This window comes from Protopterus annectens, chromosome 6.part0 (assembly GCF_019279795.1).
Source record: "Protopterus annectens isolate FY-2018-M chromosome 6.part0, PAN1.0, whole genome shotgun sequence".
NCBI classification, from domain to species: Eukaryota; Metazoa; Chordata; order Ceratodontiformes; family Protopteridae; genus Protopterus; species Protopterus annectens.
The window spans coordinates 503,190,446-503,262,534 of NC_056737.1; positions in this window are offsets into that span (position 1 = coordinate 503,190,446).

Consider the following 72,089-nt stretch of genomic DNA (forward strand, 5'->3'; position numbering starts at 1 on the left):
ATTGGCTAGATACAGATGTCAAAAATAAATTGGACATTGAAAATTCTGGTGAAGCTTATTTTTACTGCCTACCTACGATCCACAAAGATGCTAGGTATCCCCCAGGTAGACCGATTGTTTCGGCTAGTAATTATTTTCTACACAACCTGGAAGTTGTTCTACATCAAGTGTTATTTGAGGAAGCTCGGAAACTTCCTTCTTATATACAGGATTCCTTTGATTTTCTTAACAAAATCAAAGATGTTATTTGAAATGATAATATGTATTGGGTTACATTGGATGTTAAAAGTCTCTATACCAATATTAGACATTCTTTTGGAATAGAGGCTTTGAATAAACAGATGGGAGATTATCCATTGACGCATTATGTTTCTGATTTAGTTAAATTTCGTTTAGAAAATAATTATTTTTATTTTGAAAATAAAATTTTCCATCAAATTCAAGACACCGCGATGGGTGCCGCATTTGCACCAATGTATGCAAATATTTTTATGGGATTGGTGGAACAAGAGTATATTTATACTCATTTTTTTGATAATAATTATGTTAAATTTTATTTTAGATTTATTGATGACAATTTTTCTATGTGATGGGGGCAAATCTTGGGTGGATAAGTTTGTACAAGATATTCAATTGAACAGATTTGGTATATCCTTTGATGGAATACAATGTGGATCTAAAGTTTATTTTTTAGATATTAATTTACAGGGAATTGTAGGTAAGCCTATTGTTATAGGCATTCATAGGAAGTTTGACTGTACAAATGAATTTTTAATGGGAACCAATTGCCATCCTAGGCACACTATTGAAGCTTTGCCTTATGGAGAATTTTTTTAGAATTTCTCATATTTGTAGTGATGATATCATCTTCCTGAATGAAATCAGATACACCAAAGATATGTTTAAAAGAAGACAATATGATAGTCAATTAATTGATTTAGGGATTGAGAAAATATTTGATAAAAGATTTAATACTGGAATAAATTGTAGAAATAATAATAATCATAAATATGTTATTAATTATAAGGGAATGGAGGAGATATTTATGGTGTCTACCTTTAATATATGTAGTGAAAATATCAAAAAATATATTTTGCATTTTTGGGAATTTTTTAAAAATTATGTGGAACTTAATGAACTAACTGAAAAGAAGTTGATTTTTTCCTACAAAAGAGGTAGGAACATCAAGGACATGGTAGTGCATACGAAATTCCATAAATCTGATGAGAGAATATATGATCAAATTGTTGTTAAGGGTATGGCACCATGTGGAAAATGCAAAAGTTGTCCTTATGTAACCAGCTTTTTTCACAGATAAATGGTATTGTTTTTAAACCAAATGGTTGTTTTAATTGTAGAACAGAACAAGTTATTTATGCCATTAGATGTGGTTGTGAAAAACTGTACATTGGTCAAACTAACAGAATGTTTAAGACCAGAATAATGGAGCATTTAAGGGACATAAGGGCAAATAAATTAGAGAGTCTCTTAGCTCAACATTTTTTTGAATTTCATGGGGGTAAATGTGACAGTTTAAAAGCTACTGTTTTAGAACAGATTTTTACTAATGAAATTAGTGATGGTATAATAAAAAATATGCTTTTAAAAAAAGAAACAATTTTTATATTAAAATATGAGACTTTAATTCCTAAAGGTTTGAACACTGACTGTTGTTGGAAAAGTTTAATTTGAAGTATTGTCTTTTTAAGAATATATGAATTGCTGTACTTAATTGATTGTGTGATTGAATGATTAGGATAGCTGGTGTTATATAAACTATTTGTACATATGATTTGTTACTCCTTGAAGGCTTATTGTAGCCGAGGCGCTAGAGAATAAAGTGTGCTTATACTGGTACGTTGTGTCATCATTATCTCCTCAGCCTACTTTATCCCCCGTATACCTACAAAGCCTCAACAACATTTCCCCCCCTTTCCCTAACACGAGTTCCACACTTCTTGCTTTCTCTCAATCCCCCTATATTCATACATCGATAAATTTACTATGAAATATTTCTTCCATACAATCCAAGCCCTTATACAAACTAGTTGTTGACCTGTTCTCATGCTAACATGATGCTGCGTACACCTATTATTCTCTTCAAGTAAGCTTCTGTGGATACAAGATTACTGTTTTTAAAAAGTTATACTTGCATATTAAGCAAAACCCTAAGCAAGTGATCATCTCTTATTTTAAACCCTAACAGAATATATTGTGTTTAACTAACACTACTGTTATATATTTGTAAACTGCCCCTGTTTGACATAAATTGTAATCTTCACATCTATGTTCTTAAATGTATTGTGAAAACCCTAACACTATTTGTTGTAAACAGTGCCTATTTTTGTAAATATTTCTTGTTGTTAACTTTGTAATTTTTCTTTTTTGCAAATGTACCTAATGTCTTTTTGTGGAGCTTTTCTCCCCGGGCCTCCACTGAAAATTATAAGTTATGTACTAACCATAGCTTGGTACCTGTGTTGTCCATTTTTATTCTTCCTCATGATTGAACTACAGATCTGACCCTCAGACCTGACTCGGATGTATTTTTACAGACTTGGGTTCCAGCTTCTAGCTCCTTCCACTACCCACAATGCTCCACATTGCACCCAACCTCCTCAGACTAAGTTTGCTGCTCACATTTTCTTACATGCTAAAAACGCTTAATAAGCAGATAAGGAAAGAAAAAGGAAACCAGAGATTCAAACAAGGGAAAGTAGCATCCCTATAAAAAATGCCATAGATCCTCTAGGAACTCCTAGGATGAGGGAAGGTGAGGAAGAAAGAAAATGGATAACAAGATACCAAGTTATGGGAAGTACATAACTTACAAATCTGATGTCATCCTTTTCATTCTTCCTCACGACTGGGTCAGAGTTCCCAGCTACGTAACTCACATGTAGCTTCAAGGACGGATATGCTGAAGTGCTGTTGAACCAAATGAAGCTCTGCTTCTGGAGACAATGACCAATTTGTAATGTGTCTCAAAGGTATGAGATTTAGACAAAGTAGGGGAGCAGAGTGAGCCAGAGTATAGTGAGGGCAAACGGAGCAGGCTGGTCTCTCTCAGAGATGAGTGCAAAGAAAAACAATCAGTATGAGAAGTGGAAAGCTTGCAGCTGTAAGGTAAGTGAAAGGAGGAGAAATCAAGGAAGAGGTAGAGGCAGAAAGGTAAGAGTGTAAACAGATAGTTGCAGAAACACTACTTTTATGGTCTTGGTGTGTAAGTAAATCACCAAAGGAAGGAAAATCTATTTGGGGACGCAATACACCAAAATGGTACTACCTTACTTTACAGGAATTCCAATGAGGAGTCAGATTTATTTGGGACAGGATATTGCATGTGTAATGTCAGTTGCACCACCTAGAGGTGACAGACAAAGCTATAGTTGCCTGGGGTGGGGGAGAGCCATTCAGGTGTGCACGCCAGCCAAAACAACGTTTAAAAAATAACTAGGAAAAGTACCAAATTTGCTAATAAGCATTGTAAACATCCAGTCACCTATGCTGACTTTTCTGGTGGGTATCCTTATTAAAAAAGTGTTATTCTTGGCTTGAAATAACTGTAGGAAGAAACCGGACTATAGCAATGGTTTTATTTGGCAATGTTGCAGGTGCTTTTGGGGGGGGGGGGGCTTATGAACTGTGATGATAAAGGCAGACCAAGTGTGTTGTCAGCGTGCACACTGAAAAGAAGCTGGGGAGAGCTTCCTCACCACATGCAGGCCAAAATAACTGTTTAAAAAATGCAGTCTGTAATCCATTTAGCTAGTGTAACTCTGGATACTGCAAGGCCTAGACAATTGGAGGAAAAGAACACAAACAACTGATCAGATTTCCTACACTGATTAGTTCTTTGAAGATAAAAATGTAACTGCCTGTGAACATCAAGAGGTAACAAAGTAATCACCCTTACTGGCAAAATTTGGAAAGAAAACTGGCAGTTGTATTAATTGGTTGATGTTAGATTCTGTAGCTACTTTGGTCATGAAAGATGGATTTGCATAAAGGAAAACTATCTTTATGAAAAAAGATATACAGTGGCTTTGAAGAAAGAGCCTGAATCTCTGAAATTCTTTTAGCTGATGTGATGGCCATCAAAAAGACAGTTTTTCAAGAAAGATAGTTGGTTCAAAAGGCTTTTCAGTTAGACTGGAGGATAACTGTGAGATCCCAAGGGGAAATGGGCCCTTAATTTCAAGTCTAAGAAGGAAAACTCCCTTTATAAAGGCATAAAGGGTTTGCATAATCTAGACATGGACAGGGGTCCTGAAGAATCTCAAGCATGAAAATGGATATTACTGCCATCTGAAGTTTGATTGTGGAAAAAATAGCCCCTTCCTTGAAAAGGGAAGTAAGAAAAAGAAGGGTGGTTGAAAATGAAGCTGAGAAAGGATCAATGTTCTCTTTATGGGCCCAAATGGCAAATCTTTTCTATTTGCTTTTGTATACCTTCTTACTTGAAGCTTTCTGAGAAGCCAAAACTATATCACAAACAGGGAAAGGGAGCCTGTACCTTTTAATAATCATTGCAATTGGAGAAACCAAGTGGTCAGTTTGAGGGTGGTTAGATTCTGATGCAGACCTTCTTGATGGGCGAGAAAGGAGTTTTGTCTGGCTTCCAGTATCCGTGGAGGATATTTTAGGTGAGACCAAAGGAAGGGGAACCATACCAGATGAAGCCTGTTGGGGGCAATGAGTCCTTCACCCTTTTTGCTTTCTGTAGAAACTTCAGGATCAGTGGTAACAGGGGGTTAAGCATAAAGGAGATGAGAGGTCCAATCATGAACTAGAGCAGCCCTCCAGGACTTCCCAGGAGGGGAGATTAGAGCGAATTACCTGCTGCACTTGTTGTTTTGCAGGGAAACAAAGATGTTGCTGGCCAAATAGCCCCAGTGGTTGAAAATCAAATTCACTACTGATGGATTGAGGGATCATTCGTGAGAGATCAGAATGGACCTGCTGAGTTTGTCTGGAAGAACATTGGCCTTCCCTGGTATATATGAGTTGCAATCAGAAATCGGTCTGAAGATATCACCCATTCCCAGACCCTCACGGCCTCCCTGCACAGAGGATATGATCAGGTTCCTCCTTGTTTGCTGATGTACCAGACTGCTGACATGTCTGTGTGAACTGCAATAGTTTCTAAAGGGAGAATGTCCTGAAAGGCTTGCAATGTTAGGAGGACCGCTCTCATCTCCAGAACACTGACATGCAACCTGGTGTCTCTATTGTAGTCCATGTGCCTTGGACCATCCTTTCCTTGAATGTCCCCTCACCCTAGTTGGGAAGCATCCACAGTCACAGTGGCTGTGGGGAAGGGAAGAAAAAACAGCCTGCAGAGGAGCAAGTCATCTCAAAAAATCCACCATAGTAAGTGCATCGTGCAAATGGGTGTACAGATAGAGGTTGAAAAAACAGACCATTGAACAGCTCGCACAGAAAAATCATGCTAACAGGACAAGACTGATGGCAACCACCATAGATCCATGAGCTTTAAGTATTAACCTCGCCGGTGGAGATGGGAGGTCTAGAATAGTCTGTACTTGTTCTCTCAGTGTCTGAATGCAATGGGGGGACAAAGGCGCTACTTGATTTGTTGTGTCCAGAAGAACACCAGTGAATTCCAGCTTTAGACCTGGGGTAGAAGAGATTTTTCCAGACTTATAGTGATGCCTAGGGAACTGGAAATTTTAAACAAATAATCCCTAACTTGAATAAGGTGATGCCTAGCTGGGGCAGTTAGAAACCAGTCATCTAAGTACGGAAACACTCAGAATCCCTACAGTTTGAGATGAGCTGCAACTACTGCCATACATTCGGTACACATCTTGGGGGCTGTGGTGAGAGTCCAAAGGGCAGAACTCAGAATTGGAAGTGAACATCTCCCAGCAAAAAGTGCAGATGACTTCAGGACTGACTGCCCATCTTGATGTGGTAGTACATATCCTTCCAAGTCTATTGAGCACAACCAATCATCCTTCCATAGTAGTGGTAGAGCAGACTCAATTGTGACCATCCTCTTCACACACTGGTTTAATTTGCTTAGATCCAGGATTGGTCTTAGGTCCCTGGTTTTGTTTGGCACTAAAAAGAAGTGGGAGTACGTTCCAAATCCTCTTTGTCCAGTGGGGACCTTTTGGATGACTCTTTCTTGCAGTTTTTGGATTTCTCATACTGCGTACGCCCTTTGATTGGGTGGAACATTGGGGAGTTTCCTCTATTTTACTGGAGGTGGAAGGGAAAAGGGAATATAGTAGCCTCTGGATATTATGCTCAACACCCATGTTCTTGTAGTTATCTTGGTCCAGTTACTTGGGTGTAGTGAAAACAACCTCTGACTGCCTACACAGTAGAACAGTCAGACAGCACTTCAGGAGCACTGGTAGGGCTCATCAGAGAAGGGTTCCCTGAAGCCCTGATTCTGCAGGTCCCCTCTACGTCTAGGGTGGCATCTCCAATTGAAACCTCCTCTTCCTCTGGGGAAAGAATGCCCACGTTGATACTGAAAAGACCCTTGAGATTTCCTGAACCAGGTTTTCTTAACTCCTAGCTGGTTACTAGAGAAAGTCCACTGAGGGGAAGAAAACTTAATCCCAACAGCAAATATGGTCTTTCCTTCCTTCTCGATGCAGATTAGTGTGTCTTTGATAGATGGCCCAAACAAAGATGAGCTATCAAAGGGAGCATTCATAAAAGAAGCCTTGAAGGGTTCTGCAAAGTCACAAAGCCTCATCTAGCCATGTCTCCTGATAGCAATGCCTGAGCCGGCTGCCAGGGAGGAACCCTCCACCAAATGGCAGATGAGCCTCATGGAGGAGTTAGACAGGGAAGAAAGAAAAGCCAACTGGGGAGATACTTTCTTGAAGACCTCCACCGACATGGTCTTTGCTAGAGAGACAGAAAGTTTTTTCACTAGATCTCTCTGCAGTCTAGTGAAATGTGCCAAATAATTTAAGGCTCTCAGCAAGAAAGTAGCTGAGGAGTAAATGTGCTTACCAAAACTGTCCAACGCTCTGGACTCCCTGTTCTGCAGATGAACATGAGCTGTCTTTGGCTATCTCTTTTTTGGTAGCTGCTGCCACAACCATACCATCTACTGGTATGCCCTTGGTCCAATGTAGATAGTTCTTTGGGGGGGGGGGTTTCTCTGGACGATTTGGTATTGATTTGATGGAGGGAGACTAAATCTAGAAGGTCATCCAAGACGTAGATGGACCCATCCTGAAAGACTCCAAAAACACAGACTCTTCAAATGAGGGACTTTGGGCTGCCCAGCCACCTTTTTTCTAAGGATCTCTAGTATGTCCCAAAGGAGACATCTTAAGATGGTGATTGTGGGGATCCCTCTCCCTCATTAAAGTCTGTGTCTTCTGTGAGAGACTCCATAGTGGAGTCTATGTGCCTCCTTTTGCATGTCTTCTTGCAATGAACCTTCAGGGGAGGTACTGGGAAAAGAGGGGGCTCCCTCTAGGGGCTTGACTTGGAAGCTTGGTGAGGCAGGTGGACCCTGGACAGGTATGATGGGCTCAGAAGTCAGATCCACTGAGGGATGACAGGAAGGATCACAGATCTGACAGGTCGGTTCTCTGTGAGAAGAAAATACCTTTTTCACCACCTGGAAGGCTGATAGACCTGGAGACAGCCTCTCAAAGCCAAAGCAGTTGAGCATGAAGGAGGAGAGACAACTATGGATCCAAAGTCTCCAGGGAGAATCGGACCCAAGCTGTCACGTGCCAAAGCGGAGAAGGGAAGGCTCCAATAAGGATGAAGCTGAACCCCTAACCCAGATCTGACACAGACATCACAGATCAGGGAACCACTCTGATCTGAAGATCTCGGAGTCAAGCCAGTCAGGGTAAAAGTCAGAATTGAGGGCAACTCTCTCGGGTGTCCATGATCCTGGGGCTCTGAAACAGGAGGTTGGATCGGAGAAGGGGATATGGCTTGGGACACCAAAGCACTCACAGATCTGAGACTGGATGGAGTAAGTAAAATCCCCATCTGAATCTGGGCCCTGAGGAACCTCATCAACTTGTCCATATCTATTTCAGAGAGCCTCCTGGAGGATCTGGGGAAGGTCACTGACTCTGGTCTTGAATGCCTGGTGGGAGTTTGCAAAATTTTTGGTGGTAAGGTCAGGGATACCGACCTAATGGACACATCAGGAATTTGGCTCCTGATTCTCGGATCTGAGGAACTGGAATCTCAGGAAGAAGCTGAAGGTCTGGGATGGATGTTGTTCTGGATCCAAAGGAGTCAAAGTAGGTCTCAGATCTGACAACTTTGAATCAGAGTGTTTCAACAATTTCGCAGGTGGCTCTGATGTGACCCACAAAGTCTTGTGAAGGTGTTTCTTTTGCTTTGAAGACCCAGGAGTAGTTTTTGAGGGGGGGTTGAGCCCCTGGTGAAGAGGAGGAAGAAGAAGACAACAATCCTCAAAGAAACAATTTGTTTCTGTGGTCGGCTATGGCCCTGGGATTGAACCCTTCACAGATGTCACAGGCTGATTGCAGGTGTTCTGCACCCAAGCAGTATACACTACTATGCATGTCGGAATGTGTAATTCTATGCCCACATTCCAAACTGTGCTTAAATCCAGAAGGCTTGTCAGACATGACAGAAAGAAACAAGTCAAGAAAAAAAACAGATAATAACCACAATACTACACAACTTCTACTTTACTACTTTGTTTTTTAAACAGGAAAGTGGAAGTTGTCTGTAATGGACCAGCAGAAAATAGCAGAAAAGTGAGAAAGTGCTAAGGTGCCAAAAAGAGTAAAAACCCTAATGCCAGAGAAAACTAGTGGGACGGGAGGTAGAGAGAAATAAAAGAACAAAAAAAAGTTGAAAAATATTTCACTTATCTGCCTAGCAAGGTAGAAATAACTATTGAAAAACTCAAGACAGGAGAACCATGTCTGTCAGTGATGGCAGCAAATAAGATCTGAGGAGGTTGGGTACAGTGCGGAGGATTGTGGGTAGTGGGAGAAACTTGAGGCTGGAACCCAAGTCTGTAAAAATGTGACCAAGTCAGATCAGAGGATTGGATCCATAACCCAATCATGAGGAAGAATGAAAAGGACAACATCCAATGGGGTTATTTTGACCTAGTCAGACTATCACAGTTAACAAATGTCAAATAAATAAATAAATACTTAAATATCCAATCATCCTTCTTCAATACGGGAATTATGAACTGAACCATGACCACCTGGAACATTGCCTGTTTGACATACTGATTGAGGAGACAGATACAAAATTAGTCTGAGGTCCCCTGTCTTCCTTGGAACTAAAAAGAACCTGGAATATACTCCAGATTCTAACTGGTCTGGAGGGACCACCTAGATGACTCTTGTTTAGCAACTTTAACACTTCGGTTTCTGTGGATTCCAATGGATCAGTTGGTGTATCAGGAATCTTCAATCTTTTCTTTGGGGAAGACAAAGAGAGAGTATGGTATAGCTTCTGGTGATTATTCTTCGTGTCCATGAATTGGACATTATGGTTTGCCAGGTTACAGGGCATAAGGTTAAGCATTCCACAAATGCCTGCAGAATGCAGCAGTCAGGCAACTGCTCAGGGACGCTGGCCAGGTTTCCCAGTGAAAGGGCTAGGGAACACCTGCTACTGCCTCTTGGGTGAAATCCATTTGGATTTCCTTCATCTCTACCTCAGGGAGGTCTATCTCCAGACGTGTCAATGTGAAAATCCTGTGATTTTTGAACCACAATCACATTTTCTTTCCTCCCCTTTGATTCCTGGAAAAGGATCTTCATGGAGTGGAGAAATAGTTTCCTAAGGCAGACAGGGTTTTACCATCTTGTTTGCTCCTGGTAAGCATTTCTTTTTCCTTAGGTCCAAACATAGTAAGCCACTGAAGGAGGCATTGGATGCCTCAATGCTTCCTGAAAAATCATGTAGCAGCATCCAGGCATGGTGCCCATGGTAATGCATGTATCAGCTGCTCTTGATATGCCATCTACTGTATTCAATAGCAGTCGCATGGCAATATTGGGAGTACATTGCAGAGTAGACATTTGGGTGTCCACCATTTTTTTGTATGTCCAACAGTAAGTTATCTAAAGGACTTGGCTAGCCCTTTGATCATGTCCCTTTGGAAATGAGTCAAATGTGCAAGGTAATTAAGCGCTCAAGTGGAAAAGTTGCTTAAGTGCAAGTCCGTATCCCTAGTATGTCCAACTCCCTAGACTCCCTGTTAGGAGGATGGGCAGAAGAAATTTCTTCAGATAGTTCTTTCTTTCTGACTGCTACTGCCACATGGCATCTACTGGAGGGTCTTTGGACCAATGCTTCCTGCCTTTTGAAGCTACTAGAATTCTGTCCTGTTTCACAGGAATGAGCTCTGCCATGTCAGATTCCTTCCAAGCCTTTTGTGCAATAAGGTCCATCAAGGAATCAGGAGGTAGGACCACACAGGCTGTAGATGGGCCAGACCCAAACACTTCAAGGAACATGGACTCATCAGAAGCAGGAAGTTTGGTGGACCATCTCTCCCACTGCTTCATCAATTCTAGTATGTCCCCAAAAGTGACATCCTTCACAGGGGACTTTGGGGATCCTTCTTCTATATCTAAGTCTGTGTCTTCACTGACAGACTCTGGCAAAGAGTCTATGTCCTTCTGTTTGCATGTCCTCTTTTGTGGAATGTGTCTCAGTGGTTCTGATGGAGAAGTGCCACAATCAGACAGTGAGCTCAGTGACGAGTTGCCTCAAAGCCAGTTGGGTCTGTCTGTCAACTTGAATGAGGCACAGGACCCCTTGGGAGTTGGGACAGATCTGAACTCTGTGCACGCACCTGTCTTCTTGGACCAGCCAAGGTCCTTTCCACAGCTGCAAAAGCCAACTCAGGCATTTGTGCCAAGGAAAAACTTCCTCTGTCATTTGACTTGGGGAGCTTCCCAATTCCAATACAAGTCGATGTACAACAAAAGGAGAAGCTATCAAAAGGGTAAAAGTTGGAGTAATCACATAAACACCAGCAAAATAATCATGAAACTCCAACTACCACAGCATAACAGGAACTTTATTAAATGGTTAAAAACAGGGTAAGCATTTTCACGGCTATTTGCCACCTCAACAGACCTAAATTCAATAAAATACAAACATTTATTTAACTAGTCAACATTAACATAACCAGTCAAAACAATGCATTAAATAAAGGATTTCTGCATGTCATCCAATTAGAAATCAAAAGGACAACACACACTTCTTTTCATAAATACAAAACAAACCAATCAAATCATTAAATGAAACCTCATATCAAAATGGACTTATCTGGATGCATTTACCCTACCTACTGCATCATAAAATAGTGAATGAGAATTAAGTATGGGCTTGAGCGATTCACAATCTATCAGCCCAGGGAACCCATCAGCTTGAAACTCAATGATCCATTTCAGCTTGCTCTTTTCTATTTATAAAATCACCTCCCCTGACACTTTCACTTAAGATCTCGAACATTAAAAACTTGAAAGCATGTTCATTACCATAATCGATTACATGCCTCATTAAGGCATTACTTTTATTACAGTTTTTCGTATCACTGATGTGTTCTAAAATTCTGGCTTTATAAGCCCAATTAGTCTTCCCTATATAGAAAGCACTATAGCATAAACATCTGGCATACTAAACCACATTCTGACTGTAATCAGCATAAAAATCAAACTCTACTTTATAACATGTTGATGGTTGTGAAATATATAAACATGTTTGAATGTGCTTACAAGCACTATATGCGTGGCATGGAAAACTACCCGTGCATTTAGATGTTAGACATATTAAAGTATCAGGTCTCTTACAGCAGAGTTCTCGTTTTAAGGATAAATTGTTCCTAAAAGAAAATTTATGTTCAGGACCTACTACTTTCTTAATATCTTTATCGGTCATTAAGATAGGCCTATTCCTAATGATAATATCACACACAATGTTAACATCACTAGAGTACGTTAGTAAAACTCTAGGATTACTGTGCTGGGAAGGCAGACTGCTATCACTCTCAGTAAGGCGACTATTACTAGAAAAATATGGCTTAGCTGTCATATTCCTTAGAGACCAAACTTCTGTAAAAGGGTCATTAATTTCATTTGTATAACAACCCCTCACTAAAAACTCGAGCTTCGTGTTATCAAACACAACTCTAGCTCAGTATCATTGTTGTGAAGTCTCTTAACTCTCAGAAATTGGTCCTTCAGAATATTGCATAACACGTCTGGTATGCATAATTTTCTTATGTAATATGGTATTCTTCTTACAAGGTTTTTATACAAAAGCATACTGAAGCCACTGAACACATCCTTACTGACAGCGATATGATACCTAAAAAATCAATAGTGTTGAAGGAAAACATAACTAGATTTTAAGGAGAAGGTGGTGCCCTGCATATACTTTACAAATTCTATTAGTCTCTGTGGAGTATTATTCCAAACAAGAAAGATATCACCCACAAAGTGTTTGTAATACATAATGCAAGAAACAAACTGACTGGCTTTCAGAATCTGTTCGAGTTCCCAATGGGCTAACACGACATTTGCATAACTGGTCACACAGGATGCACCCAAGGCAACTTCTACTTTTTGTAGGTAGAACTCTGTTCCAAAAATAAACACGTTATTCGCAAGTATTCTAGCAGAGTACAAACAAGCTCAATCTTGGAACAGTTCCGAGGAGGACCTCAGAACTAAGCTGACAAGTGCCAAAGCACTGAGGCTCCGAAAACTCAGAAGGGACTCTGTACTGGAATGAAGTGTGACAGGGTGGATGGGCCCATTCCTGGCTCTCCTCTGGGGCACAGTGTTGGGAAACTCCCAACTCAATCTGTGATCTTAAGAATTTTCTCATCATCTGGCTGATGTCCATCTTGGTGGTAAAACTTCTGGTGGAATGTCCAAGCATCTATGATGAAGCTAAAGACACCAGTCTCAAGGGTAGTTTGTGCTTAAGTACTGGAGAATGTAACCTGGAACTTACCAGTCTAGGGGGAAAAGCAGCTTTAGGTGAGGAAGTTTGGATCAGAGTTGCAGATTGATCTGACTGTCTCAAAGACTTAGGTGCTACACCTGGGACAGCGGTTGGATTTGGAAACCTTTTCCTAAACTTCTCTGCCTTTCTCTTCCTACATTTTTTCATCTGTCCTTTTCTCTGCTAATTTCTATCAATGTTTCGCCTTCTCCTTTCTCTTCTCAGAAGTGGGGGATGAAGAAGATTGTCTAACTTCAGATGACATCATCTTTGACCATGCCAGAGGGGGAAACAAGCCTTCAAGTATTAATTCTTCTTTCCTGCCTTGGAGGGCTCTGAATCTGAAAGCAGTGCAGACATTACATCTAATTTGAAGCTGAGAAGCACCCAAACAATAGACACAAAGGGAGTGGGGATCTTGAGAAGGGATTTTGGGTCCATAGGCTGAACACTTTTTTAAAACCAGTAGGTTTCTCAGACAGAAAGAAGAAAGCACACAAGAGAATATTTACCATGAGTAACTGCAAAAAAAGGCAGTACTTATTGTAACTATAGTATCTATATGTTTCTAAGGACTTATACATACAACTATAAAATAGTCTTATTATTAAAGGCTAAACTTGAAGCAACACTATTTGTACTAGAAGGTTCCACAATGGAAACAACGCTTGGAATGGATTTAAAGTTTCTAAAACTAACTAAACACTAACCTAATTCTATAAATAATTACTCTAATTTAATGCACTATAAAGAAAGGGAAGGGCAAGAAATTAAACAAATTTTGCTTTCACTTATCATGAATGCTAGGAGAGCTATCACAGAACATGTCTGGTTGAACAGGTGGCAAATGAGATCAGAGGCAAATCAGTTAGGAGGGAATTGTGGGTAGGGGTGGAGTCAGAGCTCTCAGACCCAATACCCTGGAATAAAGTGTTGAGGTCGGCTATGAATGGCTCTGACAACTCAAACATTGAATCGGATGAAAACAGACAATATCAGATCCAGAAGAATCCAAGACCCTGGTAGTATAAGCCTTGACCCTGTTCAGAATTGTCTTGTGGTGGTGGATATAACAAAGGGTAACAGCATGAGATAATCATTTGGAAATAGTCTGCTTTGACACAGGTTAACTTTTCTTCTTACGTTCCCAAGAAATAAATAACTGACTAGAGTTCCTAAAAGTTTTATTACTGTCAAAATAATATTCAAGTTGCCTGTGGACATTAAAGGTATAGAGTATCCTTTCTCCTTTGTTTTTAGGATCTGGAAAGAAGACAAAGAGATGGATACTTTGGCTCAAAGTAAACTCTTTACCACTTAGCATAAATAAAGGATTAGTTCTTAAGGAAACCCTATCTTTGTGGAAACTAACACAAGACCGACATACCATAAATGACTACAACTTGGATACTCTTTTTGCATAAGTCAGACAAATCAGCAAAACTGTTTTTCATATTAAAAACGTTAAGTCACCATGAAGAGCTAGTTCAAATGGAGCAAGAGTTAAAATCTCCAAGATAAAATTAAAATCCCAAGGAGGCTCCACCAGTTTTCTAGGAGACTTGGTATGCAGAACCCTTTCTAAAACATTTTGTGTGTTAATACACTGAAAGAGGGGGACATGAAATATCTGATAGGTGTACTTCCCTCCCCCCTCAATCTCCCAACAGGAAATACCATCAAATATAAAACTCCCTCCTATTATCTCTAGTGAACAGGTCCTCAATGCTCTCTCTCTAAGGCTAAGAAGACTGCATTAGTGGGTCCACGCAATATTGCTGGATGCCTTCTAAATAGCATGAAACATAACCAATCAGGTCCTCCAGAATTGCTATGTAACTGTAGACTACAAACAGGCCTTGTGCCTCATGAATGGAGGACAGCAACAGCCATCCATCTGCACAAAGGTGAGCCATCTACAGACCCTGGAAACTACACATCCATGAGACTCACTAGTCTCACATGCAAAGTCATGGAAACAATTATCATGGAATTGACAAATAATGACATAAGAAACCTCTAAGACACTAGATCCAACCCAATTTGGTTTCGTCAGAGGAAGATCATGCTTACTCAACCTGGTGGACTCGTTTAAGAAGGTCTTCTAAGCAATCGATGAGGGCAAAATGATTCAAACTGCCTACCTTGACTTAGCCATGAGTCATAAGCACAATCTCTCAGGGATCTGTCCTGGGACTGCTGCTTTTAGCATTTATTTTTCTGAAGCCAAGCCCAATGTCAAGAGCTAGATCAAGACACATTCGTAGGATTGCGCCTTCGATTATATAACAGGAACCCAATTAAGAGCAGTCATAGAATCCCCCATCGCCACAGATGTTCTCCAGGAAGAGCTGCCAAAGACAAATAACTTGCGTTAGAGCCATGGGCTAAAACTAAATGCTAAGAAATGCACAGTAAAAGTCTTCAGGAAGTCATTCACCCCTGGTAATAACTCACTCCTAAGAACTGACCAAGTAGACAGGACTGTGAGACACATACAAAATCTAGCCTTTGACCATCATGTGTCTACAGTAGTGAGGAAATCATTCTATGTTGTGCAACTTATAAACAAAAGTATGACATCTAGGTCCAAGGAGGTCATTGTCCCACTGTTTCCAACATTTATCAGATCTATCATTAAGCACAATACTCCCTTTGGTATGCATTTAACCAGGGATATCCCACAATTGTAAAGTTCACAGAGGTTACTCACTAAAAAAATACAGGGCACAAGTAACATGTCCTATGAGACCGCCTCAAAGCCCTATCCCTGTGTTGAGGGAAGCTCTATGCCTGATATACAAGGCATTGTCAGACCCAACCTTGATGGATACCCTGCATATCCACAAAACAATCAGCAACATAATTACCTGTTCTAAAGATGTAACCTTGCCTGTAATATAAAATGGACCTGCTGCAGAGACAGGTATGTATCCCAGATACTATCTGAAGCAAGCTCCCCATTCGTGTGAAGCAGAGTTCTTCCTTACTTTATTAAGGGTCATATCAAGTTGTTGCTCATCTATAAATAATCTTTTCAAGGCTTGTAAAATAACTTCATTATCATAACCTCTCTGTTTAAATATACATGTTCTCATTATTTCCTTTTCCAAAACTTCGCCATCACTGCACAATCTATTTATATGTAATAATTCACTATACAGCAATGAATTAAACAAATGTGGTGGATGGCAACTCCTACCATCCAAAAAATGACCCACATTTTCAAATTTTCTGTGAACTGTTGTACTAATATTGCCATTAGCATGACCTTCCAATTCTACATCAAAAAAAGTAATTTTCCACCCCTTTTGTATACCATCAAAATCAAAACAACATCAGTTATGATGCAAATCTTGCATACAACAATCAACTGTTTCACATCTACATAAAAAAAAACAAATCAATAAATGTAAAATATAAAACTACATAATTAAAAAAAAATCTAATTTATGCAAATATTCCAACTCAAACAATCCCATGACTAAGTTAGCATGAGTTTATTTTAAAATATGATACACTGGCATGTGCTGGATTAAATGTTGAATGCAGTTGGAAATTTTTATTCTGATGTTTTTTATATTCTGACTGGATGATTTTTAGCTGATGTTGACTGTTAGTAGTATTTAATAGGGTGTATAACTGTTAACTGCCAACTCCTTGAAGGGGCTGTGTGTCTATATATATATATATATATATATATATATATATATATATATATATATATATATATAAAACACAGGAAAACAATCCTGCATGAAAGAGTAAACAAGACTTTTGGATGTTCTCCTGCAACCCCAGCCTTTGCAGGAGATCCCTCGCTATATTAAGAGATCTTGGACACTTTGAGAAAGGTTCTGGAAAGATGAGCACTGTGTCTAAATAAGAAAGGAGGTGAACACCTTGCAGTCTGCAGTAGACTGTCACTAGAGTTAGACACTTTGTAAACGCTCTTGCAGCAGTGGATAACAAAAAGAGAACTGAAAGTGAGATCCACACACAGGAAATCTTAAAAAACATCTGAAATCCAGAGATATAGGAATGTGATGATAAATGAAAGTTATGTACTTACCGTAATGATAGATTCATGTAAATCAAGCTGCTCCACGGCTAGACTGTAATGTGTTAGTAACACCAACACCTCTACAAAAAGCAGCTTTGAAAAAATCTTCTTAAATCTCCTTTTCAACTTTTGTTTTTATTAAAATATAGAACCATAAAATTCAAAATGCTTAGTTCACAATCATCCAGTCCCATTATAGTGAAACAATGTTTCTATCAAAAAATGCATATAGTAATTAAAAACAAAGTGGCGTATCATGAATTATCTTTTCAAAACCAACATACCATTCAGGTCTTTCTCGCCATCAACAGTTCTTCTTTTGTAACAGTGAGAGCTCAAAGAATATTGTATTATATTAAACGCCTTAGTTTAGATAGTCTTACATAGTAGCATTTGATTTAGCACGGTTCTTTGACACTGCTAAGTAGTTGTACACTACTTTAGTTTCCTTGTATAAGGCTTCACACCACTCACAAAAGAAATTGTTTGAAAGCAAATATATTTAAAATGTATCAAGTAAGTCCACGAAATATGTCCCAACTCTCACACGATAAGCGCTTTCGGATAAACCTTCTTCAGATCATAAAAACGGGACTAAATTACTCTTTATTTGAAATAAATCTACAACCAATGACAACCTGAGTCACTGACAATGCTTTTGATGACATCAGCTATGCAAAACCATATTAGGTCTTACGCCAGGCCTCTTCAGTTATCCAATGGTAGGTCTTCTAGCCTTCAGAGTTGGTTTTAACGGAATAACATTATTCAACTCTGGAGGGCGGTCCACTCGCAAATTAATGATCCACTTAGTTTCATTTAGTTCTGTTCACTAAGTCACCTTTCCTATTTCCCACGTGGATTTTTTCAATAACTTTAAATAGAAAACTATGTGTTGGAAATCTAGATACATGCAACGTCAATGCATTATGCAAATCTTCTCTACGGATATCACTAAGATGCCGAAGTATTCTTTTCTTGAAAATCTGATTAGTCTTACCAACATAAAATGATAAACATTGTTTACAGGTTGCCAGATAAATAACATTTTGAGAAGTACACGTAGCTTTGCAATGAAAAGTAAAATCATTGCCCATATCCGGATGTTTAAATGTATTACTGGTATCAATATGTTCACATGTAGAGCAGTTCCCACATCTAAAGGTGCCTTTACATCCTGTTAACTTGGGTTTGGAAAAACCATCTTTCATACATAGGAGCCTTTTGATGTTCTTTTTATTCTTATAACAAAATTGTGGTTTATCACCTACTATATTACGAAGTTTTACATCTTGAGTAAGAATCGGCCAATACTTATATATAACATCTTTAATCAGTTTGTTACCTGTACTGTATGTAATTAAACGCATAGGGAATGCTCCTTGATTTTTCTCTTTTAAGTTAATTTCTGATCTGTTGACTTGGTTACTGTGAAACAAGCCCATTGCTAAATTCGTATCTCTCTCAGTATAACCACGCTTATGCAAGCGTTCTTTCAAATCAGCCATTTCTTTTTGCAAATTTAGATTTTGTGTGCATCTTTTTGTAATCCTAGTAAGTTCATTTTTCATTATATTGCTCGTAACATGCTTGGGTTGCATGCTACTTTTATGAAGATAATGATTTTTCCAAGTTGGCTTCCTATATAGAGAGGTCTGAATTTGCCTTTCATGATAAAAAAAAATATTAATATCCCAAGAAGTTGACAGAGATACGGGAACATTGCCCTGTAAATTTCAAAAGTGTGGTCGTATCATTAAGATAGTCCATGAACAGCAGAAATTGATTTTCATTCCCTTCCCAAAGCAGGAACAGGTCATCCACAAAACGACCATAATATTTTACCTGGGCATACCATGGGTTAGCAGCACTTAAAATGCATTTCTTCTCCCAATCAAAAAGAACAATATTCGCATAACTATTGGCGCAGGGGGTGCCCATGGCAACACCCCAATGCTGCCAATAGATGGAAGGTCCATAAATGAAGAAATTCGTATTCAAAATTATTTCTAAGAGAGAACAAATAAGGTTGGCATTGTTGTTAATAATTCCTTCTTGACCAGTAATTTGTCTCACTGCTTCAACCCAATATTCGTTAGGTATTGAAGTAAATAAGCTTGTTACATCCAAAGTGATCAGTAAAAGGTCTGTTCTATCTAGCAGTATATCCATAGTCAGCCTAAACTTCTTCAAGAAATCATCTGCGTCTCTCAGGACACTTGGTATATTTAGTAATGCTTCCTTCAATTCTTTTTCTACATACATAGACATGTATTCAGTAACCCATCCTTGCCCTGCCACAATAGGGCGTAAGGGAGGGTCCAGGAGATTTTTGTGTATTTTAGGTAACCCACATATAGTTTTAACAGTCGGATGGGCAACATTAAGGAAATTATATTGATCAGTGCTTACGGCACCTTCCATAAGCATATCATACAACTGTTCTTGGACCTTTATTATACTTTTTTCTAATTTACAAGGATCTACTTCAGAGTATGTTTCTTTATCATTAAGCATCTCAAGCATTTTATTTCTATACCATTCAGAAGAAAGAACAACAATAGTTCCTCCTTTGTCCGCAGGTTTCAACACTATTTCTTCATTATGCTGTAAATTAAACAAAGCTTGTCTCTCTTCTGTAGTTAAGTTGTGATAATGTTTTGTATCTTTCCCTGTTCTTATTTGTTCAACCTCATCATTACACATGCGGGTGAACAAATCCACTGCCGGATAATTTATAGGGACAAATATACTAGGTTTCTTGAGTGCTTTACTCTCCGGTTTACTATTCCCATTCCCATATATACTTTGTAGAGTCACATTTCTTGCAAAGTACTTCAAGTCCAATACAAATTCACTCAAGTCTGATTTCAAAGAGGAGATGAATGTGAGCCCTTTCTCTCATACACTTTCCCTGGGATGTGTATTATTAGAAAATGATACGAAGTCTTCGCCAATTGCCATACCCTTACGGCCTTCCTGCATAATGGGCAGAAGCATGCCCCCTCCCCCTTGCCTGTTTTGGTACCATACTACTGACATATTGTCTGTATAGATGGCTATCAAACCTCTGGGGAGAGTATACTGAAGGGTCTGCAGTACTAGGACTGCTCTCTTCTCCAGAATGTTGATGTGAAGATTCACCTCTGTTTGCGACCAGGTCCCTTTGAAGTCTTTCCTTCAAAATGCTACCCCCAAAAGGGAAGGGTCCATGCTCGCCACCACCATCAGGGGGATCCCTTCTGTGAGAGATGGGGATGTTATTCACCATGATATATGATGTCTGCAAGAATGAAATTATGTCTTACCATAACGTTCCATCTGTGTTTTCAATCTTCACTTATCCTTGACTGTGGGTTCAGTTCTGTATCTCAGAACTGACTCGGCTGTTATTCCAGCTTGTGCCTTGCAAAAACTCTCGAGTTTAGCATTACCCATAATGCTTCTGTCAGGATTACCTCAGATCAACTTTGCACAAGATAGTGACAGACAGTAAATAACAGGTCAGAGACCATATCTGTATTCATAAAAAGAAAACCCAATCATCTGTATTCCTAAAAAGAAAATCCAATCTACTGGGGTAGATCCGTTCCACCATGAAGACCAAAAGGCAGGGAGAAGGAGGGGGGGAATGTCAAGGATAGGTGAAGATCAACAACACAGATGGAATGTTGTTGTAAGACATGATGTCAATCTTCACTTAATCCTTGACTGTACGACAGAGTCCCCAGCTACCTAAATCTTGGGAGGTCTCATGAAAGTATATTTCTGAGCACCATTGAACCAAATGATGCTCATCCCCTAGAGATGAGATCCAGCTTGTAATGAGTAATAAAGGTATGTGGGGATGCCCAAGTAGCCACTGCAGAGATATCATCTATAGAAGCTCTGGAATGAATAACTGCAGAAGCAGCTACTGCTCTTGCAGAACATGCCTTTACAGGGCCTGGTAGTTGCACTTTCCTTTTTGTACAAATGAAGGTTATACAATCTTTAAGCCATTTAGCCAAAGTAGCTTTAGAGACTTGTTTGCCCAAAGTAGCTGAAGAAAAGGAAATGAACAACTGGTCAGATGTTCTAAATTCTTTTGTTCTGTGAGGGTAAAAACATAATTGTCTATGAACATCTAGTAAATGTAGACAATATTCACATCTGCTTGAAAAACTGGCAAAAAATAAAGGAAGTTGTGTCACCTGGTTGATATTTGTTTCAGAAACTATTACTGGTAGACAGGATGGATTAGTTCACAAGGACACCCTGGCTTTATGGAAGCTTAGGTAAAGAGACGTGCAAGATAAGGCTTGTAATTCTGAAATTCTCCTGGCAGAAGTAATTGCAATCAAAAACAAGGTTTTCCAAGATAAATACTTCAAATCACAATTTGCAGATGAAATATTAAAGGACTGTAGCACCAGTCCCAAGGTGAGGAAGGATCTGTGTAAGGAGGTCTGAGCATTAAGGTCCCTTCAGAAAAGCTTTGCAAAGTTTGTGGGACATTAGAGCTGTATCATTTAAACCACTATGAAAGTTGGAACTTGCAACCAGATGCACTTGTACGGTCGAGGAGGATCTTCCCGCATCGAAAAGCAATGCTAAGAATTCTAAGACCTTATCAACTGGTGCAGAAAATTGGTCGAGGTTATTCTCTGCAGCCTATTCTAATTGAAGGTTTATAGGAAGCTAGAACAATTCGCTGAACTGGATAGTGAGACTAGTATGCCAGGCAATCACTGGAACTGGAGGGGCCACACAGTGAGCTTGAGATTTTAAAGATTCACGTGAACGAGTCCCTCTGGATGGGACAAAAGGTCTGAAGCTGGGTCCAGGGTCCAAGGTTTCCAAATTAGGCGAGGCCAAAGAAAGAGAAACCATATCTGTCGAGGCCAGAATGGGGCAATGAGAATTATCTTGTTCTTCAACCTGTTGTCTTTCTTCAGAATCTGGGAATGAGAGGTATCAGTGGAAAGGCATATAGTAGACTGGAGGACCAATCATGAAGAAGTGCATCTCTCGGTGACTCCCTTGGCAGGGGGAACAGGACAAAGTAGCTGCTACACTTGTTGTTCAGGGGGATACAAAGAGATCACAGCAGGGCTGGCCCCATTGATGGAATATCCTTTCCATCACCATAGGATTGAGAGAACACCTGTGAGTCATCCGGATGCTCCTGCTCAACTTGTCCACAATCACACTGGCGCTCCCCGGAATATGCGTTGTGATTAAAGCGGTCAGATGAAATTGCCCAGTGCCATACACTGAGTACATCTCAACAAAGAGGGTAAGATCTGGTTCCCCCCTGGTTGTTGATGTACCACACAACTGACAAGTTTTCTGTTTGGATTGCAATTGGTTCCAAGGGCAGAATTTCTTGGAATGCTTGCAATGCCAAGAGCAATGCCCTCATCTCTAGAACAATGATGTGCAAATAGGCCTCTAATTAGAACCAAGTGCCTTGGACTGTCCTTCCCAGATAATGGCTCTCCCCACCCTATCTGGGATGCATCTGTGGTCACTATGGCTTGGGGTTGAGGAGGGACAAAGGGTTGGTCCGACATAATTTCGCTGGAGTGAAGCCACCAACTCAGGTCTTTCTTGCATAGATTGATAATCAGTACCTGATGAGACATTGGCTAATTCAGTAAAGACCACTGTGACACCAATGCCAAAAGCCATTGTAGGATTCTCACGTGAAATCTCACAAGGGGAACTATAGTGATGGCAGCTGCCATTGATCCTAGAGTTTGTAACAGTCTTGCAGGTCACTGTTTTGCTGACAATAATCTGGCTGACTTGCAATTTTATTCTTTGAAGTCTTTCTGGGGAAAGAGACAGAATACACAGCTTGTGTTTAATACCACTCCTATAAATTCCAACTGCTGTGTTCACTACAGATGGGATTTTTCATAGTTTACAGTGATCCCCAGTGAGGAGCAAATTTGTAGAATGTAGTTCCTTGCCTGCAACAGTAGATGCCTGATGGGTGCAGTAATAAGCCAGTCTAGGTATGGAAACATGTGGAACCCTTGCAGTCTGAAGTGAGCTGCTACCATTGCCATGCATTTTGTTAAAACCCTAGAGGCTGTGGTCAGAACAAAGGGCAGGGCTCTGAATGGATAATGACTGGCTCCGAGTTCCAGCCGGAAGTGCAGGAATCTTCTGGAGTGCTTGTTAATTTTTATGTGATAATACACATTCTGATGATCTACTGAACACATCCAATCACCTTTTCATAAGAATGGAAGTATAGACAGAATTGTAACCATCCGGAATTTGGTTTGTTGAACTGAATTGTTCAACACACTGAGATCCAAAATTGGTCTCCAGTCCCATATTCTTTGGCAATAAAAAGAATCTTGAGCAAACTCTGGATCCCATTTGGTCTGGCGGGACTGCTTGGATGACTCTTTTGTTAAGCAGTTTTTGAATCTGTAAGACTGCTGCCTCCCTGAGATTGGGTGGAACATCTGGGATTCCTTTTAGTTGTCTGGGATTTTTTGAAAATGGGATACTGTAACCTCTGGTTATAATCCTCTGCACCCAACTGTCCGTTGTTGTATCTAGCCAGGCAGATAGGTGCAGGAATAATTGTCCCCAGACTACCTCCAGAGGATGACAATTGGGCCTCCATTCAGGAACGCTGATAGGAATTACCAGGGAGTGAATCCCTGGAACTTTGATTCAGCGGGCCACCTCTACCTCATGGATGGTGTTTTCCATTGTAACTCGCCACTCTGCCCCGTGGGAAGTAGTTGCCACATGAGTCCTGGAAAGGTCCTTGAGACATTTTGAAGCGTGGCTTACCAACCCTCTGGTTGCTGGGGTAAGACCGTTAAGGAGTGGAAAAGCATACACCCATGCCAGAGAGGGTCTTTCTAGCCTTCTCATATCTGGCAAGAGTCTCTAACTCTGGGACCAAAAAGGGATGTTCCTTCAAAAGAAGCATTGATGAAAGAAGACTTCAATGTCTCTGCAAACTCACATAAGCGCATCCAGGCATGTCTCCTCATGGCTATGCCAGAACCTGCTGCCCTAGTCATCCCTTCAGCTGCATGTGCAATGAGCTTCATGGAAGAATTACATATTGATTCAAGGGCTTCCAGCTGGGAAGCTACTTTATCCTGCACTCCCTCAGCTATGGCTCCTGTCAAAATACCTGATAGCTCCTTTACCAGGTCTCTTTGGAGTCTCATAAAATGTACCATGAAATTCAAGGACCTGAGCACAAAGGTCAATGAAGCATATATGTGCTTCCTGAATCTATCCATCATCCTAGATTCTTTGTTAGAAGGATGGATAGTTGGACTTACATCAGCAAGTTCCTTCTTTGTGGCTGCTGAAATCACCATGGTATCTACTGGTATCAGTTTAGCTTAATGTTGGTGATCCTCAGGGGCTGACAAAATGTGGCCTGGTCTCTTTGGGATTGATTCAGTGGAATCACGCATATTCTAAGCCATAAGCCTAGCCTGCTGCACAATCAGTTTAATTAGATCATCAGCAAGTGGAGAGATCCAAGAGGTAGATGGTCAGGCATGGAAAGCCTGCAGGTATATCAATTCCTCCAAGGAAGGCTGTTGGGAATTCTAGCCGCCCCTTTGCTTCAGACTCTCTAACATGTCTCCAAATGAGACATCTTTTGAGGGTGACCTTGGGGAACCTTCCACTTTACCAAAATCAGTATCTTCTGGGTAAGACTCTTCAGTGGAGTCCAAGTGCTTCCTCTTGCACTTTCTCTTCAATGGCATCTCATTGGTGGGGCTGGCTGGGGAGGTGTCTGAAGAGTACATAATCACCGTGGTTGGATCCTGAGGTTTCTGTGCCCGCCGCCCTAACGCAGAGGTTGGAGGTAGCTCTGGGCGAGGGGAATGACAGGGTTGTTGGTCTGATGAGAATGCTATCGACTGTGAGCTTGCAGTGGACAAGGCCCTCTCCATGGCCTGGAAAGCAGGCCCCCCTGTAGAGGAGTAGGACCTCAGAACTAAGGTAGACTCCCTTGGAACCGTGATGCCCCACTGCACCAAGGAAGCTGCCTCTAAAGCCGGAGCCGTGCGCACGTGTGAAGATGCTCCGAGGAGCATGATTGGCTTAGACAGCACTGGAGTGGAACCAAGCTCCCCAGAACAGACAGAATTGAATAGCTCAGGGCAGTTTTTGGAGCTGGAGATGCAGATCTGATCAGCACTGATACAGATGAAACCAGGACTGTCAACACCAGGAACTCCGAAGGCTCATTTGGAGTCACATGAAGAGCAACAACAGATGAAAGGATGGGCTCAGTTCCAGAGCCAAGGAAACTAGGAACTGATAAAGTAGCTAAGCCCCTTACCACAAGCAGCTGGTCCACCAGCCTCAAAACATCAGACTCTGTGAGCCTCTCCATGGAATGGATTGAAGAGACCAACTGGGAAAGGGGTTTCTCCAAGAATGGGTTTGGAGGTCAGTCTGGAAAGGGGTCCACTGATGGGGTATATTTTGTCTGGGCCCTGTTTTCAAAACAAAACTCCTTTGGTTCTGAGACAGATGGGACCATGGAGTGAAGTGGTACTGATGTCTTTTTGTCCATAATAGTTGTAGGTGCCTAAATAGTCGGTGCAGAGCCTGGCACCGAGGTTTAAAGTGACTTTCTGGTTGGTTCCACAGAAACCGTGGAAGTTCTGGCCATTTTCGTTAGAGGTGCCAACAAGAATTGGTCAGCTCCTCTTCTTAGATCCCTCATGTTTAGAAGAAGAGGAAGAAGGGGAGCTAATGTCGGTTTTGGACTTAGTGGAACTAGATATGGCCTCGCCTTGTCAAAATCCGATTTAATAAGGCCTTTCAAAATTAACTTGTTTTTTCACTCTATAATGGCCCTGTGGCTGAAGCCGTGACAAATAGTGCAGTCTCCCTGGAGATGCACCAGGCCCAAGCAGTAAACACAGAGTGTCCATCAGAATTTGGCAATTTTCTATCACACTTCTTGCATCTTTTGAAGCCAGAAGTACCTCTAGTCTTCTCTGCCACGTCAGAAAAGACACACACACACACTAACAGACAGAAAGAGGTAAAGGGGAGAAAATTTTAAGTTAGACAGGAAGAAAAAGTACCAACAATGGTACTGAAGATTTACTGGAAAGGCAAACAAAGTGAAAGAAAGAAAGATAAAGGTACTACCAATGATGGTATTTGAAAGAAAAAACATTTAAAGTGTTAAAGAAGAAGCCTGGAGAGGAGCTGGGTAAGCAAAGTAAGGATAAAGAACAACTAAAAAAGATTTCCAAGGGAATAACATTTACAGTTTAGATGTAATAAGCTCATATAAGCTGACAGGAAAAATGCATCTAGTACTAAAAGCGGCAAAAGAGATCTGAGGTAATCCTGAGAGGAGCATTGTGGGTAAAACTAAGCTCAAGAGTTTTTGGAAGGTGCGAGTTGGAATAACAGCCAAGTCAGTTCCAAGATATGGAACTGAACCCACAGTCAAGGACTAAGTGAAGACTGACAACATCATATCCGGAGCAATACTTATCTTTGCATGAAGAAGGTGATAATTCTGAGACCATTGTACAGACAGTGTCAACTGAAGAGCTCTCATATGGAATCTTGCTATGGGTAACATTAGTACAGTGAATGCCATTAGGCCTAGCATATGAAGTGTTAATTTTGCTGAGGGAGAAAGATATCTTACTAGAGCTGAAGCTGTCATCCTGATGGAAAGTGCTCTACAAGGGGGCAGGCTGAACATTTGACAGACTGTATCTAGGTGGCATCTGATGAACTCTAGTTTTTCAGTAGGGGTGAGTTGGCTCTTTTTCCAACTGATGATGACACCAAGTAACTGAAGCAAGAAGTCTCTGTTTTGACTCAAAGTTAGCCTCAAGGTAGCTTTTAGCAGCCAACTGTCTAGCTATGGGAAGACCTAGATCCCTAGCAGATGGGGCTCATGCTGCTACTACCATCATTATCTTGGTGAACACCCTGGAGGCTGTGATGACACCAAAGGGCAGAGCTCTGAAATGATAATGATTGGCTCCAGACTAGAAATGTAGAAATCTCCTCAAATGTCTCTCTATTTTTCTGTGACAGTATGCATCCTTGAGATCTATTGAGCACACCCAACTGTCCTTTCTCATCAGACAAAATGGACTAAACTGTGACCATCTGGAATTTTGTCTGTTTTACAAACTGGTTTAAATAACACAGGTCCAAAATGGGTGTAAGGTCCCCTTGTCTTCTTTGGAACTAAAAAGAACCTTGAGTAGACACCAGATCCTTGCTCATTTTTGGGGACTGGTTGGATGATTCTCTTTTCTAGAAGCTTTGAAATTTCTGTGCTTGTTCCTGCTGACTAGGTGGAACATAGAGAACTATTCTCCTTCATTTGGGTAAAGGTAAAATGGAATTTTTTAGCCTCTGGAAATAATGTCTAGCACCCAAGAATCTGTTATGCTCAGCCAATCTGAGGGCTGTGAAGATGAATGCCCCCTGACTGCCTCCAGAGTGCGGCAGTCAGGCAACCTCTCAGTGGTGATAAAAGGGTTTCTTGGAGAAAAGTTCTCTGAAACCCTGATTCTGCTGTCCATTTCTGCTCCTTGGGCAACATCTATTTTGATGTCCTCCCCCTCTGCCACAGGGAGACCTACTGCTAGAAGAGTTGTATTAGAATTCTTATGAATTCTTAAACTACATCTTGCCAGACCTCCGATTCCTGGAAAAGGATGCCAGAGGAGTGGAGAATTGGATGCCGATAGCAGAGAGGGTCTTACCATCTTGCTGACTTCTAGTTAAAGTCTCTTTCACCTTGGGGTCCAAATAAGTTGGAAATATCAAAGGGGACATTAATGAAAAATGTTGTGAAACTTTCTGTGAAGTCACAAAGACACATCCAACCATGTCTGCAGACAATAATGCCAGTACCTGCTACTCTCAGTGTGCCATCGGCTGTATGTGAAATTAGCTGCATAGCCATACTAGATGACTGCAGGGTCGATAGCAGAGATTCCACCTTTTTCTGGACATCAGTAGGCAGGATCCCTTTCAGAGATTTGGAAATCTCCTTAGCCAAATCTCTCTGGAATTGAGTAATGTCAGCTAGGTGATTCAGCACCCACAATGCAAAGGACACTGAAGCATAGGTATGTTTCCCAAAATGATTCAATGCCCTGGACTCCCTGTTGGGAGGATGGACCAAAGTGCTCTCTTCTGAGTTTTTTTTTTTTTACTAGTTGCAGATACTTCTACTGCATCTACAGGTGGCTCCTTGCTCCCCTGTTTTCTATCAGAAGGTGCAGAAAAGATTGAGTAATGTCAGCTAGGTGGTTCAGCACCCACAATGCAAAGGACACTGAAGCATAGGCATGTTTCCCAAAATGATCCAATGCCCTGGACTCCCTGTTGGGAGGATGGACCAAAGTGCTCTCTTCTGAGTTTTTTTTTTTTTTTTACTAGCTGCAGATACTTCTACTGCATCTACAGGTGGCTCCTTGCTCCCCTGTTTTCTATCAGAAGGTGCAGAAAAGATTTTATCAGGTTTCTTAGCAATGGCTTCCACCACATCCAGGTCCTTCCATGTCTGTTTTGCCATCAGGTCAACTAATGGGTCAACGGGGGATACCACCCAAAATGTTGGGCCAGGACCAAAGGCCTCAAGGAGCACAGACTCTTCTGGAGATGGACAGACAGTGGCCCATCCCCCCTTCTGCTTCACCACTTCGAGAATTTCACAGAAGGTGACACTTTTAGGTGGTGACCTGTGGGATCCTTTCCTTTCGTCAAAGTCTGTGTTGTCAGTGACGGACTCCGGAGATGAGTCAATGTGCTTCCACTTACATGTTTGTTTATAGTGTACCTGCTCTGTTGGAAGATCAGAGGGTTATGAATCAAACAGGGAGCTTATTACATAAGCGTCCTGGGGTCTAGTTTCTGGTTGTAAGAGAGACAGCCTCAGCACTGAGCTCAGGTGGTGTCAGTCTAGACGAAAGCAGCTTATCCCTTGGAGTCAAAGGGACCCTTTGAAATGCCTCAAAAGCCAAAGACAATATCGGTTCTGAGGAGCTCCTCATCTTTAAACTCAGAAGGGACACCCTCAGAAATGAAAGGATTCAACTCTAGAGTGGATCTTGGCCCAAGCTATTAAGCATCGAGGCAACTAAAGAACTAGAGCTAAGGACAGCTCTAAGAATCTCAGTGTCAACACCTTCTTTCTGGTCCCCAGTGCAGAAGACTCATCCCCAAGGCTCTGATGGGTCCAAGTGCATCAGGGCCAACAGACAAAAGAATTCAGTTGTGGTCGAAGTAGAGAATATTATCAGTCCTGACTTGGTTACCTCAGAACAGATCAGCACCAAAGCAATCAGATATGGAGGTCGGACTGATGTCAGAATTTGTAATAGAGGAGTAGTTGTGCCATGCTCAGTATGTTCAACAGTTACAGTACTAAGATAACTCGGAGCTTAATCTGAGCTCTCAGAAATCTCATCACCCTGTCAACATCCTGTTCTGAGAGGCTCCTGTAAGATCGGGTGGAGGAAACTAAAGTGGAAGGTCTGGAAGGTTCTTTTCCTTGACTTCTCTTCTTTATCAGTAATGGTATCCTTGCCTTTAGATTTTTCTTTAGATTTAGACTGGTCAGATTCTCTACTCTTATGGAGACTGATGCCTGGTGTCAAAGCCATGGCCTCAAACTTAACGCCAAAAAATGCATAGTCATCCCCTTTGGGAAAAACAAGGTGCCCACTAATTACCACATAGGAGGAAACCCACTAAGTACAGAAGAAGTAATTAGGGATCTGGGGACCCAGGTTGATAGTAACCTCTCCTTTGACAATCACATTGCCAAAATAGTCAGAAAATCCTTCTATATTGCCCATCTTATAACTAAAGGGTTCTCGTCTAGATCTAGAGAGGTCATTGTGCCCCTATACACATCACTCATCAGACCCATAATTGAGTACAATGCCCCATTTGGGATGCACCTTACCCGGCACCTCCAGCAGCTGAAGAGACTCCAAACGTTCCTTACCAAAAGGATCATTGGCCTCAAACAGTTGCCCTATGCAACTAGGCTAAAGAAACTACAGCTCTACTCAGCTGCTTACCACCTGCTCAGAGGCGACTTCTGCCTGACTTACAAGGCCATGTCCAACCCAGAATAAATGGACATGCTCCACCTTAAAAAAAACAAATCCATTAGAGCCACACGCTCCTCGGACTTCAATCTCAGCACAGCAATAAATAGGACATGCTGGAGGGATAGATTCATATCCCAAAGGCTTCCCACACTCTGGAATAAAATCCCAATTCACATAAGACAAAGCCCCTCGCTGGCCCTCTTCAAGAGAAATCTTGATGAGTGGATGGGAAACCTTAAGTTTGCACCTGGGATCACTCCAGTGGCTTTACTGGACAGAGGCTCTAGAAGTTAAATTATAAGGGTGGAGAAAGCCAAACACATTTCAGCTAGGCTTATAAATGCCCTAGGGCAGATAGCCTAGTATAAACCTATGAACCTATGAGAGGTAAAGGGTTGTGAAAAGATAACATTTTGAACTTGGGCACCATCACAAACTAGTTTAAAATGGAAATATCCATAACTGGTCTCCATGAAGCATCTATCCTTGACGAAAGAAACATTCCTGAATTAAACCTTTCTCCCATCTATGGAGGAGAAACTGCTTTTATCACTCCCTAAGTCTGTAGATGCTAAATTACAGGAGTTAAAAAAGATGAAACTTCTATTTGATCTGGCATATAGGGAGGAATCTCTTGAAGTGATGAATCACTTTCAGAACTTTTTTGTCTGAAGCAGTACGTTGCCAAAGAGAGAGAAATGAAGGTTCAGATCTCTGAGAAGGATTAAAGGATTGCCCTGGTGGGAGGAGGGAGGGCATTTTGAGGATAGTCATTCAGGCTTTTTAGACTGTCCTATATTCTGGGGGGAGGGAGGTCCTTTCTTCTTGTTGGAAGCTTACTGCCATTTATTTTTAAAAGTCTGCTTGCCAGCAGACAGCGGTGTCTGCTTATTTTGCTTTTTGCAAAAAGTGGTAGAGGTGGCATTAAACTTCTTGACAAACTTGAATAAGGAAAGCTGAAAAATCTGTGAATTTCCCTGAATCAGCTTGCTTCTCACATCACACTTTTTAAGGACTTCTGCAGCAGACGGTCCAAAAACTACTACTTTGTATAAGAGAGAGAATTCAAAATCTCAGTTTTTACATTCTCAAGAAAATTTTGAGTATGCAACCAAGCAAACCTCCTCATAATAATTCCAGTGGCAGCTGACAATTCATAAAGCATATTTCAAAACTTGGGTAGCTACCTGAAATGCAGAAGCAGTAAGACAACATTAAAATGTTTTTTCCTCAGATGAAAGGAAAATATGTTACAGTGTTCCGCATATTCTCAAATGCTACAAGCATTAACTTCAACTTATGAGGTTGACAATGGAGATACAATCTTTCCCATCTTTGTCAGAAGGGGAGAGAATGGTATTAACTACATAAGTGTCAGCAGCTGGATTTACCAGAGAAATGAATGATGGATCTGATATGGGTTAGAATATAAAAACATATAAAACCGAGGAGCTTCATACAATCCATATTCTTTCTTATGGGCAGAATATTGACTATTAGGCAAATTACAGGCAGGCAAAAATAAATCCATCCTGCAATGCTGGAAGAACAAGCATAGGTTTAGGAAATTACATTTGCAGTAAATCCTATTTCTTAAGAGAAAGTGGAATGTCATGATGTTCCAACTGAAACAACTAATTTATTCTGGAAATTATTTCAAAGGGGATCCTTCTAAAGGACTGTCAGAAGCCATTTCTTCCTCAGAATCAAAAATCTGAGCAGAAAAAAAAAAACAGAATTCCCTTCACAATCACTTTGTTGTTCATAATCTTCAACATTTTCAGAAAATGATAAATCAACCTTTTCTTAAGCATAAATAGCTGAAATGGAAGGATCAACAGCATAAACTAAAACCACGAGCTAAGCCCAATAAATCATTCCTGTACAAAGAAACGGAGTCAGGAGACGACCTAAGTCTATTTTTTTTTTTGGCATCCTTTTGAAAAAAATTCTTAAGAAGCAGACTTACTTTTGTTAAGCAAAACCTTTCCATGGACAGGCATTCTAGTTTGGCTAGGCAGAGACATTCCCTTGCTCTTTTTTTCAAGAATGATAAAGTACAGTTGTGTAAGTAAACTTACCATAACAGTAGATGTTTGAATGATCACTGCTGCAGTAGTCTAAGCTATATGGGTTATATCCTTGCAGGGATACAACGTCTGGCCTATGCACGCAAACCATTAGTCAAGCTCAAGATCAACTGACTAAAAAGGCAGGTTTGGGTGCCATGCCCTTCAGAGCTTTCATGCCAACAGAGAGAGAGAGAGAGGGAGGATGAACCCTGACAGCACAATGCTAGGAACAACAAAAAATACAAGTCCACACCCTGGCATAAACAACAGACCAAGAAACAAGGGAGATGTGTGGAGGGAGCGGCTACTTCAGCAGTAATCATCTGAACATCTACTGTTAAGGTATGTTTATGTACACAACTGTTCTATGTTCTTCATATTGATCACTGCTGAAGTATTCTAAGTTATATAGGTTGATCACCATAGCTAACTACACTTGGGAGGTGGAAGAAGAAGAGTCCAGGAACCCCTGGAAAATGATCCTAGCAAAGCCTGCTCTTGACCTAGAGAAGGAAAGTACAATTTGACCAATTACCATAACTGCAGATGTTCAAGTAGATCAATGTTGCAGTACTGATTCTTGGGTCTTCCTGCCATAAAGAAGCCCGTGACTGGCCCAATATACAGAGCCTTTACACCATTACTAGCCAATAGACATTCAAAGACCGAAGTATGGATGTCAGGGTATGAGAAGAACATGCATCAGTGGCATCTTCAAGTCTTTCTAAACAGTGAATGAGTAGTCTGATGCCTGAGGATAGCACAACCTCCCCAGTTGTCTGAATTAAAGTGATAAGGAGGCAGAAAGGGATGACAGGACTATCTACAGAAAAAAGCTCCTCTACCCCTTGTACCCAGCAAGGGAGAGACAAGTGGTCAGCAGATAGAGGGGTTGGAGGGTGGGAGTATGGATTGCAACACTGAGCTTCTCAAATATCTACAGTAGTACTGATTGTTGTGAGGTCTCCCAAAGATAAAAGCTGGGTGCAGGATGGCAGTAGTGAAAACTGCTCTAGCCCTGAAGACATTGCCTAGCTCATAATATTTTGTAAAATTGTGCACCGAGTTCCATGTGACTGCCTCTAGAATGGCATGGGTGGGGACTCATTTGAAAGATAGCAGTGGTAGCTGCCCCATGTCTGGTGGAGTGGGCATTGATATGCCCAGGTAAATCTTTTACACAGTGTGAGTAACAGAACTTAATGCAGTTAGCTATTCATTTTGAAATGGTTTGAAAACAAGCTTGCTCTATTTACCCTCTTCAAAAGCCACCAGCAATTGCTCTACCCTATTACAAGGATTTGTCGTGGATAGATAGCACCTGATCAGCCTGTACACGTCAACGGAATGGAGGATTTTCTCTGCCATGTTCTGAGGATTTGGGAAGAAGACAGATGGTTGGATAGCTTGGTTGAAAGTAAGTTCTAATACCACGCACAAAGGTGAGTCAGCTAACCAGGAAATGAAACAAGCTGGTAACACCGGTATAGCAAGAACGGAACCTCTACAGCAGTATAGAGTTGTTAAAAACTTCAAATTTTATTCACCAAATAATTCGCCCACTAATAGCAACAAGAGGCAAACACACCAAGTAAACGTGAAACGCTACATGCGTTTTTCGTTCCCCTTAGTAGTTGAACTTCCTCAGACAAAAAACTTTGTACAAATGCATCTTTTAAATACGTGCATGTGCTAGTAATCATTACAATCAATGAACTAATAATGCTTTAAAGTGCCAGTGCCACAAATACAATTTCATAGTTTACAAATTTATAAAAATAATGTTTAAAAACAGATCATTAAAAAGTCATGAAAACTTGGTCATGAAAAACAGACAATAAAAGTCGGATTATAAAAAACAGTTTGTAAAAAACAAGTTGCAACAATCAAATTCTAAACACTCATACAAGGTTCTGGCTGTTAAATTCATTTTTTTCTTTCTTTTCAATATGTTTCACTGTACTTAAGGATACCTATGTATGTATCTATCTAGTAATAAATAGGAACTTACTATCTTCTAAACTTTTTTCTCTAGGGTCAGAACTCTTTTAAGTTTCATGTTATTCTTACATGGACAATACAGCAAGCTATTACAATACTCATAAACATTAAGGTGTATTGCTCTCCTCTCTAAACCTATAATTCTTACTTGCCTTTTTAATAATAATAATTATAATTCATAATTACACATAAAACTAAACCAGCTTTGGTACTTTACTTATAAATTAATAAGTAAGAAGCACTCTAACTTTTCTTCTCTATTTCTTCTTTACAGAGCCAAGCCTGTTATCAACTATAAGTATTTCTAACTTATCTCATGAGATTTTTTAACTTTAAAATACATGCTATAGAGCATGTCTCGTTAATACCTGGCTTACTACAAGCAGCTAACCGAAGCTGCCAAGAAAGTTCTTTTTTCTCCAGTTCCAGTTTTAAGAAATTTTCATTGACAATATTATTGTCTGTGGAATACCTGTTTACTCCATCAATAATCATAAAAGAAAAAGAATGCCCAAGATTACTATTGACATGTCTAGCTAAGGCATTTTCTTCTTTAGATTTTTTAATTGCATATAAGTGCTCATATATTCGATCACGCAATCGTCTGTCTGTCTTACCAATGTAGAAAGACGGACATTGTGAGCATTGTGCCAAGTAGACTATGCCCTTAGAGTTACAGGTGAACAACCCTTGAACATGGTATACTACTGATCTTATTATAAATGAATCTGATGTTAAAATGTACTTACAATATTTACATAACCCACATTTCTTGGTTCCTCCACCTGTTCTAGACTTTACAATTTTTGTTTCCAGTAGTTTTTTCATGTTTGTCCCCCTCCGGTATGTTATTGTGGGGTGGAAATTTAATATTTTAGAAACAGTGTTGTCCAAGGAAAGGTAACACCAATATTTCCTTACTGTTTTACCTATGTCTATTGCTTCCAAACAGTATGTAAATGTGAAAGCCGTTGAAAAATTACTACCCTCATCTTTGTTAACTGAACTATTCTCCAACGTTGTTATTTCTAGGTGTTCATAGTCTGAATAGGTAGGGGACACTGTCTCTACAGTTGTGTTAATGATAGATTTACTAACATTTTTCAAAATAGGCAAATATACCCCTGCATATCTTTTTTCTTTAACTTCTTTGAAGATGTTATCTAAAAATGACCTAGGATATGCCCTCTTTACAAACATACTGTATAACAGGTCACATTCTTCTTCGAATTCATTTTCCAGTGTAGTCATCCTCGCTGCCCTGACCAATTGGCCTTTTACGACAGCTTTTTTCTAAAATGGGGGATGCATACTGGTAAAATGGAGGAAACTGTTGGAATAGGTAGCCTTCCTAAAGATTTTTGCTGTAAACCCATCCTTGTCTTTTTTCAGTTCCACATCCAAAAAACTAATACTATTTTCTTGAAAGTTGTAAGTAAACTTCAAGAAAGTTGTTGTGGAGTTTAGGAATTCTACAAACTGGTCTGCTTCATTTCTATCACCTTTAAATAAGATGAAGATATCGTCCAGAAATCGTCTATAACTACCACACATTTCTTTCCACTGACTTTTGAAAATAAAGTTGTTCTCCCAATGGGCTAGAACCAAGTTCGCAAAACTAGATCCTACCGGAGAGCCCATTGCTACTCCTATTTCCTGTACAAATAAATTACCTTCAAATGACACAAAATTATTTCTCAAAATAATGTCTAATAATTGTTCAATTAATAAACAATCATTGTTCTCAGCTCCTTTCGACCTGATAAAATCCACTACCCATTCAGTCCCTAGATCATGTGGGATGCATGAGTACAAGTTAATTATATCAATTGTCAGAAAATTAATTTTTTCATCGTATGTAACAGTTTCCATGTGTTGTAAAAAATCCCATGAATCTTTCAGAATTTGCTGCTCTGCTTTCACATATTTTTGTAAAAACTGGTCTACTAGTTTAGCACTAGGGTAGGTAACAGACTGTCTTGCGTCTACGAGTGTCCTAAAAGGTGGGTTGCAGAAACAAAACTTCTGACTCTCCACGTTATGTATAAAATTTTTGAGTTTATTATTTTTACCCTGTACAGTTTAAAGTACATGTTTGAGGAAGAACTAGGTGGTACAAATACCCATGTTAATAACCAACAAGAATATCAAGAGGTTCAAAAAAACTGCAAACGGGGGAGGGGGACAAATTGGAACATGAACCAAGCACAGGGGTTCAAGAAGAAGTACAATACACGCAGCAACAACAATTATTACAAGTAACAGAAATAAAGAGTCTGAAGAGGCCTGACAGGCACTGCAAAACTGAGCTGATGTCTGTCTGAGAAGGGTTCGTGTTATTACTGTGACATCAAGTGGAAAATCTTTTCCATTTTGCCGGTATAATTTTCTTGTATTGGGCTTCCTTGCTTCCATTACAATGGAAAGCATGTCCTCAGGATAGGATGCATTCCTCAGTGTCAAAACCCAGTTCTCCAGGCTGCTAACCTGAGGGTAGAAGACAGATCACTTGACTTGGCTGAAAAGATCTACTTCCTGCAGTAGAGTTTGGAATCTCCCTTCACCAAGTGTCAGAAGGAGGGAGAAACAGTGTTGTCTCAGCCAGAAGACAGCCACTAGGATCATGCTGGGTCTGTCCGCCCTGATTTTTCTCAGTATTCTGGGGATCAGGGGTAAGGGTGGGAAAGTATACAAAAAAGTTTGTCCAAATGAAGGCAAATACATCTATTCTTCAAGCTCCTTCCTGTCTGTTGAGATCAGGAGAAGAACTTCTGTAATTGTTTGTTGTGGTGAGAGGCAAACGGGTCTATTGAGAGGATACCCCCCATTGAATGGTTAAGCCCAGGAAGACCTCTCTCTCTCTCTCTCTCTCTCTCCTGCATCCATTTACTGTGGTCTAGATGCTGTTATAAACTGGAATGCAAGAAGTTGTGAGGGTTAGCCCTATTTCATGAGCCAGCATTCACATTTTCCTGGAAAGGCTGCACAGAGGGTAGGACAAAGTTCCCCTTTGCTTGTTTATGTACCACATCACTGTGGTGTTGCCTGTCCAGATTTGCAGGGTCCTTGTGCTTAAGTTCTGTTAAAAAGAATTTAAGGCCTGGTATACTGCTAGTAGCTCCTTTTGATTTATATGCAATTTTCTCTTCTTGGGAGATCAAATACCCTGCACTTTCAGGGAATCTAAGTGGGCCCTGCCTATGATGATGGTCTTATCTGCATCTGGTAAAGAGAAATTTGGCCCTAGGTTACTCTGTATGGTGTTCTTCCACCATACGAGTTCCTTGTCAAGTATGGAAGGAGAGCCAGTAGGGCTGCTAAGGGTTGGAAATGCTATTCCCAAGCATTTTTCAGGAATCATTAAAGTGGGATCTTGAGAATGCAGGATGCCATCTATCCCATTATCCTCAGGAAATGTATTGCAGTGATGAGTTGCTCTGGAAACAGACTGGTTAGATAGCCTGTCAAGAAAGTAATCTAGTCTTGGGGAATGAAGGCTTTCTGTTAAAACTGAATCTATGAGGCCTACCAGAAACAAAATCCTTGTTTGAGGAAAAGTCTGAGATTTTTGAAAATTTAAGGGGCAACCTACCTTTTGGAAGCAGCCTACTATGATCTGCAAGGAGTGTAGGGTCTCTGATGTGAATCCTTCCTGAATGAGACAGTCATCAAAGTATGGGTAAATATGAACCCTTACATTTCTGCAATGTGCTATCAGAGCAGCAAAACATTTTGTTAAAATTCTGGAAGCAGTAGACAGCCCAAATGGCAAAGCATATAACTGGAAATGACAATCTGTTGCTACAAATCATAGCAATTTTCTGTGACTGTCTGCCATGGGCACATGGAGGTAAGAGCATTTTATGTCTAGAGTGACTATGAAGACATCTTGGAAGATAATGCACAGTAGTTTTGTCCAATATAAACATTATGGATTTGGGGATGCTGAGAAACCTGTTTAGCTTTAAGAGATCCAAAATGGGCCTCCGGATCCCCTCCTTTCTTGGAACTAAAAAATCATTGTGTGGAAGACTTTTCCCTCTTGTCCTAGAGGACCATGCTGAATGGATCCTTGGTGAAGTAGTTCCCTAAAGATGGGTGACAAGAAGTTTTCTTGCTCTTTTGGTGGTTTTGGAATGCTCAAGGAAGAATTTTCCTGAACTGGATGCAGTATCACTTCTCTGTAATGCTGAAGGCCCACTGGTCACTGGTGATATTTTTCCACTGGTTTAGGAAGAAGGAGAGTCTTCCAGCCAGAGGCCTGGAGGAGGGTGGGAGTGGGAAGGGGTATGGGAAGCTGTGGTGGATCACAGTCAGAAGCGGTCTGTCTGTGTTGGAAGGGCTCTTTGGAGCTCCATGCATGGTGTGACTGTTCTGGTTGCCATCTCCTGGACTGTCTAGGTCTTTCCCATTGGGAGGCCTTCCCTTGTCTTGCCTAGGTAAAAAATATCAAGGCTTAGAAGGTTAACTCCTACTGCACCTTGGCGTAAGAGACATGTAAATTTTTTTCACAGTTTTCATTTACTTTTCTCCTTTATCCAGCTACTCAAAAGCTTGTTCGGCTGGAGGACCAAAATGAAACTCCTTGCCTAATGGGGCATCCAGTATTTCAGCCCTTATCTGATCTGACTGGTGCTGGGTCCTGGAGCCATGCATGTCTGTGTATGACAGAGCCTGTGGCAAATGCTCTGCAAGAAGCATCTAAGGTATCATAGACACATTTTAGGGGAGAGAATGGAGACTTTTACAGGCAATCTCCTGTTATTTCTTTAGATAAGATTCTATATACAACAGAGTCTATCTTGGCTAACATTTCGTCCTGGAGAGATTCAAGTTACTTCAGAACATGAAACTGGCAATTTAAAGCTCTCATTGTCATGGTGGCATAGGTATAAGCTTTTCCCCCCACATATATGTCTAACAATCTACTTTCCCCATCATTAGGTAGGGGATTGTCTGCTTAGTCACTTAGGAACATCTTTTCTGCTTTCAGTGGAGACCACAGAAGGGTCAGCCTTTGTGCTTTTATAAAGGTGCTTGTCAGATTCAGGTACTCCATAAAACAAGTCTGGCTTCCTTGGAGCAGAGGAGAGAGAATCAAGGTGTAAAGCAATGTCTTCAAAGACATCATCCAATACAAGGTGAACAGGAGGAATAGCCAGTCTGGGTGAAGGTAAACTTAGCAGGTCCTTGCAGTGGGTTTGAGCCAGTGAGAACTATTTACTTTCCCAAATGAAAGCCTCTTTCATTCTATGCAAGGTATTCCTGAAGGAAAGGTCCTCAGGGGTGGGTGACTTGAAAGAGTGGGTGGCACGAGTCTAAGTCTGGGTACGTCTGTGGTGGCACATGGCCACAGTAAGACAATTTCCACATCCTCAGAGCTAGAGGAATCTTCCTCATCCTGAAAAGCTACTTCCCTGGTCCATTTGAATGAGGCCTCAGGAGTGGAAGCATGAGAGGGCGGTTTATATTGAAGGCCATAAACTCCTGTGTTATTTTAATGAAGATTTGGGCTTCAGTCTGTGAAGAATAGGATGGAGGTGGAAGTAAAGAAAAAGAATTGGTTCTCTTTGGTTTGGGTGTCTGCTTAAAAGGGGTGACCTGAGATTGTGGTCATCTGGCCACAGCTTTGGTTGTAGCTTTGATAGTCAAGAAATACAAAGTGTCACTCTCAAGACTCCTGGCAAGGATGTCAAAAGCTGAGACTTGTAGTGCAATGTCAGACCCAGCTGACGTGGGTGCTGTAGTGTTATTTGCTGCCAGGCCAGAGACTACTGTGGCCTCCTGAAGGGTCACAACAGAGTCAGACCTAGGAGTCACCAGACTAGGGGGCTGCAGAGATGCCTCACCTGGGTCACTCATTGATTTAAAGCCTAGAGTTGGAGTTTTCTTGGTAATGTCAGCATTCCTGGCCTTCATATCTTTCCATTTTTTTGGAATGACGCTAGCTGATGTTAGAGTCTCTGGAGGCCCTGCAATAGCGGTAGATTGAGATACCACTGTGGAAGCTGAAGAGGAGAACTCAGAGGGGTCTGAATGGAGATATAAGTCAGCAAGCAAAGGAGAGTAATATTGCTGAAACTGAATTCATCAAGTCATGGTGAGTACCTTCACAAGGTGGACCCCGTTTTTCACAAAATCTCACCAAGATGACACTGATATATGGACTGTATGTATATAGTATATATCATGGACAGGAGTAGGTCAACAATTAAAAAAGACAGCTGGGTGCACAAGACACAGGATAAAAAACTGTCCAATCCTGGTAGGTACACTGGTGCCAGGACTGGAAAAAAATGACAGTTCAGTATTCTTAAAATACGGAAACATTCCTACAAGAACTCATTCTTGTAGAATTCAAGAATTCAGAATTCCAAGAGACTTCCCATGCTCTGGAATAGGCTTCCCATACATGCCAAGAAGATCACCTCACTGGCTCTTTTCAAGAAAAATCTTGATGAGTGGATGGGAAATAGAAAGTTCACCACGGGGATCACTCCAGTGGCTCTACTTGATAGAAGCACCGGGAACGAATGGCAGCATGATGCCAGGGCACTTCTATGGGCTAGGCTTGTAAAGGCTCCAGAGCCATTGGCCTAGTACACACCTATGAACCTATGAACAGTGGGGCCAGGCCCAGGGAGAGCATGGCCACCCTGTTGTAGAAGGAAGTAGCAGTCCATAAAATTCACAAAAACTGTCAGGCCAAAGAAGAGACATAAAAGACAATAAAGTGGACTATTGAGAATAAGAAAGAAATTATGTATTGTTACTACTATGCAAAAAGCTCAGAATTTCCAGGCACAAGATATACAAAAAGATTAAGAGAGAAATTAGAGAAAGAAAAACACTTGCACAAAAAAAACTGTCAGAAGCTTCACATAAAAATTTGTGGTCATTAATACAACAAATTTGTAAAAAACAGTATATAGATCAAGAATCTTTGATCTGTTTGGAAAAGGAAGCATCTGAGGAAGTGTGAAAATATAAACAAAACCTAGATATTTTTGAAAAGTATAAAAAAGAAATATGGACATGGGAAAGAAAGATTTGATATGGTGCAATATTTATGCAAAGGCAAAAGCCAAATTAATCAACATAAAGAATGCAGCCCCAAAGATATTCAAAGAGAAATACAGCAAAGGCATCTAAACATGGAAAATTTCACAATAAAAAATAATTTCACAAAGAAGGAATGTAGAAAAGAAGATTAGTAAAGTAGAAGTTAAAAAAAATTAAAATTTAAGTTATGGAGTGCCTGCAAAGTGAAGGATTTGGTGTAGAAGGTCTAACACAACTTACATCAATGTATGATGGAACGAGTCCCCAAAGTAAGGAGAAACAGGAAGACAAAGAGATATCTGAAGAAGAAATATGGACAAGTGAAAGAAAAAGAGATATAATACGGTGTAATATCTATGCAAAGGAGAAAGTAAAACTAAACAAACCAAAAAGAGCAGCACCAAAGATATTTGAATATAAATACAGGCAAAGGAATCCAGACAAGGAAAACTTTACAATACAAAAATTAAGAAGACAAAGAGGAAAAGTAGAAAAGGAGATTAGTAACAGAGAAGTTAAAGAAATAGAAACTGAGGTCATGTAGTACTTCCGAAGAGAAGGATTCAGTGGAGAAAATCTAATTCAGAAAGGACCACAACAGGACAGAGCAATGGACCTCCAAATTAAGGGGAAACCAGTGGAATGGATAGCAATTGGTCAGGATCCATATGAAGACATTTTGGAGCCTTCCACAGTATAAATGCTCACTTGAAGGCTGGACAGCAAGGGAAAGAACAGGAAACTGTGATAAATGATGCAGTCAATGTTGAGGAGTGATAGGCCAGGGAGTACCCATATGACAGAGCAACGGATGGCATAGGATGAAACTGAAGAGAATGTGCCACAGGAACATACAATAGAACTTTCTATGGAATTCTTGCAGGAAATGGAAAACAAAAAATGTGTCCTCAGTTTAGAAGAAAACGAGCTAAGAGAAGAGTTGCTTGATTTAATAGAGATAGACATATTAAGATCAATGAAAGAAATAGACTGCAGAAGGTCAATAAAATCCAAAAAGTCAGAAGTTTGATAAAACAAACACAGTAACTAGGACTGTCCATAGACATCCGTGCAATAAACATGATATATTACTGTGCAGCTAAATTAATAACCGATAAAGTTCTACCACAAGAAAACAGGGTAGTGAGGGAAAGGAAGGGGAGAGATCGAATACCATTATGGAAGTATCGAATAGAGAAAACTATAAAGCAATTAAGACAAGAATAGTCACTGTTAAAAGAGTATAGAAGAGGGAACAGATCAACAAAAATACTTCGATAGACATGATAAAAGCAATGCACAGTATTAGAACAGATCAGGATCTATCATGCACTATCGCAAATAAACTAAAATCTCAGGACAGGCAGAAAAACTTAGAAGATATGCAGATAAATATAAAGGAAAAGTACAAAATAAGCAATTTATTGATGACCCAAAAAAGTTTTATAGAGAACTGGGAAACAAGGTAAAAGGAATTGAAAGACCACCAAAAAAAGAAGAAAAAGATACATTTCAGAGAAGTATCTATGAAGATCCTGTGGAACATAAAGATGCTAAATGGATAGAAAAAGTAAAGTATAAAGGTACAGGACATGAAATGGGATGAAGTAACAGCCAGAGAGATTAAAACGTAGTTAAGAAAAATTGGAAAATCCCATGCCCAGATGTAGTACCTAACTTCTGGTTAAAAGTATTAACATCTTTGCATGTAGATTTAGCCATGAGAAAGAACTATTTACATGCACACCCTGAACAGACACCAACCTGGCTAACAACAGGAAAAACAATGCTCCTACTTAAGAGTGAACCTGCAAGCTACCCTAAAATTATAGACCAATAACTTGCCTTCCAATGACGCATAAACTATACACTGGATTGATGCCGACAAGTTTATAGTCATTTACAAGAAAACTCAATTATGGCAATAGAACAAAAGGGCAATAAAAGAAATTCATATGGAACAAAGGATAATTTTTGTTAAATAAAGTCATAGTGGAGAACTGTAAAAAGGGGAAGAATTTAAGTATGGCAAGTACTGACTACAAAAAAAAAGCATGTGATTGTATCCCACATTCATGGATAAAAGCATGCTTAAAAATATATATGATACACCCTACACTGATCAACTACATTACAGTGACCATGAAACAGTGGTAAACCACTGTGCAATTAAGCCATGATGAAGGATAAATTATTACTTCAGGGATAAAAAATCAAAGAGGGATATTCCAGGGTGACTCTGTCACTGCTGCTATTCTGCCTTGCCCTTAACCCATTAAGCTGTATACTTAACAGCTTACACCATGGCTAAAATCTGGTTCCTAGAAAACAAAGTGTAAAGACTACTCATCTTCTTTGTCGATGATTTATAACTGTATAGCTTATCAGATGAAGAAATGAAAACACAACTGTAAGTCGTCAAATCTTTTTCAGATGATATAAGAATGTCATTTGGGCTTGAGAAATGTGCAAAAGCAACCTTTAAAGCAGAAAAACTGCAATACCAAGAAAAAAAGAAGTTATGTACTTACCATAACGTTCCATGTGAGTTGTTCATCTCGCCTTCATTCTTACTTATGGGTTTGGAGCCGATCCCTAGGCTCCAAGTCGGCCTACTGCAAAAGCTTGAGGTCTTCAAATAGCTCAAGGCCAAGTCCCTATCCCATGATGCACCTAGAGTTACCTCAGATCTTCTTTGCTGCGTATAACAATACCATATGTCATTCTATCACTCCCAAGAGAAGGTACAGAAGGGTTGAGCAACCAGGATGGATCCAGCATCTCTGTCATTTAAAAGACCAGGAGGGGGTAGGAGGGAATGAAGGTGAGATGAACAACTCACATGGAACGTTATGGTAAGTACATAACTTCTTTATGTGAAGTTGTTCTATCTCGCCATTCATTCTTACTGATGGGTAGCATCCCAAGCACCATCTACCTACCTCAGGTGGCTCATGGGGGTATATTTCTCAGGACCGTGTATCCAAAGGAGGGCCTGTCAACTTTGTAATGAGTGATAAAGGTATGAGCTTTCGTCCAAGTGGCTGCTGCACAAATGTTATCAATAGAAAGTCTGGCAGAAAAGGCAGAAGATGCAGAAACTGCTCTGGTTGAGTGAGCTTTAATTTTATGCTGTAAGGGCATATTGGCAGGTGAATAAGCAAAGGTGATACAGTCAGATAACCATTTAGACATTGTTGTTTTAGCCACTGGCATACCTTTCCTGGAGTCTGAATAGGAAAAAAAAAAGCTGATCTGATTTCAAGAAATCTTTTGTTCTATCCAAATAAAATCTGAACTGTCTGTGTGAACATCAAGTTTGTGCAGCATGTATTCTAGATTGTTGGAGTGATTGGGGAAGAAAACTGGCAAATCAATAATTTGGTTAAGATTAGTTTCAGTGCAAACCTTGGGCAAAAAAGAGGGGTTTGTTCGAAGTGAGACTCTGCCAGCATGGAAAATCAAATAAGGAGGCTTAATGGACAAGGCTTGAAGCTCTGACACTCTGTGGGCAGAAGTAATAGCCACTAAAAAGACAGTTTTCTATGACAAAATTTTGGAGTCACATGAGGAAGCTGGTTCAAATGGAGGAAGAATTATGTGGGAAAGCATAAAATTTAGATTCCATGGGGAATAGGGAGATTTTAGAGGTGGTCTGATATGCAAGGTCCCTTTAAGAAAGGCTTTGGATAATTTGTGTGACATGATAGTCAACCCTTCGAATCCAAGATGAAAATTAGAAATGGCAGCAAGTTGAACACTGACTGTTGCTGCTGCAGCTCCTTTATTTAAGAACATGGTCAAGAATTCTAGTACAGACGCCATATGGGGCTTGGTAAGGATCAATATTGTTTTTAGAGGCTCATATAGAAAATGTTATTTCCATTTGCTGAGATATAGCTTCCTCGTAGAGGATTTATGAGAGGATAGAATTTGCTTTGTCTCATTAGAAAGGTTATGGAACCTGGCTATGATGGGAATTGGAGCAGCCAAGCTGTCAGCTTCAGGGACTGCAGAGGGATGAAGTCCCCCCCGACGAGTGCATCACAAGTTCCGGAACTGGGTCCAGAATCCAGGGGTCCTCCAAAAGATGAAGTCGAAGGAAGGGGAACCAAATCTGACGAGGCCAATGAGGAGCTATTAGAATGCTAGTCCTTCCCAAGGCTTTTGCTTTCTATAATACCTTGGGTATCAACGGGATTGGTGGGAATGCATAGAGGAGACCCGGGGGCCAATCGTGAACGAGTGCGTCCCTTTGGGCTTCTCCCGGAGGGGGAATCAGAGCAAAGTAGCTTCTGCATTTCGTGTTCATGTGACTGGCAAAAAGGTTGCAGCAAGGCTGGCTCCACCTGTGGAAAATCCTGTCAGCTATTTCTGTCTTGAGGGACCACTCATGGGGCAACAGAATTGCTCTGCTCAGCTCATCTGCTATCATGTTGGAATTTCCCCGGGATGTGCATTGCTAACAAAAAGTACTGGGTGGATATAGCCCACTGCCATACTCTTAGGGCCTCGCGACAAAGGGGGTATGACCTGGTTCCTACTTGTTTGCTCAAGTACCAGACCACTGACATATTGCCCGTCTGAATCACAATCGTGCCCAGAGGAAGAGAGTCCTGGAAGTACTGCAACGCCAAAAAGTACTGCTCTCATCTCTAAGACATAGATATGCAGATGTGTCTCTTGATCGGTCCATGTGCCTTGGGCTGTTCTTCCCTGAAAATGCCCGCCCCCCCCCACCCTATCAGGGAAGCGTTCATGGTCACTGTGGCTGCTGGTGGGGGTAAAACAAATGGACGTCCTATCGTAACATCAACTGAGGTCAACCACCACTCAAGATCCTTTTTGCAGGAATTTGTGATCATTATCGGGTGAGACATGGGGAGCTCTTGGTAAGACCACTGAGTGAACAACAGCCACTGCAGTATCCACATGTGCATATGACCTAGTGATATGGCCAGAATTGCTGCTGCCATCATACCTAACAATTTTAGAACTTTTGATGCTGGAGCCTTGTTTTTGGATATTAGAATGCAGACCTGCTGACATAGTAGTACGACTCTTTCTACTGGAAGTCTTAGCGTGGTGGTGGTGTCCAGTTCTGCTTTGATAAAGATATGCTGCAATGGTGACAAGGCAGACTTTTCTGAGTTTATTGTAATGCCCAGCTGGCTGCAGAGTGACAGAGTGGATTCCCTGGCCTGAATGAGCTGATGTCTCGTGGTGGCAGTGAGAAGCCAATCATCTAGGTACGGAAACACCTGGAATCCTAAACGTCTCAGGTGAGCCGTGACCACTGCCATGCATTTGGTGAACACTCTGGGGGCTGTAGTGAGACCAAAGGGCAGGGCTTGGAAATGGTAATGATTGGCTCCCAGATAGAAGTGCAAATGATCCCTGGATGACCTGGCCATTTTATGTGGTAGTACGCATCCTGGAGATCTATCAAGCACATCCAATTGTCTTTCCCTAAAAAGGGCAGTACCGACTGAAGCATGACCATCCAAAACTTCTCTTTCTTTACAGATTTGTTTAGTCTGCTGAGGTCCAATATAGGTCTCCAGTCCCCTGTCTTTTTTGGAACTAAAAAGAATCTTGAGTAAGTTCCGGATCCTGTCTGGTCTGCTGGGACTGCTTGGATGACTTTTTCCTAGCAACGTCTGGACCTCTAGTGTTACTTGTTCCCTGTAACTGGGTGGAACGTCCAGGATATTTCTTGTTGGTGGAGGGGGTGTGGCAATTGTGAAGAAGTATTCTCTGGAAATGATACTTTGTACCCAGTTGTAGTTTGTTATTTTGAGCCAGGGTCTCTGGCTACAAAGATAAGCGACCCCTGACTGCCTCCAGAGCAGGACAGTTGGTCCTCCTTTCAGGAGCGCTGGTAGGGCTTCCCAAAGAAGTGATCTCTGTCGCCCTGGTTTTGTGGACCCCCTCTGCCACGAGGGCAGCATCTTCCATTATTGCCCCCTACTCTGCCCCTTGAAGGGGGTTCACCACTTGTGTCCTGAAAGGCTCCTTGGGCTTTTCGGAACCACATTTTCCCTCCCTTTTGACCCTTGGGTTACGGTCTGGTAGGGGTGGAAAAACGGGCTGACGGCAGACAGAGTCTTTTCCTCCTGCTCACACATGGTTAAAGTTTCCTTAACTTTGGTTCCAAAAAGGGACGAGCCATCAAAGGGGGGTATTCGCAAAGGATGACTTGAAGGGCTCTGCAAAGAAAAACAAGTGCATCCAGGAGCGTCTCCTAAGAGCAACTCCTGTACCCACTTCCCTACTTGTTCCATCAGCTGCATATGAAATGAGGTGCATGGACGAGTTCACTATGGAGTTGAGGGTAGCAAGCTGGGAGGTAACTTTGTCTGTAGCTCCTGCAGCTACTGTACCCAGAAGAGCATCTCCTAGCTCTTTAAGGAGATCTCTTTGTAGTCTCGTAAAATGGGTTAAATAGTTAGGCGGAGTGCAAAGGTCGCTGAACTAAACATGCGCTTGCCATATCTATCCATGATCCTAGAGTTTCTGTTAGGCTGGATAGACGAGAAAGTTTCAGACATTTCCTTTTTGGTGGCTGCCGCCATCATGGCATCAACTGGCACATCTTTTGTCAAGAAGGATTTATCCTGGGGGCAGATATGAACTTATTAGGCCTCCTAGGGACAGGCTCTGTAGTATCAGGAGACTACCACGCCCTTTGTAAGACCAGCTGCATAAGCTCATCAAAGGGCAGAGACACCCAAGAGGTGGAAGGCTGAGACTCTAAAGCCTTCAGGAGAACAGACTCGTCCTCAGTAGGGTTTGTGGACTGCCAGTCACCCCTCTGCCTAAGGATTTCAAGTATCTCTGCAAATGAGATATCCTCAGAGGGGGACCCTTCTGATTCATCCAAGTCAGTATCAGATGTTAGGGACTCCTGAGGTAAGTCTAGGATGTTTCCTCTTACAAACTCTCTTCCTGGGAACCTCATCAGTGGGAGCTTCTGGTGCGGTCTCGGAAGAGCAAGGGCCATCCAATGGGGCTTCCTGAGGCTCTGGGTCTCTACACATGGCCAGGATCTGTGAAGCAGAAGCAGACACAGGCGCTTTAGGGGAGAAAGAAGCTAGACCTGAGGTCGAGGATGTCTTAGGAGACATAACTCTCCTAATGGCATCGAAGGCACCCCTGCTCCGATGCAAGGGAAGCGATGTATCAGAGGAAACAGTCGATACCACGGTAAGAGCAGAGCTTATCCGAGCTGAAGCCCGAGAGGCAAAGTCGAAACAGACAAGTCGGTCCGACTATCCTCCCCGGACCCGACCAGAGAGAGTCAGCTCCTAGAGTCCTCAATCAACACAGAGGATGTCAGAGTGAACGGAGCTGAAGACACTGGAGCAGGCATCGGCTCCGAAGTTCCACAATCAACAAGTCTGACTCATCCAGCTTTGAAGGATCAGTATGGCCCGGAGGAGGAAAAGTTGCAGCTAGTATAAAAGTGTCTTCAGCAACAAAGCCAGTTGGGTAGGAGCCGATAAAATGTTTGCAAAGGCTGGTGCCTGTAACAGCTTCTGCACCACATGATCCACATCCAGATCAGAAAGGCTAATAGAGGATCGAGATGAACAGACCGAAGGTGGTACCAATTGTAATAAAGGACTCTTAGGAATTTTGGATACCAGTTCTAGGATTGGGGACTGGCTCCAAAAAGATAAGACTGTCGATTCTGACATCTGTGGAGCTGAAGTCAAAGATTTATTTGATTTTTTTTTGTCTCGGAAGTCTTAGAAAACTTTGAGGACTTACTGGCTCCATCTTGGTCGCTCAAAGCTTCATGGAAGGAGGGTTTCAACAAGCCTCAGTCTATTCATTTCCTGTTTCTCTCATGTAGGACTCTGGAGGAGAAAGAATGGCATATGGAGCAGTTATCCTGTAAATGCAGAGCTCCTAAACAGTACGCACAACTGACATGGATGTCCGTTACGTTTGGCGACATTTAGGGCACTTTTTAAAGCCTGGCTTGGGATGCTTATCTTGGTCAGCCATTATTATATCAAACAAAGAATTACTGTCAACTACAAAAAAAATTTAACAGCAATTAAACAAAAGCCCTTTAGAAAATTCAGGCTAAGTCTCTCTCTCACACACACACACACACACACACACACACATAAAAATAACTATCTAAATATTGAAGTGACAGAAAAAACTCTGTCTAAAGCACACAATTTTAAATGCTAAGCAGACTATTCTGTAAGAAAAAGATAGCTGCTATAAAACACACATTAAGCCTTATCTAACTATTTTAAATACACTCTAAACAAAAAAACCTTATCTAAAGTTTGATAAGTTGTGACAAAAGGTCACTGACTAAGCACACTCTAAGTAATGAGAAACTCTTTAAACTAGGCCTAAAAACAAGAAGCCAACTAGAAATTTAAAGCACACCAGGTAAATGGAAATATAATACAGCTAAATATACAAATAAGCTATAAGAGCTTTATAAAACTATTGAAAACGATCTAGATATCAACATAAGTACGAAATATTCGAAAAATATTTGAAAAATAAGTTTTACTGGCCCGAGCTAATGAGAACCTCTGATCTGTTGCAGCGGCAAACAGAATCTGAGGTAACTTCTATGTGCATCATGGGATAAGGACTTGGCCTCAAGCTATTTGAAGAACTCGAGCTTTGCAGTAGGCCGACTCGGAGCAGAGGGATCGGCTCCAAACTCATCAGTAAGAACGAATGGCAAGATAGAACAACTTTACATCATCAGTTTGGGACAAGAATGTGATATAATGAACTACAGCAAGAGGGAGTGTACAAATATTTGGGAATTGATGAAGGATTAACAATAAAACATGAACAGATGTGAATAAAACGTAGTAAGGAATACTTTAGAAGACTTAAATTAATCCTGAAAACAGCGGTGACAATTTGCTCTTCCTGTACTAATTTACAGTTTTGGAGTGATTGACTGGCCCCAAAACATGTTGGATAGATTATATAAGAAAACAAAGAGGATTCTTCATTCCCACCAAATGATTTATAAAAATCAGTGCATACCAAGATTATATATTCCCCGTTCCGAAGGAGGGATGGACCTCCTTGACAGTGATTACATGTATAGATCTGCAATCGTAGGACTGCACATATCTGCTGACCTCACAAGACCCAAATGTAGTGAAAGTTTTGAGACATGACATTCCCTCCTTAGTCTACAGAAGCAGAAGCATATCGGCATCAAGCAGAAATGGATTTTTTTTATTTTATTTATTTATTTATTTATTAAACCAGAAGTAGATAAAAATCAGGCAGCAACTGAATGTGCCAAAAAAACAAAAGAAAGAATATAAGGTGACGGACCAGATGAGAAGGCAAGAAATGTGGCAAATGCATAAATATAGTTACAAATGTAGAAAAGCTCTGGAAGAATCTCATGTTGATCGGGAACAAATGCAGGAATGGTTAAGGAGAGGTGAATTCAAACCAAGAGAAGAAATTTAACATTGGTGGCATAAGATAGTGGGCTAAGTACATGTTGGTTTATAAAGTCCATTGAACATGTGGCAGAAACAGACAAACGTAGGTTTTGTAAAATACAACTGAAAACAGTTGCACACCTCCTTGCTGGTTGTGACATACTAATGGCAGAAGGACTGTACTCAGAAGGGCACAATAATGTGGCAAGACTGTTGCAGTGGGGATTGTGAAAACATCATGGCACTGAAGTGGCTGAAAAACACTGGAAACATGAGCCACACAGCATCATAGAAAATGATGAAGTCTACATTACATGGATCACCCATTACCGACCGTTCAAAAAACAGACGCTAGAAAACTGGATATAGTGGTCCATGAAAAGACAAAATTAGCATTGATCACTGAAATTGCTATGCCCAGTGACTACAGTGTCTTGCATACAGACAAACACAAAGTCATAAAATATCAGGATTTGCAGGCAGAAACGAGACCAGTGTGGAATAAAGATACCCAGACAGTTACAATAGTAGTAGGAGCAATGAGTCTTATAAAAAACAATCTACAATCATATTTAGATATGTTACCAATACATGTAACTCTGTATGAATTGCAGGAGGAGTCATTACTGGGCAACACTGCGGATGCTGCAAAGAGCACTTCTGGCTGACATCAAAGATTGAAACAATGCTAACTTCATGAACTTTAAATGTATTTTGACTTAGGAATGGGGCCATTCCCGTCATAATATTAGAAAACCAAAAGACTTGGATCAATTAAAAAATAGAACTCCAAATAGGTGGCTAGCATAGTCAGGACAGTTAGAGACATTATGCTGAGGCTTCAAGCAGAATAGACAAAATAAGTGGAAATCTTTATGCAATACTTGCATCCCAAACTTCAAGCAATTGTTGACTTTTCTGAACATTAATTTAGAAGAAAATGTTTGCCAATGCGGTACTTATCTGACTAGAAGTAGAGGTTCCCTAGAAAAAACGGGCTGATGGACTGTCAGTGTACTGAACACATGTGAAATGCACTTGGCTGCACAGCTAGAAAGAAATGAAGATGGCATCAATGGACACCATTCTTATATCTTGACATCCAGATGGTTTTTGGATGTCCATCAGCTAGGGTTGATTTAAAGACTCCAGAAGCTGGACCAGTCGCAAGCTTGTACATGGCAGAAAGACCCAAGAATTAGTACAGGAATACTGATTGTGAACATTAAAGCTTTTAGCACTTGTAGAAAGTATGTACAGAGGACTAAATAGCTGCTTCTAGAATACTTCTAGAGTCCAACCCTTTCCAAAAAGCCAGAGATGAAGCCAAGGCCCTGGTAGAGTGGGCCTTGAACCTGACAAGAGTTTTGTTGTGGTGATTGTGGTCTAATAAAATGTAAAAGCCTTAGATTATAGGTTCATAGATTAGTACTAGACTAACTGCCCTTGCGAGCCATTTTAAGCCTAGCCAATTATCCCCCTGTGAGATTCAAACCCTGTACCTTGTGTTTGCAAGGCAAACACCTTAACCATTGGGCCATCCTCCCAACCCACTTTTTAGGCAGCCATTTGGCAATAGTATGCTTTGACATTGGTTGTGATTTCTTCTTACCTTCACAAGAAATTCATAGCTGATCTGAAAATCCAAAAAAATTATTTCTGTTGACATAGTGCTAAGATGTCTGTGGGCATCCAAGGTATGTATCCTTTCTCCCACATTTTTAGGCTCAGGAAAGAAAATGGAAAGATGGATAGTTTGGCTTAAAGTAAACTCAGTTATCACTTTAAGCATAAAAGAAGGATTAGTTCTCAAAGAAGCCCTGTTGCAGTGGAAAATTAGGTAGGGTTGAGTTACAGTAAGAGCTTGCAACTCAGATACCCTTATTGCAGAGGTCAGACCAATCAGTAAAACTGTTTTCCATGTTAAGAACCTCAAGTCAGACAGATTTAGCTGGTTTAAATGGAGTGTTAGTCTCTCTAACACAAAATTAAGATCCCAAGGAGGGCCACCAGTTTATTTGGAGGCCGCTTAAACAAAACCCCTTTCAAGAACATTTTGACATGAGACTGCCTTGAAAGTGGAGGATCCATGGGAAGACGAGCTGAAATGGCCAATAAATGAATTTTGATAGAGGAATAAGAAAGGCCATAGGACAGTAACTCACACAAATATTGTAAAAAACAGAGAGTATGTTGTTGGCACCAACTGGAAAATCTTTCACATTTGCTAAAATATATGATTTTCTAGTAGCAGGCTTTCTTGCCTCTATTAGGAACTGCTGCACATCCTCAGAAAACAGGTGCCTACAAGGAATTAAGACCCTATCCTCCAGGTAGTCAGCTGAAAACGATAGATGTTGGGGGTGCATCAAATACCCTGCTGCTGTGAGAGTAGCTCTACTCTGTGAGGAAGCTTGTGGTAACTGTCCCTGACCATTTCCAAAACAAGGGAGACGCACTGTTGCCTGATCTAGAAGGAAGTCACCACAGTGACCTCTGGGGAGTCTATCTGAATCTTCAAAATGACCATGAAGATTAGTGGAAAGGGTGGAAAAGCATAAAGGAGCATTCCTGTCCATGGAAAAGAAGAAACATATTTCTTCCGGGCCTTCGTGCATGGAGTCCTGGAGCGGAATCTCACCAACTGACAGCTGTGAGTGAAGGCAAGAAGATCTACTGAGTGTTCCCCACAATTTGATCAATTCCCAGAAACCCCATTGAATTTCCATTCATGATTGTTTGTTCTGTTCCAGCTCAGCTTGTCTGCCACACAGTTTTGCTCTGATGCTAAAGAAGATGTGAGATTATTTCTAAAAAGCTATATTCCAGGCTATTACGGCTAGTCTGCACAGTGGAAAAGATATGGCTAACACCTTCTTTTTTTATGTACCACACTTCTTGTGGTGTCATCTAAAACCACTTGTAAAGGTGTGAATAAAACACGTGTAATCTTTTTAATAATGGAGCTTTCAGATACAATCCTTCATCAGTATAAAAAATTCATGTTAAGAACACAGTTAAATATAGAACCTGATATAATCACATGATATCACAGAGCCAATAAAAACATAAAAACAATTAACAATCATTTCAAACACATTTGCCTAAATTTAAAGATGGGTTTTAAAGAAACCATTTGTTTATACCAGGAGGATGGTCAGAATTTAAACGAACAATCCATTCATACTCCGTTTCTAGTTTATTTAAATCACCACCCCTTTGATCTTTAAAAAACATATCTAACACACTAAAATTAAATGCATGGGCATCATCCTTATTTTTATAATGTTCAGCTAAAGCATTGGCCAAAGCCCCCCTGTTCATCTCTGACCTATGTTCAATCATCCTTTCCCTTAATTTCCGAGTTGATTTACCCACATAGAATGCCACACAGGCTTTGCAAGTAGCTAAATAAGCAAGATTATTCGTATTACAAGTAGCATGGCATCTCATTTTGTATTCATTCTTTGTAACAGGATGTAAACAGAAAATATCCTTACTAATATTTATACAGTTTGAACAATTATAACAAGGTACAGTACCCCGCCTACTTGATAATGCTTTTGACCACTGAACAAAATCATTATAGCAAAGCAGTCTCTTTAAATCGGGATAATTTTTATAAGAAAAACTGGGGTAAGGACCAATATACTGCAAAAGCTCAGGGGGAGAGAGAACAAAATACACCGATTATTTTTTTTATTATAGCTTCTATAGCTCTACTAAAAGTAGTTACATAGAATAATTTATTATCTTTAACATCCCTAGAAACAATCTGAAAAGGACGCGTAGAAGTAAAACAGGGTTGTATGGAATCAGCTCTCTCTAATAAAACATCCCGATAGGTACTATCCAAAAAGCATTTTTCATAGCCCCTATTAATAAAATCAGAAATAACCTCTCCTGCTTGTACAGAGAAAAGACCATCCATATTTAACCTAATAAATCTAGTTAATTGTGCTTTTACAATACTCAAACACAAAACGAGGATGCATACTCCTTCTATTTAAATATTTTATTTTTATGTAATGTTTTTATGTACAGTTGTATTTAACCCAGACTCATTTACAAAAAACTCAGCGTCAATTCAGACTCGCTTCCCTTCCATACAAGAAAAACATCATCCACGAATCTGCGAAGAAACAGTATTCGTGGGGAGTAAACCAAATCATTAAAAATAAATTCATCCTCCTACTTTCTTAGAACTAAATTCATGTATGTATTCCCCATTGGTGTGCCCATTGCAACCCATGTTAATTGATAATACTTCTTATCAAATAAAAAATAGTTATTAACCAAAATTAATTGCAACAATTAACAAATAGTTTCAATTTGTCATTCAGTATGCCCTCCTACCTCAACCAAAAGATCTCTAATAGCTCCTATACCATAATCTTGAGGGATCACCGTAAAAAGTGATACAATATCTAAGTTATTAACAAATAATCATCATAAACATTGGTGTCGTACAATTCACGAAACAGATCAAATAAATCACCAGTATCTTTTATAAAACTCTTCACATATTTCAAATAACCACTCAAAAAGTTTTGTAAATATAATGAAACAGGTTTGGTGATCCACCCCCTCCCAGAGACAATTATGTACCTTTGGTAGGCCATAGAGCCTAGGCAAAACTGGACAAGATATATTAAAATAATAAAACAAATCCAATGAAATGTCATTATTAACTTGTAAACCATAAATCATTAAATTCATACTCTGTATACATTTTCGTACATCAGCCACTGCAATTTGCTTAAAGGCACTACCATCATTCAGCACCTCATTAACCTGAGTAAAATATATTTTGCGGTCCATAAGGACAATAGCACCGCCCTTATCCACCTCTTTTATAACTATATCAAAGTTGTTCTCCAAACTTAACAAAGCTTAAATGCCATGCTACTTGTAATACAAATACTATTGTTTATTTAGCTACTTGCAAAGCCTGTGTGGCACTCTATGTGGGTAAATCAACTTGGAAGTTAAGGGAAAGGATGGTTAAACATAGGTCAGAGATGAACAGGAGAGTTCTGACCAATGCTTTAGCTGAACATTATAAAAATAAGGGTGATGCCCATGCATTTAATTTTAGAGTGTTAGACATGGTTTTTAAAGATCAAAGGGGTGGTGATTTAAATAAACTAGAAACAAAGGAGTATGAATGGATTGTTCGTTTAAATGCTGACCATACTCCTGGTATAAACAAAATGGTTTCTTTAAAACCCATCTTAAAATTTACTCAGATGTTTTTGAAATGATTATTTGTTTTCATTGGCTGTGTGATATGGGATTATATCAAGTTATGTATTTAAATATGATCTTAAACATGAATTTTTTATATTAATGAAGGATTGCATCCGAAAGCTCTATTATTAAAAAGTTTTTGGTGCTGTGATTACATGCGTTTTACTCACAGTTGTTCACTTGTCTATGTGTCTCACTTTATCAAGTTCTGCTGTTTGTTTAGTAAACATTTGTAGAGGTCCCAGGGACTACAGATGATAAAGACATAAGTGTGAAGATCTCTCTTACATTGTGTATTTGGTCTGTTTTTTCTGTTCCAAAGACCCTGCACTTTTATCCCCAAAGACATTGCTCCCCAAGCAAAATCCGAGGTGTCTGTTGTGACAGGCTGTGATGGAGCTGCGACGGAGAATGGCAGACCTGGGTTTTGAGAAACTGGGTGTCTCTACCAGTAAATTGCCCATTTCACAAACCCCAAAACTGGAATCTTAAATGTCAGTGGATGTTGAGACCAAAATAATTTCAGGTACCACTGGATTTTTCTTATGTGGAGTCTTGCAAGATGTATTATGGAAATCATTGAAGCCATGAGACCCAGAATTCTGAGTAATTCCCCTGTTGAGACAGTAGTCTACATGGAAACATTCAGGAAAAAATCAAGATACAGATCTACTTTTCCCTGGAGAAAAAAAGCTCTTTTAACTGAGGTATCCAGGAGACACCACAGAAAAAAAATCATATGAGGAGTCAGACAAGACTTGTAAATTTTCTCTGGAAATCCTAGTCTGTGTAGAAAAAGAAGTTATGTACCTACCATAACGTTCCATGTTAGTTGTCTTCATCTCACCTTCCTTCTTGCTGGTTGGGATCGGAGCCGATCCACGGCTCTGACTCGGCCATCTTCAATAGCTCTCAAGAGCTGTTTACTGGCTCGAGGCTACCCCTTATCCCATGATGCCTAGCGATAGCTACCCAGATCTCGTTTGAAATAGCTAACCCCAGACATAACATAATAATTCAGTCAAGAAATCAATTGACTATACCTGCCATATTTTCTTAGGTCAAAAAAGGATATGAGAACACACAGCCAGTGAAACGGAACAGAAAACTTCTCTCGGTCCACTAGGACAGGGGGATGGAGGGTGGGATGCAAGAAGGAAGGCGAGATGAAGACAACTAACATGGAACATTATGGTAGGTACGTAACTTCTTTATGTTAAGTTGTCTATCTCGCCTTCGTTCTTGCTGGTTGGGACAGCATCCCTAGCACCTAATATCCTGGGTGGCTCAGTGGAAGAGACTCTTCAGAACAGTGGAACCAAAGTCAGCTCTGCTCCTGGAGACCATATCCAACTTGTAATGAGAAATAAAGGTATGAGGGTTTGCCCACGTGGCAGCTGCAAAGATAGAATCCATGGGCAACCCAGATTGGAAGGCTATAGAGGTGGCCAAGGCCCTAGTAGAATGACCTTTCGATTTAATAGGTCACTGTTTGTTCCTTAACTGATAAATGAAAGTAATAGTGTGCGACAACCATCTGGACAAGGTTACCTTAGAAACTGGGAAACCTTGTTTGCCCAAGGTGTAAGAGAGGAATAATTGGTCCGATTTCCTTACCTCTCTAGTTTTGTGCAGGTAAAAGCGCAATTGCCTATGAACATCCAATTGGTGTAGTTTGTATTCTGCCGTGTAGGTATGATTAGGGGAAAACACAGGAAGATCTATAGACTGGTTTAAGTTACTTTCTGAGCAGACTTTAGGGAGAAATGAGGGATTCTTTCTCAGAGCAACCCTGTCCTTATGAAAAACCAAGTAAGGAGGACGAACACATTGCGCCTGAAGTTCGGAGACGCATCTGGCTGAAGTAATAGCTACCAGAAAGAGTGTCTTCCAAGATAGGAACTTGATAAAGCAAGAAGCTGCTGGTTCAAAAGGGGACAGAATTAAGGAAGTTAGGACTAAATTAAGGTCCCAAGGAGGAGGGGGCTCTCTCACTGGAGGCCTAAGAAGAGTTGCCCCTCTCAAGAAAGCTTTACATAACTTATGAGACATAATGTTAGAGTTCAAAAAACCAACATAAAAGTTAGAAATGGCCGCCATTTGTACCCTGATCGTAGAAGCAGCAGACCCGGAATGAAACAGCAGAGCTAGGAATTCCAAGATTTCATGGACTGGGGCTGAGAGGGGATCCACATTCTTAGTCTCTGCCAAACAAGAAAAAGGTTAACATTTGCTAGCATAAGTTTTCCTCGTTGTAGACTTGTGAGAGGGCACGATAATGTCACGGACTGCTGGGGAAATGCTGGGAAGCCTGGCTAAGGTTAGAAGTGGAGCAACCAAGCTGTGAGCTGGAGGGTTTTTAGGGATTGATGCAACCCGCCTGATTGATGAACCAGGAGGTCTGGAATTGGGTCCAGAGTTGATAGAGAAGGTAACGGTGCAGGAACTGAAACCATATCTGCTGAGGTCAGTAGGGAGCAATGAGGATCAATTTGCAACCCAACGATATTGCTTTCTGTATAAGTTTGGGTATCAGAGGGAATGGAGGAAAGGCATAAAGAAGTCCCTGGGGCCAATCGTGGACTAGAGCATCTCTGGGTGTGTGACCCGGAAGCGGGAGAAGGGAGAAGTAGTTTCTGCACGTGCTGTTGGAGGGGGTGGCAAAGAGATTGCAGCAAAGCTGTCCCCCATTTGTGAAAAACAAGATTTGCAATATCCTGATTCAGAGACCACTCATGAGGCATTAGAATAGCTCTACTGAGCCCGTCTGCTATGACGTTGGATCTCCCAGGGATGTGCGTCGCAATCAGAAAACGTTGGGAGGAAATTGCCTACTGCCAAAGCCCGAGTGCTTCTCGACATAGGGGGTAGGACCTGGTTCTGCCCTGCTTGTTGATGTACCACACTACTGACATGTTGTCCGTTTGAATAGCAATGGTCCCAGGAAGAAGACAGCCTTGAAGGGCTTGCAACGCCAGGAGCACGGCTCTCATTTCCAGGACATTTATATGCAGATGGTACTCGTGAGGTTGCCATGTGCTTTGGACTGTCCTGCCCAGATAATGCCCCCCCCACACCCTATCAGGGAGGTGTCTGTCATCACTGTGGCTACCGGGGGGGGGGTGGTGTATGAAAGGTCTGCCCTGAGTAACTAGTGGGGAGACCATCCTCCAAAAAATATGCCTTTTGCATGCATCCGTGATCATGATCTCGTACGTCATGGGTAGCTCTTGGAAAGACCACTGCGTGAACAGAAGCCACTGAAGAATCCTCATATGAAAGCACGCCAGTGGGATTGGGAGAATGGCTGCTGCTATGGAGCCCAGAGTTTGAAGGACGTACCTGACTTGCATCCTTTTGCTCTGCATCAGAACCTGTACCTGTTGATGAATTGCGGACACCCTTTCTGGTGGTAGCCTTGCAAACATGTCCCTTGTGTCTAATTTTCTCCTATATAAGTGATAGATTGACAGGGCAACAAGGCAGATTTTTCAAAATTTATTCTGATGCTGAGCTGTGAGCAGATTGAGATTGTGTAGTCCCGTGCTTGTATGAGTTGATGCCTGGTGGTAGCAGTAAGGAACCAGTCATCTAGATGCAGAAACACCTGGAATCCTTGATGCCTCAGGTGAGCTGTGACCACTACCATACATTTGGTGAACACCCTGGTGGCTGTGGCAAGACCAAAGGGCAGAGCTCTGAACTGATAATGACTGGCCCCCAGCCGGAATTGAAGATATCTTCTGGAGCACCTGTCCATCTTTATATGGTAGTACGCGTCCTGAAGATCTATAGAGCACATCCAATTGTCCTGACCCAGAAAGGGTTGAATGGGCTATAGCGTGACCATCTGAAACTTCATTCTTTGTACAGATCTGTTTAGTCTGCTGAGATCCAGAATCGGTCTCCAGTCCCCTGTCTTTTTTGGTACTAAAAAGAACCTTGAGTAAGTTCCAGATCCATGCTGGTCTGCCAGGACATCCTGGATGGCTCTTTTTTCTAGCAGTTTTGAAACTTCTATTACTGCTTGCTCCCTCAGATTGGGTGGAACATCTGGGAGGGTCTTCCTTGACTGCAAGGGGGGTTGAAGGAAGAGGATTTTGTAACCTCTGAATATAACGGACCGTACCCATCTGTCTTGTGTTAAACTTCACCAGGCTTTTGGGTACAGGGAAAGTCTTCCCCCGATTGCCCCCAGAGATGAGCAGCCGGGCAACCCTTCAGGGATGCTGAAAGGGCTCATCAGAGAAGGAGTCTCTTTTGCCCTGGTTCTGCGGACCCCCTCTGCCACGAGGGTAGCATCTATTATTATTGTTTCCCCCTCTGCCTCTGGAGGAAAAATCACTACGTCTGTCAGGCAAGGCTCCCTGAGATTTACAGAACCACATCTTACCACTCTTCTGACCTTTGGGGTAGGGTCTAGAGGGAGTGGAAAAATGGACTCCCACGGCAGAGAGAGTCTTCCCTTCTTGCTCACACCTAGTCAAAGTGTCTTTCACCTGTGGTCCAAAAAAAAAGGAACCATCAAAGGGAGTGTTGGTGAAGGACGCTCGAAAGGGTACCGCAAAGTTACACAGCTGCATCCAGGCATGCCTCCTAAGGGCCACCCCGGTACCAGTGGCTCTACTTGCCCCATCGGCTGCATAGGAAATGATCCTCATGGAGGAGTTAACAGAATTAAGCATCGCTAGCTGGGAAGCCACCTTAGCTTGTGCTCCCTCAGCTGTTGGATCTTGGAGGGTATCTCCGAGCTCTTTAAAGAGATCCCTTTGAAGGAGAGTAAAATGACACAAGTAGTTCAGTGACCTCATAGAGAAGGTCGCTGAAGTGAAAATTCACTTCCCATATCTGTCCATCATCCCAGACTCCTTGTTAGGGGGGATGGACAGATGAAGAGGTCTCTGCCAACTCTTTTTTTGTGGCTACTGGTACCACCATAGCATCAACAGGGACACCTTTCGTAAGGAACGGTTTATCCTGGGGTGCTGTAATGAATTTACCAGGTCTCCTCGGAGTTGGTTCCACTGTATCCGGAGCTGACAAAGCCTTTCGAGCCACCACTGTCATAAGTGGATCGAAAGGCGTTGACACCCAGGAGGTGGAAGGTCAGGAACCGAAGGCATCCAGAAATACAGACTCATCCTCAGAAGGGGCTAGGGGATTCCAGTTCCCCCTCTGCTTGAACATCTCCAGGATGTCCGAAAAGGAGATATCCTCATAGGGGGATCTCGGGGACCCTTCCGATTCATCTAAGTTTGTATCAGAAGTGGCAGACTCAGTGGAGTCAATGTGCTACCTCTTGCACTTCTTCTTCTGAGGGGGCTCCTCTGAGAGATCAGGGGAGGCCTCGGAAGAAGAGGAAACACCCAGTGGGATGTCCTGGAGCATCGGTTCCCTACGCTTGGGGCCTGGAGGAGGAGCAGAGGTTGGCACAGGCACTACAGGGGATGGAGCCGGTGGGGCTGATAGTGGAGCTGACTCAGTGGCCAGCACACTCCGCATGACATCGAAGGCGTCCCTGCCATGATGCAGAGAAAGCTCCGCTTCCGAAGAAATAGGAATCTTTCTCCGCACCTGCGCTGAAGCTCCGAGAGGGAGAATGGGTTGGACAAGGGTCCGATGCCACTCGCCCCCTTGGAGCTGACAAGGGAGCCCCGGCACCCAGATCCCTTGATGGACAGCACCCCCGAGGGAATTGGAGCCGACGTTGGAACCGAAGGAGATAGTGTTATCGAAGCAGATGGTTCCACTACTCAAACTCCGGCTCCGAACTCATTGGAGTCGGAGGAGGAACATCGAGAGAAGTGCATGAAGCAGATACCGGTTGAGGAGGGCTGGACAACAACTTGGCTAGTGCCTGCGACTTCAGCAAACTACTGACCACTCTCTCCACATGGTGATCTGATAGCCTAGAGGACCAAGAGGAGTGAGAGGATCGGTGACTGCGCTCGCTCTGAAGTAAAGGAGACCATGGAGCCGAATGCACCAATTCAAGTGAGGGGGACCTTAGCCTCTTGTGGCTCCGTGACGGCTCCGAAGCCTCTGATGGAGCCGACGGGGAGATTGTCTTGTCGGTGCCAGCCGGAACAGATGTGGAAGGTAAACCCTGAACCGAAGATAGATCCGAACTTGGAGCCGACGGCTTAGTGGGTTTAGGGGATTTCACAGGCCATGAGCTCTTGGCCGGTGAATCCTGGGGTTTTAAAAGACCCCTAAGGATAAGCTTATTCTTACTCTCCTGCAGGACTCTTGGACTAAAGGCATGGCAGATAGAACAAGAGTCCTGCAGGTGCACAGTGCCTAAACAATAGACACAAGTGTGCCCATCTGTCAGAGACATTTTCTGACAGCATGAGTCACACTTCTTGAACCCAGAAACCTTGGATTCCTTTGCCATCCTTGAAAGTAAGGAAAACAATTAGAACAATAACAACCAGTAAAAATACAGTCTACAAAAAACACACTACTATAAGGACTATAGCTAAAGGTTTTTTTTTTTTTTTTTAAAAAGAGAATAGGAAAGCCTCTAACTTAAATGGCTAGCCTATAAGAGAAAGGTACAAGGAAAAGCCTCTAACTTAAATGGTTAACCTGACAAGAGGTGGGGGGGAAGAACTCTCTAAGTTAAACGAGTTCTACAAGAAAAAGGAGGGATACTACAAGCTAACTATCACAAAACAAGACTATAGTTAACAATAAAATACTAGAAGGGTTGAAATCTAGTGAAGAAAGTTATACAAAAAACTTTATACGAGCCTGAGCCAGAAAAACGACCCCTCGCAGCTGAAGCAGCAAACGAGATCTGGTTAGCTATTGCTAGGCATCATGGGATAAGGGGTAGCCTCGAACCAGTAAATGGTTCTTGAGCTATTGAAGATGGCTGAGTCGGAGCCGAGGATCGGCTCCAATCCCAACCAGCAAGAACGAAGGCGAGATAGACAACTTGACATGATCTCTTATCCACGTGAAAGATTCCTAACACTTTGACAAAGACTCTGCAAATATAAGCCAGACATCTAAATATGGAAAATGTAAACACCTTGCAGTCTGTAGTAGGCTATCACAGGAGCTAGACACTTGGTAAATATCCTTTGAGCAGTGGACAGAAAAAAGGGTAATGCAAAGAACTGATAATCTGATCCAATCATAGAAAACCTTAAGAAACAAAAAAAAAAAAAAAAAAAAAATCAGGATCTATTGGAATGTAATGATACGCGTGTTTTAAATCTAATTTTACCAGAAAAGTCAAATGGGGAATAAGGGTAACAAATTATAAAGTTACATCATTTTGAACATGAGCACCATCACAAACAGGTTCAGAAAGGAAAGATCCAGAAATGGACTCCAAGAATCTTTCTTTGACCCAGAAACATCCTTGAATGAAATCTTTCTCCTAAGTTTCTGTCACTCCATGGGAGAGCATATGATGAATGTCAGGAGGGATGGGAAAAGAAGTGTTTGGTCTGGCAGGTGAGGGGAAATCCCTCAGAAAGGAGGGACAGACTCCAACTGCCATCTGTAACCTTAAAGGATTATTCTAAAAACCCATCTGCCTAAAACTATCTATTTCCAAAGACAGAAATGATGGTTCAGACCTTCTAGAAGGATTAAAAGATTACCAGGGTGGAAGGGGGGATAGAAGTCTTGCATCTTCTCATTTAGACTATCCTTTGCTCTAGGGAGAGGGAATCCTGCTTTCTTTTTGTAACTTGCCTACCATTGGTTTCTAAACATTTTCTTCCATCACCTTACCGGGTCTGTTTATTTTGCTTTTTAAATAAGATTGTGGGAGGAAGGATTAAATCCCTTGGCAAACTTGAAAGAGGAGGGCTAAAAAGTCAGAGATCCCTTGAATCGACTTGCCTCTTTTGATACACTTTAAGGACCTTTATAACAGATGGTCTAAAAACTAAGTCTCCATCCAAGAGGGAATTCAAAGTTTCCTTTTTTTTTTTTACATCTTCTGGCAGATTTTGAAAATGCAACCAAGCAAACCACCTCATAACAGCTTCAGTGGCAGCAGCCTGGAAATGGCATCAACAGAATCATATGTACATTTTGAATAGTGGGCAGCCATTTAAGAGACAGAAACAACCAAATTAAAAAAAGCATATTTCTTCTAAGAAGAGGAAACAGATGTCAGAATATTCCTCATTCTAAAAAGAGGCAAGAATAAACTTTAAGATATGATCTCAACAGATGGAAATCCTAAAACAATGGGTGGGGGTGTTGACATAATGGCTATGGTCTTTACTTCACAGATAGAAGGTTTGTCTCTGACCTCTGGTTACTAGCTTGGCTTGTAATAGTCTGCAAACTGATAACCTAACGTTTAGCTATGAGCTTAATAAATGAGTGTTGCAGAAGAATACATTTTATCAAATCTATCAAAAGCCCTCCCATCCTTGCCATAAGGAGATAATAGCCAAATGCGTAGCAGCAACTGAGTTCACTAAAGGAATAGCTGCTAGGTCTAATCTGGGATGAGTATACAAAAATTTAAAGGACTGAGGAACTTTATACAATTTATATGCTTTCTTGGGGGCAGCAGGCTGGCTACCAGGCAAGTTACAGGCTGGGTCACAAAAATATAATTCAAAGTTGAAAGAAAGAACAGTAAGAATTGAGATAGGTTCTGGAAATTCCAGTTGATCATAATACTTTCTTAGGGATTAAGAAACATCATTATTTTCCCACTGAAACAGATTTATTCTGGAAATAGCTTCAAAGAAACAGAATCCTTCAAAGGGTCTAACCAAAGCCACATTCTCCACAGAACCAAACTACCCCTCACAATCATGTTGAGGTTCAAAATCATGACTCTCTTAAGAAAATGAAGAGTCTCTTTCTTTTACCAGAAACAGCCAAACTGGAAGGGTCAAGCGTCTGAACTAAACTATGACCCAAGCCCATTAAGACATATGTCGTAAGTTTTTTGTTTATTTTTTTACAGGAATTTCTTGAGAAACACTCTCTCTTTTGCCAGGAAAAACCTCCCTAAGGATAGGTACAGCTTCCTGGCTAGGCAGAGTGGTATTCTTTGCCCCTTCCTCCAGGACTGACAAGACAGACTCTCCCTTGCCTGCCAAAGACACTCCAACAGCCAGACAGAAAGCTTCTTACCCTTGATCCATGGTTGCTGTAGGGATTATACTAGTGGGAGCCAGGGCAAAAGATGAATAGTCAAAGGAACCAGTTTTGGCCACAGCAGAGTCACCCATCTGTGTCTGTGGCACTTTAGCAGCTTACTGTGATAGCAGAGGCTATCTATTAATTTCTTCTTTTTGTGGCTGGAAGAAAGAAGAATCACAAAACCAATATGTTGTTCTATAGTAAAGTAAAAAAAAAAAAAAAAAAACGCCTGAATCTCAGGCAAGTCTGGCAGCAGTAATCAGTAAAACCTGTAAGCAGTAAAAAAGTATTTTTCCTCATAACACAGTAAAAAGCACCTTAAACACTTGCCTCCAGCCCCCCAAAAGTAAAGTAACTTTTACTTCATGGAAAGTAGTTTAAAATTATTTTAACAATTTTTTTTACCATAAAAGTGAAAAAGTAACAGTCCTATTTAAAAGTAATTAAAAGCCACATGACATTTATTAAAAATACAATTTCCTGGCTTTGTAATTAATATTTCATAAGGAAATTCCAATTTCTGTCTAAAAAAGTAAAGTGAAGTCCCCAATCCCCCAGTAGGGAGCTTGTCGGCCCAGTAGTGGAATAGCGTTCAGATGTTTGTCAAGCTTTGAAAGCCTGTAAGCTGGCTCCCAAACCTGAATTTTTAGTCACATCAGCTCAAGCTGACTGATGGTTTCAGTGCGTAGAAGGTGACTTGAAGCTTTCAGTGCGTAGAAGGTGACTTGAAGCTTTGGAGGCTGGACAGCTGCTATATCCTTAGCAGGATATAACTGATATTAAGACTACTGCAACAATGATCCATATCCAGTTGTTCAGGATTTGGGAACTTATGTGAACAGTGACCTAACTTTTGACCAGCATGAGTCTATTGTTGTAAGAATGTCCTACATTGCACAGCTTATAAATAAAGTGACTGTGTCTAGATCTAGGAATGTCACTGTTCCCCTTCATAGGGCTCAAACAGATGCCATATGCTGCCCGGTTAAAGAAACTCCAGCTCTACTGAGTGGCATACCGCCTGCTCAGAGGCGATCTGTGCCTGACGTATAAAGCCATGTCTAACCCGGAATTAATGGACATGCTGCACCTCAGAAAATCCAAATACCATCGAGCTACGTGCTCGAGAGACTTGAACTTCAGCAGTGAAATAAATAGGACATGCTGGAGGGACAGATTCATAACCCAGAGGCTCCCTTCACTCTGGAATAAAATCCCAGTCCAGGTTAGGCAGAGTCCCTCATTGACTCTCTTCAAGAGGAATCTTGATGAGTGGATGGGAGATAGTAGGTTTTTACCCCGGGTATCACTTCTGTGTCACTGTTAGACAGAGGCACAGTATACTAACCTCGAAAAAGGGCATAGCAAAATTCATTTAAAATGGGTGGCGAAAGCCAAACACACTCTGGCTAGGCTTATAAATGCCCTAGGGCAGATAGCCTAGTATGAACCTATGAACCTATAACTCATTAAGACAACCACTGAATATAATGCCCCCTTTAGTATGCATTTGTCCAGACACAAGCTAAAAATAGAACTCTCACACATCTACCTTACTAAAAGGATACAAGGCCTAAACAACATGTCTTAAATGCGCTGACTCAAAGTCTTGTCACAATACTCTGTGTCCTACAGTTTGTGAAGGGATGACCTGTGTCTGGCATAGAAGGCATCCTCCAACCCATTACTGATGAATTTACTGCACATCAGCAATTGAAATAGCATCAGAAATACTTTTCTGCAACATCAACTGAATGGTTTGGAAGGAGAGGCATATCTCGCAGAAGATACCACTGCTGTGGAACAGACTCCCCAGCCACATAAAGTTCATCCCTGTCCATTGTGACTGCAACTCAGATCTATGGATTGGAAACAGAAAATTTACCTCCACACTGCCCCGCTGTACTACTAATGGACACAGGCAGCTACTAAATGCTTTATCTCACGTACAGCTCTCCTCAAATTATCTATGGTACTATCCTATTATTCTCATTAGGGGTAAAATATAATTATCAACCAAAGGTTGCAAAAGGACAATCTATAATCAAATGGGATCGGTTATTTAGAGCACAATAACGAAAACTGGCTAGGCTTAAAATGGCCCACAAGGGCAGATAACTTAGTACTCACCTATGAGCCTATGAACTGCAAAGGGTTCAGAAAGAAATTACCAGACTGTTTAAAGATCAGTGCGAATCTCTCATGTGAGGTGTCTGTATTCCTACAAGAAACAATATCACATGTGATTATTAGGAGAGTCAGTCTTAAGTGTAGTACACTACTGATTGGCACTCTGATTTGCAAAAACTACTGTGCAATTCCGCCTTTTGTGTGGAGTCTGCAAGTCCTCCCTGCAGTCGAGTGAGTTTTAAAGACAAGCAGGTAGGTGTGTGTGTATATGTGTGTGCCTTCTGTGAAGGTTGGGTGCCAAGCTGGCAATTAGACACCATAAAAACACCGACAATTAATCTGAAGACCAATGATTCGCTGTGTAACCCCTAACCGGGAAAAGCCAAAAGGCATTGCTTTTACTGTGCAATTCCAAAATTGTACTTTCAAAGGTTGACACTGTAGTATCCTTTAGATTTTTCTTTTCCCTGAGATACAGTAATTTCATAGTTAGTACATATATGCATAACGGGTAGGGAGCACAGCTCTGACATGTTGCAGGCAGTGTAATGGAGCTTACCTCTGTGAACAATTGTTGCTTTTTTTTCCTACAACTTTCAGAACATTTGAAAGTCCTCCCTATTCAACAACTATATTACTTGATTTCAATTATGTATGTCAATTACAAAACAGTCATAGTTTAGTTGTGGGCATTAGCTACCAATAATTTTAAGTTACTCTTGAACTTACTGCCCGCAGCAATTCCCCATCTATACAATGACATTCAGTTTCTTCTTTTACATAAACTGGATAACTGCCTTATCAGTAAACTGCCATTCTCTAAAACTACTGCCATGTACTTAGCAACACATTTTGAAATGAAATAATTGTTTTAACTTGTGCACTTAACAGTTGTGTGCATTAGCAAGACAGGGCTATTGTTTATTATCTTTTTAAAATTATTGTATATGGGTTACTGTTTGTGTCGAGCTTTATTTGCCTAGAAATTCTGAGTCTAGTTAGCAGTGTATATAGGCTCCAAAAAGAATGTGATGGATGACTTATCAAAGTTCACTTGATAGTAAACAGCAAATCAAATGCAGATTTCCAAATATTTGCTGACTGCCCACTTCCTACATGCAATAAGCTGTTCATAAGACCAAGTACCATTATGTACCTGCTATCCTAAACTGATGCACCTTACCTTATATTTGCTGTAAACCCACTACTCTGTTAAACAGTAAAGATTATATACAGTATATTTGGGTATACCCATTACCCTGTTAAAACAGCAGAGATCTGTATACATATAATTTAAACTGTAATGAACACACACACCTGCACATGCACACCCATACCCACATGCTATACAACCATAAATAATAGCCATATAAAAACATTCAAGATTTTTTCTAGATAATGCCCTCAAACTACATAAACCTCATTAGCAACAATACAGCTTTTGGCATATGAAAGTCTGCAATGTCTGTTTACTTTACAAGAAACCCACAGCTGAAGGAGGATTAAACTACCCTTTATTGTCATATGGTGTCTCTGTGAGCATTTCCACTGCACATTTAACAGAATTAGACTGAACTTAAAATGAAGAGCCATACAAAGAGACAAGAATCTAGTCGTGCTGTTTTCTGTTCCTGCATGCCTGCTTTGTGATCCTGCATTTTTGCAGCCCTATAAACAGCATATTACAAAGTATGTAAATCACACAATGAACATTATTATTGGACTCTGAATTAATTACATTAGGCAAGTGTATAATTACAAGGTCAAACTATTCATTAACCAAGTATTAATACTGTGACAACTATAGCAATGATATGTAAACATGTTTGGAAAGTTCAGTATTGAATTTTACACCCAACATGACAAAAATCATACTTAACATGCATTATAAAATGGGCAGTCACAACTCAGTAATTTAACTTGTACATCTGACATACACAGAAATTAATTTAGCTATAGCTAATCTTGTCCAAGCCATAAGCAGAAAAACTACTCTGAGGAAGATGAACCATAAGTTCTAATGTACAGTTAGTGAGGGATGGGATGACTTTGGCTATTGGTCTAATGCTTCACATCTCTATAACAGTGTGCTGGAACTGGCTAATGTACATCTAGTTACAGCTTATTACGTATACAAACTCTTGTATGTACACAATACACAGTGCTAGTACCATCCTAAGCTACAATAAATTAAAAAAAAAAAAAAAGAAAGAAAAATGGCATGCGATAAAAGTCCTACTCTAAGAATAGTTAACGTAATACCCTGTTAAATGGGCTGATTTAAAAGTGTTTTTTCATCCACAACTCTGGCTAACAGAATAACAGAACTGCACCAAATCTACTCAAAGTACAGTTGTGTGAGTAAACTTACTATAACAGATGGTGGTTGTTGCAGTAGTCTAAACTACATGGGATGTATCCCACTAGGGATAAAACCAGCCACTATATAGCTCAAAGCTAGTAGTATAATAACTGTGACTAAGGGTTTCAAAACCCCAGAGCTTTCTTAGCTTAGAAGAGGGAGGCTAGAGGCCCTGCCAGGTAGGTACAGACATGAAAAAGGTCCCATACCCAGGTATAAAAACATAAGCGGGGGAAGGAGGGAGAGGCATCTACTGCAACAGTAATCTAGTTGAACATCTACTATTATTTTAAGTTTACTTACACAACAGTACTATTTTCATTATTCGATCATTGTTGCAGTATTCTAAGCTATATGGGAAGAACATCAGAGCTGAGAAAGAAAATGAGGAAGTATCAAGTAGTATCAAGAGTCCAGAAGCCCCTGGAGGATAGTTCTTGCAAAACTTGCTCTGGCCCTGGAGAAGGAATCTGGTTTTGCAGTGTTTTGTAAAATTGTACATAGCTGACCAAGTTGCTGCCTCTAGAATGTTTCTGGAGTCCACCACTTTCCAAAAAGCCACAGAAATATCCAAAGCTCTGGTAGAATGGGTCCTGAACCTGCCTAGAAGTTCCTTGTTATGAGTCTACAAAATGACATGCGAGAACCATTTAGCAATTGTTAAGATGGAGGTTGTCCATTTTACTTACCTCATAGTAAATAAACAATTGATCAGAGATCCTGAAGGTCTCTGACCTGTTAAAGCAGTCTTTTGAGTGACCTGTGAAAATCCAGGGTACTTAAAATTCCTTCTCTCATATTTTTTGGATCTAAAGATTAAATAAAGAAATGAATAGCCTTGCTCAAAGAAAAGTCTGAAACCAACTTGGGCATAAATGAAGCATCTGTTCTCAAAATTACCCTGTTTTTGTGAAAGATAAGGTTGACCTGCCAAAAGAGCCTGCAACTGGGATACTTATCTTGCAGAGGTTAGAGCAATGATTAACATTGTTTTCTATGAAAAGAATTTCAATCTGCCTGATGAGTAAATTCAAAAGCTAACAGTGTGTGTTTTTTCAGCACAAAATACATATCCCAGAGGGAGCCACCTACCTTCTAAGTGGATAGATATACAGAACCCCTTTCAAAAACTACTTCACATGGCATAGAAAAGAAAGAAAGATCTAAGGGCAGACAAGCAGAATAGCCAAAAGATTAAGCCTGATAAAAGAAAAAGAATAAGAATGGACAGAGAATAACTCGCAAAAATATTGCAGAATCACTAAAGTTTGAGCCTTAAAAGGATCCTAGTTCTTATTCTGGCACCAACAAGAAAATCTTTCCTATTTACGCATATATGATTTTTAATAGTAGGTTTCTTTGCATTTTTTAATACCTGCTGCATGTCATCAGGCAAAGGTGCCTAAAAGGAACTAAATTTCTATACACAGGCACCCAGCTGAATAAATGCAAGGTTGTAATGTATTTAAAAAAAAAACTGTCTTGTGAGAGTAAGTCCATTTTGTGAGGAGGCTTGTGCCAAATGCCCTTGACCCATTTCAAATTAAGGGAGAACCACTGTGGCAAAAGCGGGGGGGGGGGGGTTCAAAACATACGGAAACAGTTCTGTCCATGGAAATGAAAGTTATTTATATTTTAGGTCAGTGTGCAGTATGGCCTGGAACAGCTGGAGGCAAACAAATCTACTTAAAGATTTCCCCACAAATAGATTAATTCCTGTAAAATCCCCCACGTGCAATTTACATTTGTGGTGGTCTATCCTGGTCCTACTCAGCTCGTCTTCTAGCATGTTCTTCTCTGATGTAATGTAGGTAGCCTAAAGGGACAGACTGGGCTGAGAAACTAACTCCCAAAGCTACCATAGCTAGTTTGCAAAACTGGGGGTAGGACATAGTTCCCCCCATTTGTTTATGATAAGTAGCAAAATAGCAGAGGACCTGGAGTCAAAAAATATTTCAGGAAATTGAGTGTATTTATTAGAATCATTTATTTGACATTTATGTGTTTTAATTCGGCTTACTTGTTGCACAGGCCCAGAACTTTTTCCCCTCTTAGATACAGCTCTGCAAGCAAAAAATGTTGCACCTGTGGTTGTAGACGGAGTAGGAACTGCAGGAGAAAAATAAAGGCTTAGATATAGAGACAGCCGATTCACCCACCACATAATTTCATCTTTTTTTCACAATTGAACTTTGTCTAAAAGGATCATGATAAAAACAGACTATGAATCCAAAAATTCTGAGATATTCTCTAGCAGATGGTTGAGACTGGTTGGAGAATATCAGAATCTATTCCTTGTAACATTCTACTTTGTCCTAAGGAAGTAAGGCCACCATTAGGGATGTATCCAGTGGGCATCCCAGAAACACAATGCCATGAGACACAATGAGAGAAAATTTCTCCATGTTCACCCGAAAACCTAGGCTGGAAAAGGTTACAAGAAAACTGAGCCATAGAGTCATGGCAACTTGTGAA